This window comes from Lycium barbarum, chromosome 9, assembly GCF_019175385.1.
Source record: "Lycium barbarum isolate Lr01 chromosome 9, ASM1917538v2, whole genome shotgun sequence".
NCBI classification, from domain to species: domain Eukaryota; kingdom Viridiplantae; phylum Streptophyta; class Magnoliopsida; order Solanales; family Solanaceae; genus Lycium; species Lycium barbarum.
In genome coordinates, this window is record NC_083345.1 from 45,759,772 (window position 1) to 45,831,860 (window position 72,089).

Genomic DNA, 72,089 nt, shown 5'->3' on the forward strand with positions numbered 1-72,089 from the left:
AGCAGTACTGCCTGAGATACGGGAGTACCTTGTAAGTCATGAAATTTCAACCCGCTAGTTATATCAATTGTGAGAGTATATGACATAGAACCATATAAATAATCGCCATGATGAGATGGCTAACAAAATGCTGCAAGGACGACGATATGAGCAGAAGAAGAATGGAGGTTATTTTAAGTCTCAATGATTCACCGGTATAAGAGAGCCAAGGACTTAAGGAAGGAAGCATATTCGCATTAAAAGGAAGTCGTGACTAAGTGTGTATGATATGGAGAACCCGGGAAACGGTAATTACTGAGAATAATAAGTCACTAGCAAGGAAATACTATTGCAAATCATCTGGGTGCTGCCATAGGTGGAACTATGATGGTATTGTAAAGGGTTAAAGAGTCCGACCAAGGAACAAAAAGGAGGTGATATGGTGTATATATATAAGGTCTAATAGTACAAAAAGGGATGATCTAAAGTTGCACCAAAGAAGCAAGCAAGGAAAGGTGTCATATCTGAACAAGAGAATTTGTCTACTAGTAGGGAAATAAGGAGCAAGGCAAAAGAGTACAATAATTAAGAGTGCTCACAGACTGACAGAGATCCGTAGCAATTGTGAGTTAAGACCTTCTTAATGGCAACAGGTCCTAGGACGGTAGCTAGATATCAGTTGACCACTGGGCACATACATAAGAACATGAGGATATGGAACTAATGAATGAGTTCGACAAAGAATTGGAAAGATATGAAGGAAGACTTATGACCCCATAGTATAAGAGCATCAAGATCAGGAACTAAAGGAGGAAGACCATTTCAAGAAACTAATGAAAACATCATAAGCTACAACATTCGAGGACGAATGTTTCTAAGGGGGGAAGAATGTTACAGCTCTCACATTTAGATCATGAGCATGCCACTTAATTCACCATATTAATGGAGTATCGGAGACTTCCCATGAAGTTTTGGAAGGTACAAGCCATGGGAAGTACACAACAATGAAGTAAAAGATGAATTACGATCACGTAAGTCGTAACCGAGAAGAAAAACCATAGAAACAAAGGAAATGACCATTATCAAGTATGATTAATGATAAATATCATGTATGGAGTGTTTCGGAAGATTCTGGGACCAAGCAAATCGAAGAAAACAAGTTTGTCAAAAATTTGGAAAAAAGGTTGGCAAAATTTTGGACAGAATTTTTGGTCAAATTTGGAGGAGTATATCTCCGGGTATATCAGGAGTTTTAAGGTGTTTCAAAAGCCTAAAATTAATTTCGTCGAGTCTAGTTTCCAATACAATAAACCGTTCATCAATGTGACATCTGAACACGGAGTTATGGGCGTTTTAAGACGGACAGTCAGAGGAACCCGAACCTGGGCAGAAAATCCGGAAAGTTCACTTAAAAAGGCCCAACAATTTCGGTCCAATGGGGGCTAAACCGACCCACACACCTATAAATACCCGTCCAACTCATCATTTTTCTCATCCCGACACTTCTAACGTGTTATTGAGAGTTCTTGAGGGTTCCACAACCTTCCATAATCTTCCATAACCTTCCATAACCTTTCCCAACCCTCTAGAACATTCTCCCAACTTCCACCCATAAAATTTTGGCCCAAACCAAGTGGAAACAACCAAATCTTCCATCAAGAAGGTTGGAAACTACAAGAGTAGCAAGCTTATGGTATTGTATCATGATTGAGGGAGAAGTTGAATTGATCCAGCTGTGGTTCTTGGGCTGTATGCACTTCTTAAGGTATGTATAACACCCTTTTTGTCGTGTGTTAGCTTAATTAAATGTTGGTAAAGTTGTTTGAGGCCAAATACCGCAAGACTACATCGAAATAAGTTAAGTTAAGCCATTGTTTTGTAGGGGTTGTTTTGAATGTTTAAATAATACTTCTAATGGTTGTAAATGGTGGATTATAACCTGAATATATTGGCCCTATGGTTATTGGTATTATTCATGTGTTAGTTGGAAAGATGGAGAAGAAAATATGTGAAATCTACGAATAGAAAGTAAAGGATGAGGCGTAGGAGTATGGATTGTTTTGGAATACATTTAAGGATATTTTGAGCTAAATATGATATGGTAAATATATGCATATTGTTATGAAGGGTGTGGACTAAATTATGAGAGGAGAGTTGGGTTTGAATGACGTTTGTTGTTCGTTAAACGAGCTTGGCGTTTGAATGATTCTTAAAGTAATAAAAGAGGGTTATATTGGATTATATTGTAGTTGTTACTATTGTTGATTGTTGTTGTTGGGCTATTTGATGACCCTTAGTGGTCTTTTGGATGTAGTATAACTATGGGAGGTGCTGCCCGATTTTTCGAAGGTTACAATATTAGCAAAATATGATATTTGCGACACTATTTGTTGATGAGTGTATCATTTCACTTATTGTAGATGCAAAAGGATTATGTTAAGCTTTGTTGTGGATTGCGAAGGAGATTATCCTGGTATGTTAAGTCTAGTCCCTTTCTTTCTAAAGGCATGATTCCTTTATTGTGAACCCATATATTTTTTCTAAAATGTCCCTATTCTTAAAAGCTAGAGATTCATGATTCTGAAAGTTTCTTACGATGCTAAAGATGAGTATGTTTTTATGATGACGTTGATGATCTTATTTCTAGAAATTCCAAGCTTATGATTTTAATTCTATTATGAGATTATTAAGTTATTTCATGATTTTCTTGATGTTATTCATTGTTGTTAATCTCACCTCATGATACTTGTTCCTTCAAGGTGAGATATAGCGACGGTAATTGTTCCATAATATAATCGGAGGTTACCAACCTTACGCCACTCCAATAGAGTTGTATCTTTTACTTGGGCTCTCATACATACTTTATCTTATGTATGTATGATTACAGCGCGCCTAGTTGGCCGGGCAGACACCACTACGGTGGGCGTAGTGGGTGGCTTATGGATAATGATAATAACATCGTATCTATATGGCACGGGCAGTCTCCACTAGTTGGGGGGGGGGGGGTGAGATGATTACCTCGGACGCGAGCTAATCATTATGTTATGTACATGTATATGATACGGGAAATGTTTTATTTATAGGTTAAACATGCATGATATCCTCCTAAAAAGGCAATCAGATATACAGGTTATCTCTTTATCTCATGCTACTTTATTCTTGTTTGTGTTGTTAGTCATTCCTTACATACTCAGTACACTGTTTGTACTGACGTCCCTACTTGTGGATGCTGCGCTCATGCCCGCAGGTAAGCAGGGAGACGGATCCGATCTGTAGGTGCTTTATCAGCGAATTCCCAGGAGCACTCCACTTACTTTGGAGCTGCAGTCTATTGGTATTGGTCTACATGGTCACTTGTATTCTATGTAGAGGCTTGTAGACATGTGCGTATAGTTAGACATTTCATAACCCTACCGGTTCATATTGTTGTATAATATTTTAGCAGCCTTGTCGGCTGGTGATGATGGACATAATTGTTGAAGATTATATAGAGATGTGTCTTTATCTTGTGATATATGTCCTTACGGATTATGATATCGATGAGCTACCCTTATGGTCCACCCAAAAATGATTATGAGATGTATGTCTAGAGGTGCTCGGTGTGTTAGCTTCGGGTGCCCGTCATGGCCCTCTAGTTGGGTTGTGCCACCATAACTAACTATAGTTGGACGTTTACACAAAAAGCTTAATAAACCAAACACCTACGAAATCCCTTCTTAAAAGAAATGTTGGTTTACAATATTTATATCAAAAGACAACGACTAAAACAACCTAGGACTTACGACATCTTTAGTCTTGGGATCTGTCCTTTGGAGTTATTTAGTCTTGACCCTGAAAGCTTAGAGAAAACAGTAGCAGCTGCTCTTTTCAACAATGAGAATAATATGTTTCAAGTGCTAGGTCAAACAAATGTCAACATGTTGTTTATATAGGGGGACCAGTGAGAGCAAGTGAGGTTCATGTGAGTGGCATGTGATATAGATAGAGACATTGCAATGATCCGTCGCAGTGATCCGTTTGTCTCGCTGTGGCTCTGCAAGTCGAAACAGTGTCACAACTTTACAGTTGTCACGTTCGTACAGTGCCCAGGGGACCTAATTAAGGACATGGTCCCTGATGCATATGTCGATCATCAAAACTCATAACTCATCACGGCCGGCCCCCAAGGGTGTGACGTAGACAACCTATCCTAGTGCAAGCATATTGGTGATTACTTCCACGGTTCGAACCCGTAGCCTAGGTCACATGGTGACAACTTTACGATGATATGTATTCTTTAAAATCAATTCGAAATAGTCACGCTAAAGTATATTGGTCAATATTTCATAATTAGAGTTGTATCATAGTTTAGCTAGCAAAGCGTCCTTAATCTCTCTCTTTTGTTAACAAAAATAAGTGATCATACTGTTTTTTATATTCCAGACATAGAGATGGATCAACCAACTCCAAAGGAGGAAACCATCACCTATAAAATCTTAACTGAACGTAAATCTTTTTTCTTTTTCATGAAACATATGTAGATCCTAATTCTCAATACAGTATGATCGCATCATCTAAAAGCAAATAAGTATTAATTAGTAGTATTGGTGCAATTTTTCCTTCATAGATTTATTCTCAGGGTAATGTTAGTAAACTTTTATTGGGTTTCTAAATACTTAAATTAGTTTTTAATTTCTTTTCAAAGTTTATATTAAACTGATTGCTTGCGTATTATATATATATATATATATCCGATGGGAAGCTAAGTAAAGGAGTAAATCAAGATGGCATTACCTTCTGCAAAAAACTCATCAATGAACTCCTAGTAAATGGTCACATTTCTCTCCTAGTGTACTTTATAAATAGTAACTCTTTTTTTTTTCCAATTTAACATGTCAATATTATTTTTGCTCTGAATTAACAACAGGCACACAACCTTTTGTCAAACTCTTCCATTGGGGTACACCACAAGCCCTTGAAGATGAGTATCTTGGCTTTCTAAGCCCTCGCATTGTGTAAGTGAATATCTCACTTACATTACCTAGACAATGCTTGGAACAATTAATTCACACTTTGATGTATATTCATAACTTTTTTATAAAAACGATAAATTATTAATTAAATAATAATTATATCGTTAGTAATAATAGACCTTGGTGAAAAAATGAGGGCCGCCAAAGGCCAATTTCTCTTATTAGCCTCAAGGCTCAATCACTAAAAAGAAATGGATTAAGGGTGTGTTTGGATGGAAGAAAAGATTTTTCACTTTCTGCCATTCTCCCATGTTTTGTTGATAAAAGTATTCTGAAAAATATTTTTTGTGTTATATCCCGTGTTTTCACACGTTTGGAAAGACTTGAATTATATTGGATTTTTGAGATATAAGGTCAAATTTGATATTTTGTTGAACATAGGAGTTATGCATGAAAGAATAGAATCATGGAAGTGTGGGACAAGGCTAAGGGAAATTTTGGAATTTTGGAAATTAGTGTCGGGAATTACAAAATATGATTCACAAGCTATTGGGCTCAAAAATTGAATTGAAATTGAGGCCCAAAATTAGGGACATGGCCCTTATGCTTATATTTGCATTTTTGACCGGCGATGTCTATTCCGCCGCGCAGTTTGGATCCGATATGACATTTTGATTTGTGCGACCGCTTAAGACATATTTTGATATAAACTATGTTTGATATGACTTTTATGAAATTCTGAAATAAGTTTGGATTTGGCAATGAATATGTAATTTGGTCTGGGTACCCAAGTAGGGTGCCAGTCGCGGTTGATTTCCTACTAAGTCAAGGTTCCTTTGTAACTTGGTATAGTTGTTTTGGAGTGGGGAGCATTAGAATCACCAAAGTGATCATATCTCCAAGTGAAGAAGACTTGAAGAAAAGGTAAGAATTTCTACCTTTTTATTGTGTTATGAAGTTTTGATTGTGTTGTAGTATATAGAAATGTGTTGATTGTATGGAAAAATGGAAGTTTGCAAAGTGGGTTTGGAATAAGGCTTGTAGCCGTGGGTGTGTGTGGTGTTGTGTGGTGATAATGTGTTGAATTTATGTTACATTATAGTTGTGATTGTGATGAAATGCATATGAGAATTGAAAGTTGGATGAATTTAGTTGATATGGAAAAATAAGCATATGGCCGTAGGGTGTGCTTGATTTGGGATAGAAATGAATTAAGTTGTTTAGTGTGTTAGAGTGTTGTTGTGATGTTTGTAATGTAAATGAAGTTAGAATGATATAAGTTTGTATTGAATTGGAATGTCGAAACTTATGTCATTTCAGTATGATTTTCTGACATTAAGGAAATAAAGTTGTTTGGTTGTTAATTGGGATGATCATTGATGAATTTGGAAGTTGGAAACATGTTATGAAGTTGTATGCCAAAGATTTGGTGTTTTGCATAAGTTATGACTTTGACGGAAAGTTGTATATCATGTATATCGAGTGTATAACTTGAGGAACGATATGAAATGTTTCTAGAACTATATGGTGATGATTTTGATTGTTGATGAATGTGAAATTATTGATATTAGTGAAAGTTTGGGTTAGAATGAAGGTTATGTCAACTTGTGAGAAAAATGACTAGTTGAAGGATATTTGTGTTTTTAATGTTCATTGTTGATATTGATGTTGTCGTTTGGGTTGTTGTTGATGATTTATAGCCGAGTTGAATTCTCGGGGTGCCATATGTATACGGGAAGTGCTGCCGAAATTTCGGTAGCCAAATATGCATTAAGTTGAAACTTCGGTATTCATAGCTTACAATTGGTAAACTTGACCAATTGCAGTTTTTCGACGAAACGGAAAGTGAGTTTGGAAAGGCGTAAGGAGCGTGAAAGGTATGTAAAGCAACCTCAATTCTTCCCTTGGCATGCCCTTAGTGTGTTAGGGTCGGATCCGGGCCTCGAAGGACCTCTTGGCCCTCGGAATCCGCAAGAGAAAATCTCAGTTTTTCCTTCAGTGGAATTGAACCACTTTAGTATGCTTTTCCGGAAAATTATGCAACTTTGCTCCAAATTACTTGGAAAGTCATACAATGTTTGTAGAACCTTTTTAAGTGATACTATAAGCTTAGAGGGCACAGTTTGAGCCCGTCGCCTTATTTGTCCCGAGGCGGGCCCACTATTCCCGGTTTTGCCCTTAATGTGCTAAAGCTTCCTTTTTAAGCGATTTTTGAAAGAAATGTTTTGAATACCCTACTAATCGCATAACGAATATTGTTTTAAATATTCTATTAAATCTTATAAATTATTTTGACACTCGGAATGACTTCAGGGAGGTTATATTTCTGTAATTTATTATGATACCTGAAATGCATCTATTATGATTCCGTCCGACTTCATTGGATTTGTTTATCTTTGATATGCCTCTTCGAGTCTTTGAAAACAATTATGGTATTTTTAAATTGCATTAGTCTCTCACTACTCCATTCGTGGATGCCCCAATGTTTCCCACACTGAGCCCGGGCCAGGATATGTTGTCAAGCGTGATTCTCTGCATTGTTCGCCGCGTCCCGATGTGAGGGGGCAGGTATACGCGTACATGGGTCTGTGGAGTATGATGTGCCATGTCCGCCTATTCTGACCTGATCTGTTATGGCCATTTTGATATGACATTTTATGATACGGGGCCACGCCCCTTTTTCTGATTCCTCTGTATAGTGGCACCAGCGTCGGGAGGGTGGCCACGTTCTGTCTGCCGAGTTTCGCGGCAGGGACCGGATATGATATGACATATGTTTCTGTACACATTCTGTCTGTTTTGGAAATATGCATTTGACACTCTCGATTTTGTACTCATTTTCTGTAACCATTATGATTTGACTTCTGTGATTCCGCTTTACATATTCAGTACATATTTCATACTGACCCCCTTTCTTCGGGGGCTGCGTTTTCATGCCGCGCAGGTACAGACGACAGGTTCGCTGATCCACACGTTTAGGATCCGATTTCTGTTATTTTGGGGCGCTCTCTTCTTCAGAGCCCATCTTTTGGTACAGTCTGTCACTGCTATCTGGATATGTACATTGTTCTCGGTATGACGGGGCCCTGTCCCGTCTTATGATTATGATATGCTCTGTAGAGGTCTGTGGATATATCTGTGTGGGTTCTGTACATATGTTTGGGATACTTTGTTCTATGATGGCCTTATCGGCCTATGTGTGCCAAGTCTGTTTTTTTATGCTAAATTCGGTAGCGTCCACTAATATTATTATTATATTATTTTGTTAATATGCTAATTTGGGTATTGGGTACGTATAGGTGCCCAGCTAGGGCACTGGTCGCGGCCCACGGGGTTGGGTCGTGACAAAAGTGGTATCAGAGCGGTTCGTCCTCGGAATGTCCACAGACCGTGTCTAGTAGAGTCTTGATTATCGGTGTGTTGTGCACCACACCTATAAACAGGAGGCTACAGGGCATTTAGGATACTACCCTTCTTTCTGTCTTAGATCGTGCGATAGAGCTGTGTTATCAGGATGTCCCCTCCCTAACGAGTGGCTATATTTGCAAATATGCCTCCAAAAAAGGCAACAGCGGCCCAAAAGGCCAAGTCAGCAGCCTTGGGAGAGACTAGCCGGGTCCAGAGGATTACCAGGGCCCAGGCACATATTGCTCTGGAGACTTTGCCCCAGACAGAGGGTTCTTCTACACCGCCACTCGTGGAGGAGATTGGGGCGGCCGCAGCCGCAGATCGGGGGGCGGCTCCACTGCCAGCTCCCGCAGTTCCAGTACCTGAGCCTCCATCTCCACGGCCAGGCACTGAGGATCAGTCTATGAGGGAGGCAGTCCAGTTGCTGACTAGACTTGTGGCAGGGCAGGTTCAGGGGCATGGACTGGGAGGTGACCGGGCAGTCAGACGTGATAGTTCGAGAGCCCGTGAGTTTTTGACTTGTAGTCCTCCAGAATTCTTCGGGACAAAGCCCGAGGAGGATCCTGAGGAGTTTATCAGGAAGATGCGACGCACTCTAGATTTGATTAATGCTTCCGAGACAAAGTCAGTCGCGTTAGCTTCGTACTGGTTATATGATGTGGCGGCAAACTGGTACGAGTCATGGGGGCTATCCAGAGGGGACGGCGCTCCCCCAGCAGTTTGGGGCGAGTTTTCTCAGGCATTTCTTGGACATTTTCTGCCCCCAGAGTTGCGACGAGCCAGATCTGATAGATTCTTATTATTGCGGCAGAAGGGCCGCAGTGTCCGGGACTATAGTTTGGAGTTTGATTCCTTGGCCCGATATGCACCTACTGTGGTGGCTACTATAGCGGACCGGATGCACAGATATATTATGGGGTTGGATCGGTATTTTGTTGATAGCTGCTTAGTATTGGCTGCTCAGCCCGGTATGGACATTGCCCGTATTCAGGCCCACGCCCAGGGCATGGAGGATCGGGGCAGAGGAGGACATCAGCCTGATAGGGGCCAGGATCGGAGACAGCCCAAGAGGGCCAGGTCATCTGGAGATTTTCGGGGCAGACAACCCCAACAGCCGCAGCAGCCTAGCAGATTTTCATCTCAGCCGGCGCAGAGCGCGCCTCCCCAGCCTACAGGTCGCAGGTTCGATAGCCCAGGGTATTCAGGAGCGGGACAGAGCTCCAGGGCTTCAGGTTCGCGGACAGATAGGGGTTCTGGTCAGATGAGGCCACCCAGGGTTCAGTGTTCTCTTTGTGGCAGATATCATCCGGGAGAGTGCTACAGGGCCACCGGTGCATGCTTTTCTTGTGGTCGTCAGGGCCATTCTGTGAGAGATTGCCCGTATAAGGGTAGTTCGGGTGGTGCAGCGCAGCCTACCGGATCAGCCGCTGGGTCTTCATCTTCGTCAGTGGCTATGCGCCCTACGGGGCAGGGTTTTCCAGCACCGGCGGGTCGCGGCAGAGGCCGTGGTGGAGCTTCTGGTATTAGCGGTCCTTCGAACCTCATTTATGCTTTGGCCAGCCGCCAGGATCAGGAGGCATCTCCTAATGTCGTTACAGGTACTTTATTGGTCTTCTCTCGGTCTGTGTATGCACTAATTGATCCAGGTTCGACTTTATCATATATTTCACCCCTTGTTGCTGGTAGAATTGGTATTATGTCTGAACCTATAGAGCCATTTGAGGTAGCCACACCGATAGGGGACTTTATTGTAGCGAAACAGGTTTATAAAGACTGTTCTGTGTTTGTATGTAGCCGAGATACTAAGGCAGATCTGGTAGAGTTAGATATGACTGAATTTGATGTTATTATGGGTATGGATTGGCTAGCTTCCTGTTACGCTAATGTTGACGGCCAGAATAAGGTGGTTCGCTTCCAGTTTCCGGGGGAGCCAGTTATAGAATGGACTGGTAATACAGCATCGCCGAAGGGTAAGTTTATTTCGTACCTTAAGGCGAAGATAATGATCAGAAAGGGTTATATCTATCATCTGGTGTGGGTGCAAGACTTGGGAGCAGAGATGCCGACACTTCAGTCAGTCCCCGTGGTTAATGAGTTTCCAGATGTTTTCCCCGACGAGCTTCCAGGTCTTCCTCCAGAGCGGGAGATAGACTTCTCTATTGACTTACTCCCAGACACTCAGCCTATCTCTATTCCTCCGTACAGAATGGTGTCTCCAGAATTAAAGGAGTTGAAGGAGCAGCTGAAAGATTTGCTGGATAAGGGTTTCATCAGACCCAGTACTTCGCCTTGGGGAGCCCCGGTATTATTTGTGCGTAAGAAAGACGGGTCGCTGCGTATGTGTATTGATTATCGGCAGCTGAATAAGGTAACTATAAAGAATAAATACCCCCTCCCCAGGATTGATGATTTGTTTGATCAGCTGCAGGGCGCTAAGTGTTTTTCGAAGATAGATCTTCGATCCGGCTACCACCAGGTACGAGTACGAGAGGCCGATATCCCTAAGACAGCTTTCCGGACCCGATATGGGCATTATGAATTCAGGGTTATGTCTTTTGGGCTTACTAATGCCCCTGCAGTATTCATGGATTTGATGAACCGGGTATTCAGGCCATTCTTGGATATGTTCGCAATTGTATTCATTGATGATATCCTGGTTTATTCTCGGTCCGAGGCGGAGCACGCAGATCATCTGAGATCGGTATTAGGGGTACTCCGGTATCAGAAATTATATGCAAAATTTTCTAAGTGTGAATTCTGGCTGTCTTCAGTGGCTTTCTTGGGGCATATTATTGCAGCTGATGGTTTCCGGGTGGACACACAGAAGATTGAGGCCGTGAAGAATTGGCCCAGACCTACGACGCCCACAGAGGTACGCAGTTTCCTGGGGCTAGCAGGTTATTACAGGAGGTTTGTGGAGAAGTTTGCTTCGATTTCAGCGCCTTTGACAAGGCTGACTCAGAAGGGAGCTAAGTTCCAGTGGTCTGACGCTTGTGAACGGAGCTTCCAGTTGCTGAAAGAGAAGCTAACTACAGCCCCAGTTCTGACTCTTCCAGAGGGACCGAACGGGTACGTTATTTATTGTGACGCTTCTGGTATGGGGTTAGGTTGTGTATTGATGCAGCACGGCAGAGTTATAGCGTATGCTTCCCGGCAGCTCAAAAAACATGAAAAGAATTATCCTACCCACGATCTGGAGCTCGCAGCGGTGATTCATGCTCTGAAGATATGGAGACACTATTTATATGGCGTTCATGTGGATATCTATACTGATCATAAGAGTCTCTAGTATATTTTCAGACAGAGAGAGCTTAATTTGCGGCAGCGGAGGTGGGTGGAGCTTCTGAAAGATTATGACGTGGATATTTTGTATCATCCGGGTAAGGCTAACGTTGTTGCAGATGCGCTCATTCGGAAGTCTATAGGCAGTTTGGCCGATCTACAGCCAGACATGAGAGAGATAGCCCGTGATATTCAGCAGTTGGCTAGTCTCGGGGTTCGCCTGGCCGATTCTGGAGATACCCAGATTTCTGTTCGAGGGGTTTCTGAGTCATCCATCAGGAACGATATTAAAAGGCGTCAATACGAAGATCCTGTCTTAGCTCGGTACAGAGACACAACCTATGATAAGGAGAGGACTCCGTTCGAGTTTTCACCGGACGGCACTTTGTTATACAGAGGCAGGTTGTGTGTACCTGATATTGCAGGCCTTCGGCAGCAGGTTATGAGCGAGGCACATTATGCTCGCTATTCGGTCCATCCTGGGTCTACGAAGATGTACTATGATCTTCGATGCTTATACTGGTGGGACGGTATGAAGCGGGATGTTGCAGAGTTCGTCGCCCAGTGCCCTAATTGTCGGCAGGTCAAGATTGAGCATCAGAAGCCGGATGGACTATTGCAGGAGATGGAAATCCCGACTTGGAAGTGGGAGGTTATTAATATGGATTTCATTACAGGTTTGCCTCGCACTCCACGGAAGTACGATTCCATCTGGGTCGTTGTGGATAGGCTGACGAAATCAGCCCACTTCCTTCCCGTCAGGACTACTTATTCCGCCGAGGATTATACCAGGCTCTATATTAAGGAGATTGTGAAGCTTCACGGAGTTCCTCTATCTATTATTTCTGACAGAGGCGCCCAGTTTACGGCGCATTTCTGGAGGTCTTTTCAGGAGGGTCTAGGGACTCAGGTGAGTCTGAGCACAGCTTTTCATCCTCAGAGCGACGGACAGGCCGAGCGCACTATACAGACGCTGGAGGATATATTGCGGGCCTGCGTTATTGATTTCATAGGCAGCTGGGATGATCACTTGCCGTTGATTGAGTTTGCATATAATAACAGTTACCATTCCAGCATCCAGATGGCTCCATACGAGGCTTTATATGGCAGGAAATGCAGGTCGCCGATCGGCTGGTTTGATATTGGCGAGACAGAGTTGATTGGCCCAGATATGGTCCAGCAGGCCGTTGACAAGGTGAAACTTATTCGAGAGCGACTGTTAGCAGCCCAGAGTCGACAGAAGTCATACGCGGATAAACGGCGTCGACCGTTGGAGTTTCAGGTAGGCGATTGGGTATTTCTGAAGGTATCGCCTATGAAAGGCGTGATGCGGTTCGGCAGAAAGGGTAAGCTCAGTCCGCGTTATATTGGGCCTTATCAGATTGTTCGGAAGGTTGGAAATGTCGCCTATGAGTTAGATTTGCCATCTGATTTGGAAGCGGTACCTCCGGTATTCCATGTCTCTATGCTCCGCAAATGCATTGGTGACCCTTCCAGAATATTCCCTGCGGATGATATTCAGGTGTCGGAGCAACTATCGTACGAGGAGCAACCCGTATCTATTTTGGATCGTCAGGTATGGAGGCTCCGGAATAAAGATGTAGCCTCTGTTAAGGTACTGTGGCGGAACGATAATAGGGAGGAAATGACGTGGGAGGCCGAAGGGGAAATGAAGAAGAAATATCCTCAATTGTTCCCTATGTCCACAGGTAACCTTAAATCCCTGCTTAATTTCATTTCAATACCAATCGTATGTCCTATGTGTTGTTTATAATCAGAAACTCCCCCAAAGTATTTTCCAACCCTATAAGATTAATTTTACATTCGAGGACGAATGTTCTAAAGGGGGGGAGGATGTTATATCCCGTGTTTTCACACGTTTGGAAAGACTTGAATTATATTGGATTTTTGAGATATAAGGTCAAATTTGATATTTTGTTGAACATAGGAGTTATGCATGAAAGAATAGAATCATGAAAGTGTGGGACAAGGCTAAGGGCAATTTTGGAATTTTGGAAATTAGTGTCGGGAATTACAAAATATGATTCACAAGCTATTGGGCTCAAAAATTGAATTGAAATTGAGGCCCAAAATTAGGGACATGGCTGGCCAACATGGCCTTGGCCCAAGTCCAATTAATTAGTCATGTGCATGGTCATGTGACAAATTAATCAAAGATGCCTAAGTCTTCATTATATGCATTAGAACATTCAAGAAAGCTAAGCAAGAAAGAAGCAAAAATAAGAGCAAAAACAAAGAGGGTTTCGGGTTTGGCTAAGAAAATTAGCCATCAAAAATATTGCTTCAAAAATTTATTTCTTGTTGATTTCCTACTAAGTCAAGGTTCCTTTGTAACTTGGTATAGTTGTTTTGGAGTGGGGAGCATTAGAATCACCAAAGTGATCATATCTCCAAGTGAAGAAGACTTGAAGAAAAGGTAAGAATTTCTACCTTTTTATTGTGTTATGAAGTTTTGATTGTGTTGTAGTATATAGAAATGTGTTGATTGTATGGAAAAATGGAAGTTTGCAAAGTGGGTTTGGAATAAGGCTTGTAGCCGTGGGTGTGTGTGGTGTTGTGTGGTGATAATGTGTTGAATTTATGTTACATTCTAGTTGTGATTGTGATGAAATGCATATGGGAATTGAAAGTTGGATGAATTTAGTTGATATGGAAAAATAAGCATATGGCCGTAGGGTGTGCTTGATTTGGGATAGAAATGAATTAAGTTGTTTAGTGTGTTAGAGTGTTGTTGTGATGTTTGTAATGTAAATGAAGTTAGAATGATATAAGTTTGTATTGAATTGGAATGTAGAAACTTATGTCGTTTCAGTATGATTTTCCGACATTAAGGAAATAAAGTTGTTTGGTTGTTAATTGTGATGATCATTGATGAATTTGGAAGTTGGAAACATGTTATGAAGTTGTATGCCAAAGATTTAGTGTTTTGCATAAGTTATGACTTTGACGGAAAGTTGTATATCATGTATATCGAGTGTATAACTTGAGGAAAACGATATGAAATGTTTCTAGAACTGTATGGTGATGATTTTGATTGTTGATGAATGTGAAATTATTGATATTAGTGAAAGTTTGGGTTAGAATGAAGGTTATGTCAACTTGTGAGAAAAATGACTAGTTGAGGGATATTTGTGTTTTTAATGTTCATTGTTGATATTGATGTTGTCGTTTGGGTTGTTGTTGATGATTTATAGCCGAGTTGAATTCTCGGGGTGCCATATGTATAGGGGAAGTGCTGCCGAAATTTCGGTAGCCAAATATGCATTAAGTTGAAACTTTGGTATTCATAGCTTACAATTGGTAAACTTGACCAATTGCAGTGTTTCGACGAAACGGGAAGTGAGTTTGGAAAGGCGTAAGGAGCGTGAAAGGTATGTAAAGCAACCTCAATTCTTCCCTTGGCATGCCCTTAGTGTGTTAGGGTCGGATCCGGGCCTCGAAGGACCTCTTGGCCCTCGGAATCCGCAAGAGAAAATCTCAGTTTTTCCTTCAGTGGAATTGAACCACTTTAGTATGCTTTTCCGGAAAATTATGCAACTTTGCTCCAAATTACTTGGAAAGTCATACAATGTTTGTAGAACCTTTTTAAGTGATACTATAAGCTTAGAGGGCACAGTTTGAGCCTGTCGCCTTATTTGTCCCGAGGCGGGCCCACTATTCCCGGTTTTGCCCTTAATGTGCTAAAGCTTCCTTTTTAAGCGATTTTTGAAAGAAATGTTTTGAATACCCTACTAATCGCATAACGAATATTGTTTTAAATATTCTATTAAATCTTATAAATTATTTTGACACTCGGAATGACTTCAGGGAGGTTATATTTCTGTAATTTATTATGATACCTGAAATGCATCTATTATGATTCCGTCCGACTTCATTGGATTTGTTTATCTTTGATATGCCTCTTCGAGTCTTTGAAAACAATTATGGTATTTTTAAATTGCATTAGTCTCTCACTACTCCATTCGTGGATGCCCCAATGTTTCCCACACTGAGCCCGGGCCAGGATATGTTGTCAAGCGTGATTCTCTGCATTGTTCGCCGCGTCCCGATGTGAGGGGGCAGGTATACGCGTACATGGGTCTGTGGAGTATGATGTGCCATGTCCGCCTATTCTGATCTGATCTGTTATGGCCATTTTGATATGACATTTTATGATACGGGGCCACGCCCCTTTTTCGGATTCCTCTGTATAGTGGCACCAGCGTCGGGAGGGTGGCCACGTTCTGTCTGCCGAGTTCCGCGGCAGGGACCGGATATGATATGACATATGTTTTTGTACACATTCTGTCTGTTTTGGAAATATGCATTTGACACTCTCGATTTTGTACTCATTTTCTGTAACCATTATGATTTGACTTCTGTGATTCCGCTTTACATATTCAGTACATATTTCATACTGACCCCCTTTCTTCGGGGGCTGCGTTTTCATGCCGCGTAGGTACAGACGACAGGTTCGCTGATCCACACATTTAGGATCCCATTTCTGTTATTTTGGGGCGCTCTCTTCTTCAGAGCCCATCTTTTGGTACAGTCTGTCACTGCTATCTGGATGTGTACATTGTTCTGGGTATGACGGGGCCCTGTCCCGTCTTATGATTATGATATGTTCTGTAGAGGTCTGTGGATATATCTGTGTGGGTTCTGTACATATGTTTGGGATACTTTGTTCTATGATGGCCTTATCGGCCTATGTGTGCCAAGTCTGTTTTTTTATGCTAAATTCTGTAGCGTCCACTAATATTATTATTATATTATTTTGTTAATATGCTAATTTGGGTATCGGGTACGTATAGGTGCCCAGCTAGGGCACTGGTCGCGGCCCACGGGGTTGGGTCGTGATATTTTGTAGGAAAATAAATTAAAGTCCATGAAAAACATAAAAATGACTTTTCTAATGAGAGTAGAGAAAACAAGTTCCGTAAGTGGCATTCCATGCTATTTGTTTCCTCCAATAGTCCACCGACCCCCACCGGCTCTATCCCCACTCAACCTGATCCCTACCCCACTGCCATCCCGCAGCCCCCAACCCTAATTCCATTGCAACGTACATAACAAGATCTAGAGAGAAGAAGTAGGGAAGAAAAATTCTATATCAAAAATCAGTTACAAAATGGAGTCGGTTAACCAAAGCTAATGAACTCCCATCCAACTATTTATATACATTGATAATCGTCTTACGTCCTAGCTAATTATGGTATTAACCTTCTAATAAAAGAGTTATATTAACATAATTACACAACTTATACACAATGTCTTTACTAAGGCACTTTTGTACTACATTATAGTAACTCTTCTACAAAAATTGATAATCATTTATTTACAGGAGCGATTTTCGCAGCTATGCTGACCTTTGCTTCAAAGAATTTGGCCACAAGGTGCTATAGACAACGATCAATGAGCCATCGACTTATGCCTCTAATGGCTACGACACAGGCATGTATGCACCAGGACGATGTTCCGCGTGGATGAACAATTGTTGCTTTGGAGGGAATTCTGCAACTGAGCCTTATATAGTTGTCCATCACATGTTTCTTGCTCATGCAGAAGAAGCTATATTGTATAGAAGAAAATACAAGGTAAATGAAGGAGTCCTTTCCTATTTTCTCTTTTTATGGTCATATTGTATATGGGGAAAACCGAGGGCAAAGGTATCCTCGGTTCCTGACAAGAAATTTATGATCACAATGGTCGCTGCTGGATCGGACGAATCCCAATTGGGGTCAAGGTCAAGTGTTGGTTAGTAGCAAGATCGAGCGCATCTCATCTCGAGTCACTGAGTTAGGTTGGAACTGAATATCGAGATCGGATGAGAAGGCGGTTAACGATGATTAATGAGGGTCCGAAATATCTGCCATTAGTCGGATATGGCGGCGCCGATTTCACTTGTCAGTTACAGAAGATTTTGTACCTTATTTAGACTTGTGCTAGGGTTAGGACTCCTCTACTATATAAAGAGGAGGCCCCTTTTACTTTGGGCGGTTCTTTTAGACGGACCAAACATTCTAAGCAATATAATCTGATTCCAAGTGTTTGTCGATCTCTCTAAGAATTCTGCAATTGTTCATTCATTGACCACTGTAACACGAGCTCGGTTCCGAGGACCCGAGCCAACTGATCGGTTGTTCCCTAGGACCAATCATTGTTTTATCGTGGATTGATTGTTCTAACTCGGTTTTACACTATTACTTATTGTTTTATAATTATTCGTATTAAATTAGACCGCATATCCTTTGAACCGCGTACAAATTTAATTGTTATCCATTTTAAGGGTAAATAGTTTGGCGCCCACCGTGGGGCCTAGGATAATAGTGGTGGTTTTATACGAATTTTGATAACACACATATTTTACGCTTGCTCTTTGAAGTTTGATTACAGGACTATTCAACATGTCAGACTCCCACTCTGTTAACTTTCATGCTGAATCAAGCCACCACGAGGAAAACGATAACGGGGTGCCTAACAACGACGTTCTCCCAGTTGATCCAAATGAAACCGATCCTCACTCTCAAAACGCTATGAACACTGACCGGTCATTGGTGCATGACACACATGCAGATGGAGGCAACGGAACCACATTGCAACAACTTAGGAATCAAGCTATGGCACAATTGCAGGCCCAACAAGCAGTTATAGCTCAATTACAAAACTAGAATCGAGCACCCAACGCTGTTCTGTCGGAACAGACCGAGAAAATCTCCCTGAGGGAGGAAAGGACCATTACTGAGACCAACGGGAACGGGCCCGGGCAAACCGCTGAACTGATGAGAAAACTCGAAGAGCGGAGCAAACCGAGTAGAGGAAAATGATAAGAAAGTGGAAACTTATAATTTGAGGGTCGATCAAATCCCAGGAGCACCTCCGGCATTGAAGGGACTGGACTCCAAGAAGTTTATTCAGATGCCTTTCCCCCTAAGCGTTGCACCGAAGCCCATCCCGAAGAGATTTCGAGTGCCCGATATTCCCAAATACAATGGGACCACTGACCCAAATGAGCAGGTGACCGCGTACACATGCACTGTCAAGGGCAACGACCTCACAAAGGACGAGATAGAGTAAGTGCTGCTCAAGAAATTCAGGGAGACCTTGTCAAAGGGAGCGATGCTATGGTATCACAATTTACCCGAACATTCTATTGATTCTTTTGCTATGCTTGCAGATGCCTTTGTCAAAGATCATGCTAGAGCCATAAAAGTGGAAACAAGGAAATCAAACCTGTTCAATGTCAAACAGCGGGAGAATAAGACACTCAGAGAGTTTGTGGCCCGATTTCAAATGGAACGTATAGATCTACCACCGGTACAAGAAGATTGGCCCGTTCAAGAAGTCACTCAGGGACTCAGCCCGAGAAGTTCGATCACATCTCTAGAATTAAAGAAATATTTGGTGGAGAACCCAGCAATCGCAGGGGCCGATGTACACAATAGATACCAGCCAAAAATCAGGGTCGAGGAAGATCAATTTCTGAGGAATGCATCGAGATTGTTATGACCGTTCAGAGAAAATGATCAATCGAGGAGGGCGACAGATCGAGAATCAAGACAATCTAGTGATAGGTATCAGCCTTATCCACCCGATCGAAGAGGCCACGAACGAGATAACAGCTTTACCAGGAACGGTAGAAGGAACGACCGCGGTCCTAGCAATCGGGGACTGATTAATAAGAATGGTTCCAAAAATTATCGGGAAACAAAGATACCCCGAGAATATCATAATAAAGTTTCAATATAGATGTAGCAGGCATAACAGCGGCTCTAGGTCGCATTAGAGAGACAAGGTGGTCGAGGCCTCTAAAGTACGACCCGGATCGAAGAGATAAAAGCTTAATTTGCAAGTTCTATGGTACTCACGGGCATAGAAACGAAGATTGTCGGCAACTAAGGGAGGAAGTCGCTCGGTTTTTTAATTTGGGGCATCTTCGAGAATTTCTAAGTGAACGAGCTAAGACTCACTTCAAAAACAAGGATGCCAACAAGCAGGTCGAACAGGAAAAACCTCAACATGTGATTAACATGATCATTGGGGAGAGGACATTCCCTAGGAACCAATACTGAAGCGCACTAAAGTCTCCATCACAAGAGAAAAGCGAACTCAGAATTATGATCCCGAGGGTGTCATCTCGTTCAGCGATGAGAACATAGAAGACGTCGTTCAGCCTTACACACTGGTAATATCTGTACTTGTCAATAAATTTCGAATTAAACGTGTGTTAGTTGATCCAGGTAGCTCGGCTAATATTATTCGATGGAAAGTCGTCAAACAGCTGGGATTGTTAGACCAAATCGAGCCAGCAGTCCGAGTACTTAACGGATTTAACATGGCATGCGAAACGATGAAGGGAGAAATCACCTTGCCAGTGAACACATCGGGAACCACACAACAGACTAAGTTCTATGTGATCGAAGGTGACATGGGATACAATGCCTTGTTTGGAAGACCGTGTATACATAACATGAGGGAAGTACCCTCAACTATGCACTAAGTGCTGAAATTCCCCACCCCAGAGGGAATTAAGACGGTCCGTAGTGAGCAACAAGCTGCAAAAGAAATGTTCACGGTTTAGGAAGCGGTTCCGACCCCAAGGCCTTTGATACTGAAAGATGGGAAGTCGACCAAGGGAAAAAACGCTAAATAGCAATCACAGGCCCCAATCCCGGTGGCCTCAGAAGGTCGGGAGGAGTATGCTAAAGACGAGCAAACTGATTATAAGGTTCCGAGATCCTTTGTGGCACCCGATGAATCAGACGCTACTAAGTCCACGATAGAGGAGCTAGAACAATTCATACTATTCGTGCATCTACCGGAGAAGAAGGTATACCTGGGCACGGGGTTAACCTCCGAGCTCAGGGAAAAATTCATTGAATTTCTTAAGACTAACGCCGATTGCTTTGCTTGGTCCATTTAGATATGACAGGTGTCCCACCGGAGGTGACAACTTATAGGCTGAGCTTGTATTAGAATTATCACCCGGTCAAACAAAAAAGGAGGCTGCAGTCTGAGATCAAACATTCATCAAGGACAAGGTATCTAAACTCTTAAAAATATGGTCCATTCGGGAAGTTAAATGGCCGGATTGGTTAGCCAATGTAGTGGTTGTGCCTAAAAAGAGAAATAAATTCAGAATGTATATAAGGATTTGAATAAGGCATGCCCAAAGGATTCATTTCCTTTGCCTACCATCAACCGAATGATCGACGCAACGGTAGCGCACGACATGTAAAGTTTTCTCAATGCTTACTTTGGTTACAATCAAATACACATGAATCCATAGGATCAAGAGAAAACCTCTTTCACAACCAGGTTCGGTATGCACTGTTACTGTCACGACCCAGCTAGGGGCCGCGACGGGTGCCCGGGGCTAACCACCGAGCACCGCTCATGCTATTACTTCTTAGACTCATTCAACCATCATTTATCGATTTCATGCTCATTTTACAAAAGAAACTGCTTTTCATTACAAAACATAATGCTTTTATAAAATAACATATATCAATGTATTTACACAATATCCATGTCATGAAACCACATAACCCACATTGAGTATCTATGAGCCTCTATTGGATTACACATACAATTGTACACAAAAGATTCATCATGAGCACCTCCGGAACAGGGGAGTGCTTTCAGTGAGCTAACAACTTCTAAGAGTCCGGAGCAATGTCTTCTCCCTGTCTACCAGTGGGTATGAACACATCGTCCAAACAAAATGGACGTCAGTACGAACATTGTACTGAGTATGTAAGGCAGGAATGAAATGAACAATGTCGTAGAAGCATCATGAATCATAAGAAAAGATATAACCTGCTTGAATGTTATAAACAACATACTTTTTACATATATCATATTTTACATCATCATAGTATATGTTTTGTCACATCCCATATATAATCACATTCATCATCACATACATCATCACATACTTCATCACGTAAATCGTCACATCGTACTCCGCATCATTACCCGCGACCGGGTAATCCTCATATGCCGGCCACTAGTCGTGATCATGCCCGGCCCTCTAGGCTCGGTGTAAACATAGCAGCCCGCATTAGCGGTGACATGCCCGGCCATATAGGCGAGGTGGAATCATACGCAGCCCGCATTCGCGGTGACATGCCCGGCCAAATAGGCACAGTGGAATCTTATCATCACAAAATCAATCATAACACATCACTATTACACATCTCATAACATAGCATCATCTTATCATTTCTTGGTATCATATACATATCATCATCGTATTACAAACTAGTATTGTTAATCATCTTATAGACATATCATATATTAGCATTAAGAGCATACGTTAAGCTTTAAGGGCAACCACACTATATCGGGGTGACGTAAGGTCGTAAACCCCCGATTATGTTATGAACATTTATGAGTATCGTTCCTCGCCTTGAAATAAATAGAGCATAAGGCGAGTGTTAACAAAGATACCATCATTAGCCTTATAGGAACATGATGCCACAATTTCTTGAATCACTATACTCTAGCTCATTATCATCACCAGCATATTCATATGTAATTCAATATATTGAAGGACTCATAGGCTTCGTTTTGTAGAAGGATTACATAAGACTTGAAGGATTCACGCCTTTTGAAAGAAAAGATAAGCCTCACATACCTTTGTCGTTTAACTATGCTATCGTTTGATTGATTTCCTTTGATGTCACGTCTCTACCTTCAAGAGAGAATTCGTACCATCGTTAGTCAATCGACGAGAAGAACGCGCTACTATTTCTAGGGAAAGTTGGGCCGCATTTCCTTTGTTTCTACTACTTTTCTCATGTTTCATTTCAACTACCAAACATTCACAACAACACTCACAATATCATATCAACAATCGTCATTTATCTAGATTTAGCACATTCCACCATTTTTCTCCAATTTCTCCACATTTATGGGTTTTAGCTCATCATCACATTTTCTCATACATCACACCTATTTCATGGTCTACACGTAATTTATAACATATTTATACTCCCAACTCATCAACATTCATAATTCAATCCAACTATCATTCAACTATGGCACTATTCACATTTTATGACCCATTTACTACACTCTTCTATAATCCAAGTGTTTCAACGTATAAATACTTCAATCATAATGAGAAAGTCATAAAACGTACCTTAGATGTGGTAGGAATGAGCCTTGAGTAGCAATACTCTTCTATACCAAAAACCCTACTTCACTTCCTTTGCAATTTCTTGGTGTAGATGAACTTTGATGAGTTTCACACTCTTGATTTCATGGATTTAGTGTTGTTGATCTTGATTTTCCTTTGCCTCTCTTGTGGATGAATATTAGAGAGTATTCTAGATGTTTCTTGAAGTGTGGAGTGAAAATGAAATGAATGGAATGAAAAAGGGTCCCTTATACTTAACTTAAAATCTGATTTTTATGAACAGTAGTCGAAATGCACAGTGGCCGTAAACCTAGTTTATGGGCCGTATTCTGGTTTACGGTCCATCTTTCACGACCGTATTTAAGCATAACAGAACCAGAAAGGTTTGCTGGAGGTCATGGTGGTTTACGGTCACAGTTTACGGGTCGTATTTCGATTTACGGTCCGTATTCTGAGTCGTATTTAACCATTAAGACATTTGGCAGAAAGTTGAAGTTTTGGAATGTTGAAAGACGATAGCAGTTTACGGTCCGCAAACCACTTTACGGGTCGTATTCTATTTTACGACCAACTGGGCCGAAGTGCAAATATGCAACTTTCGCATTTTCAAAACTCGTAAGTAGTCATCCCCTTCTTAGTAAAACATTGTACACTCATACTCTTCGTTGGTCTATTCATTGTACGTTCACGGAGAAATTTCCGAGGTGTAACATTCTTCCCCCCTTTTGGAACATTCGTCCTCGAATGTTAAGTCCGCGAGGATTCTAGAATTTTTTTTCCAGAGTTTCCTTTATAATATGGCACTACCATCCTGTCACAACAACCCATAATATCACATCACTGCCTCATAGGGCCATAACACAATAAAATTCTGAGAAATGATGGGAGTAGGGGTGTTTAGATACTTTAATTATTACACTTCATTTAATGTATGCATACCTTATGTTGTTGGCATTTCACTTTGAATTTCTCCCGGGTGTTGGAATAAATACGGGTATTTGGATTTCATCTTTTCTTCCGCTTCCTAAGTCATTTCTTCCCTGTTGTTGTTTTTCCACAGCACTTTGACTGAAGCTACTTCTTTATTTCGAAGTCTTTGCACTTGCCTGTCTAGAATGGCCATTGGCACTTCTTCGTAGGTTAGCGTTTATGTCACTTGAACGTCGTCAATTCGAACGATCTTCGTAGGATCTCCAACACACTTGCGGAGCATCGAAACATGGAAGACTAGATAAACTGATTAAAGTTTCGAGGGTAAGTCCAATTCATAAGCTACACGACCCACCTTACAGATAATTTTATAGGGTCCAACGTACCTTGGACTTAACTTCCCTTTCTTGCCAAATCTCATCACCCCTTTCATTGGCGATACTTTCAGAAATACCCAATCATTAACCTGGAATTCCAAGTCTCGTCGGCGGTTGTCCGCATAAGACTTTTGGAGACTTTGGGCTGTTAACAATCGGTCTCGGATCACCTTGACTTTTTTAACTGCTTGTTGAATCAATTCGAGACCTATTAATTGTGCTTCTCCTATTTCAAACCATCCGATTGGGGATCTACATTTCCTTCCATATAAAGCTTCATACGGAGCCATTTGAATACCGGAATGATAACTATTGTTGTATGCAAATTCAATAAGGGGTAGATTCTCATCCCAACTACCATCAAAATCCAGCACACACGCTCATAGCATATCCTCCAAGGTCTGAATAGTACGCTCGGCTTGTCCATCGGTCTGCGGATGGAACTCCGTGCTAAGCTTGACTTGAGTACCAAGACCTTCTTGAAAGGACTTCCAGAACTTGGCTGTAAACTGTGCTCCTCTGTCTGTAATAACAGATATTGGAATTCCGTGAAGTCGCACAATTTCTTTTAAATACAACCTAGCATAATCTTCCGCTGAATACGTAGTTCTGACTGGAAGAAAATGAGCTGTTTTTGTGAGTCTGTCCACATTCGGCACACATAGTCTGCCTCGGTACCTAAGAATTCCATCAATAGAAACTTCAAATGGAGACTTCTCCTTTTCATGAGATAGGTCTCTGCAATGGCACAATTGGAAGTCTTCATATTATAGGTCCTTCACTTCTTCATTCAAAGATGAAACTGCAGGATCGTTAATGCTGACCCTCGCACTACCTGAATCTACTACGCGTACTCCAAGATTTGCTAATTGATGGAGCTCACGAATCATTTCTTTCCTTTCTGAAGGAACTTCACATAGACTACCCATGGATCGGCGGCTTAGTGCGTCGGCTACTACATTCGCTTTTTCGGGGTGGTACAAAATGTTCACATCATAATCTTTCAACAATTCCAACCACCGCCTCTGCCGCAAGTTCAACTCCTTCTGCTTGAAAATATGTTGGAGACTTTTGTGGTCTGTATAGATATCGACGTGCACACCATACAAATAATGTCTCTATATCTGCAACGCATGAATCACTGCAGCCAATTCAAGATCATGAGTCGGATAATTCTTTTCATGTTTCCGTAATTGTCTCGAAGCATATGCAATAACTCTCCCATGTTGCATCAATACGCATCCTAATCCTATTCTGGAAGCATCACAATACACAACATAGCCATCCGGCCCTTCTGGAAGTGTTAAAACTGAAGCTGAGGTCAATCGGTCTTTCAACTCTTGGAAACCATGCTCACAAGCGTCGTTCCACTGATATTTTGCTGACTTCTGGGTTAGCTTCGTCAATGGGGCTGAAATAGACGAGAAACCCTCTACGAACCTTCTGTAATAACCTGCCAACCCCAGAAAACTACGAACTTCTGTAGGTGTCGTAGGCCTTGGCCAAGTCTTCACAACCTCAATTTTCTGAGTATCGACTCGAATTCCATCATTTGAAATGACGTGGCCCAGAAATGCTACAGAATTCAGCCAGAACTCACACTTGGAAAATTTCGCATATAATTCCCGGGCTCGAAGAATGCTAAGAACAATTCGCAAATGATCTGCATATTCTGATTTAGTGCGAGAATATACCAGAATATCATCAATAAATACTATCACAAATAAGTCCAAGAGAGGCTTGAATACACTGTTCGTCAAGTTCATAAACATGGCCGGAGCATTAGTCAATCCAAATGACATCACTCGGAATTCATAGTGGCCATATCTCGTTCTGAAGGCCGTTTTGGGAATATCTGCTTCTCTAACTCTCACCTGATGGTAACCCGACCTCAAATCGATTTTAGAAACCACTTGGCACCTTGCAATTGATCGAATAAGTCATCAATCCTTGGAAGAGGATATCTTTTCTTTATCGTTACTTTTTTCAATTGCCTGTAGTCGATACATATTCGTAGAGATCCGTCTTTCTTTCTCACAAACAAGACCGGTGCTCCCCACGGTGATGAACTGGGCCTAATAAACCTCTTGTCAAGCAAGTCTTTCAGTTGTTCCTTTAGCTCTTTCAATTCCGCCGGAGCCATTCGATAAGGAGGAATAGAAATGGGCTCGTTGTCCGGCAACACATCAACGGCGAAATCAATTTCTCTTTCTGGGGGAAGACCTGGGAGTTTATCTGGAAATACATCCGGAAATTCATTCACCACCAGAACAGATTGAAATATTGGCGACTTTGCTTCTTTGTCATGCGCCCGAACTAGATGATAAATATAGCCTTTCGCTATCATCTTCCTCGCCTTAAGGTAGGAAATAAATCGACCTTTTGGGGATGCCGTGTCACCCTTCCATTCAAGTACGGGCTCTCCCGGGAATTTAAATCGAACCACTTTTGTGCGGCAATCAACATTTGCATAACACGAGGCCAACCAATCCATACCTATGATTACATCGAAATCTATCATCTTCAGCTCAATCAAATCAGCTTTGGTCTGACGATCACATATCACAATGACACGATTTTTGTACACTTGCCTTGCTATCACAGGATCACCAACCGGAGTAAGTACCTCAAAAGGTTTAATTGTCTCGGGTTTCACCCCAATACTACCAGCAACATATGGAGTAATATAAGATAATGAAGAACCAGGATCTATCAATGCATACACATCACGGGAGAATATAGACAATATACATGTAACCACATCCAGGGAGGACTCGAGATCTTGTCGTCCGGCTAAAGCATATACGCGGAGCTGGGTGGCACCTGAAGTAGATGCTTGTCACGACCCAACCCCAGGGGCCATGACTAGTGCCCGAGCTAGACACTCATATACGTACCTGTTAGATATAGCCAAATTGAAACTATGAACAATATGGAAACTTGCAAAAGAACTCCGAAGGTTCATAATGTAATCATATATATATGTCCAGATAACTGTCTCCTGAGGAGTGACAACTGATCAAATCATAAGATGATACGCAAGCCAGCAAGGCTACACTACATATCGATATCATGCGCAAGCCGACAAGGCTGCCACTACATACGAGCATATCCATAGCATATCGTATAAACACAGCTGAACAAACTTATACACAACCCACACATATGTCTACAGATCTCTAAGAGTATTGATAGCGAAATATGATGGGACAGGGCCCCACCGTACCCCCGGGCAAAAATATACATACATCATAAGATCTGTACCAAAAGTCTAGGCTCCAGAACAACATAGCTCTCCAAGGCAGTTGAGTGGAAGTCCTATGCCGAAGGGTCACCAAACCGACTATCTATGCCTGCGGGCATGAAACGCAGCTGTTATATCCCGTATTTTTATACGTCCAGTTATTCGCAAGCTAATCGACTTAAGTAAAGACGGGATTATTTTCGGATATGAAATAGGAACTTTTAATTTTCAATTTTAATTAGTACACAAATTGTTTATAAATTTTATTTAGTATAGAAATATTATTGGAGATTAGGGACTAATTAATTATGATTAGATTATTAAGTAAGGATTAATGATTAATTAAAATTAATTAATTTAATTATTATTTGTGGGCCCCACCCGAAATAAAATTATATATATATATATATATATAATTCAAGAAATTAAATTGGTGAGTCATAAGGGGGAGGGGGGGGGGGGATTTCCATTCAGCTGTCTTTGAGAGCTCCGTTGTTCCGGAGCCTAGATTTTTGGTACAGACCTTCTAATGTATATATATATATATATATATATATATATATATATGTTTGTCCAGGGGTACGACGGGGCCCTGTCTCGTCATATTTCACTATTGATACTCTTAGAGGTCTGTAGACATGTGTGTAGGTTGTATATAGGTTATGATCAGTTGTGTCTATATAGTTGTTGTGAATGTTTCTGTTGATGTAGCAGCTTTTCCGGCTTGCATATGTTGTCGATATGTAGTGGCATCCTTGTCGGCTTGCGTATTATAATGATATATAGTGGCAGCCTCGTTGGCTTGCGTATTTATTACGTTATGATTGATTGGGAACCTTTGGGTATATGCCGATTCCCATGTTGTCTATAGTGTTAGTCTGATTATGTCTAACAGGTACATATAGATGTCCAGCTCGGGCACTAGTCATGGCCCACGGGGTGGGTCTTGACAAAAGTGGTATCAGAGCAGTTCATCCTCGGAGTGTCTACAGACCGTGTCTAGTAGAGTCTTGTTTATCGGTGTGTTGTGCACCACATCTATAAACAGGAAGCTGCAGAACATTTAGGATATTATCTTTCCTTCTGTCTTAGATTGTACGATAGAGCCAGAGTCTAGGAAAGATTGTTTCTGACCTCTTTTCTTGTAGGTAGGTGCAGAATTGCGAGAGATGAAGAGGCCAGCTTTAGGTAATGGGGGTGCTAAGAAGGCCCCTAGAGTAAATTCAATACCCCAGGCTCCAGGACCGAGTAGGAGGAGCCTCAGTTATTCTATCGAGACTGACCCAGTGACAATTCCTCCAGAGGTTTTGATATCTAGGGAGGCGGTCTCCGAGGCCGTACAAGTTGTGCCTATGGCTGAGCACCACGTTAGACCGGCTACTCCAGTAAGTGTTACAGATTACTCCATCCCCCTATCCTGGTCCTCGGTAAACCAGGAGTTTCCCGGTTATCTACATTCCTCGGATTCAGATGAGGAAGACGATGAAGGCCAGACGAGTAGATGGCGGGTAGATGATGACGAGGAGCACACTTGACCTTATAGATCCCCAGATCGGACTAGAGACCGATCGACTACAGGTATATGAGACTTATTTGAAAATTCCTATGTACGTGCATTTGCTATAGATTATTACCTGATAGTGGCGAGCGGAAATCAAAGGGGCCGACAACCAAGTATTTTACGAGTAACAGTGACCAAGGTGTTTCCATCACCATGGGAATTTTGAAATCTAGGATGGAAAATAGGTGTACATACAGGTGAAAGTTGGATATCAAGGTTACATAATGAGAATTTGTATATACAGAATGGCAAACTGGTCGTCATTATGGTAAGTTATGGTAAGTATAGTAAGAAAATTGGTTGAATGTATATATATTGTAGATAAGCTCAGTTATAAAGGGTGCACAGAAGAAGCTAAAGGGATCAGTAACATTAAGCAAAATATATGTTAGACATAGTGTGAATGTTGCAGGTACGATCGAAACCTGCAGTTAAAGATTGAAAGGGAAAATAAACAGGAAAGTGTGACAGGTACAGTTTGAGTTGGACACACGAGGTAAGTTCGTCATTTTCATCCTATGATTGATATGGGGAGCCCTGTGCGGCTATGATACGATGTAATATATATGTGTATGTTGGCCCTGTGAGGCATTGTTGGTATTTCCTGCGTGCAGGTTTTGAGATAGTAAGAAATACAGAGGAAACTCTGCCAAAATTTTCTTAGAAATAAAAAGAGAATGAGATATACGTTCGTAATATTTTTGAAAGGTCGTGTCAACAGTAACGATAGGATTTGACTGAGTCGCAAGTACTTCTGACTTCGAGAAATAAAGTTAACGGTTGAATTGATAATAATAGTAATTATGAGGTCGACATTGATATGGTAAATTTATCATGTTGGATTAAAGCTTTAAGAGATACCCTCCATGTCAACCGTAAGAGGCACCATTCTTATTTGGGAAATTCAATTTCGAAGAAGCAAATATGAGCAACACAGTTTAGAATTCATTTGAACGGATCAGAATACTTTCCAGCCACATCTTACCTTAGAAAAAGCTCATGTTGAAGAGCAAAAACTTCCAGCAATTAAATTTCACTTTTATTGAAAAGTACAAAGCATACAGCAAGTAGTTTATGAGCTGAATAATTCGTCCATGACCCAAGAACAAATCTGGAGGTAAACTATGTAAATCAAGCATTAGAAGCCCCGTGATGCTTGTCGGATTCTAGTTCCTCCTCTTGTGGTGGTGTGGAGGATTGTTATGAGAATGAGTAAGCCCGGTGAGGAAGCGATTAAAAGAGATGGCGTGATCTATGCGACTAAAGTGGAAGGGTAAATGTGAAATGGAAAGGTAAAGTATAGAACGAATCAGAAGGACTTATAAAGTTCTATAGGGAAAGTTCAGAATAAAGATTATGCGATAATAGAAATGAAAGCGAGCACAAGAAAAGAAGGAGGTAATTAAAAGAAGGAAATAAGAAGGAAGCGAGCGAGATAACAATGCAGTAATAGGTTATGACATGTATAGCTGAGGACACGAATAATATAAGTGACGGAATTGTGAAAGACCAAACTATATGAAGATGAGCAACGAAGATGAATGAGTGCCAGAAAATGACTGGGATGATAAGAACAAATAGGGATGAACAAAATACATTTTGAAAATGAGACAGGGATTATGCAGAAGTAGTGTTTTCCGAAGGATACAGGAGTAGCATGAGATTCCTCGTGCACAAAATAAAAGATGGACATAGACTGGAGAAACGAAAGGAATACTAAAGAAAGCATCCAAGATAGACATAATCAATTGAGTATGAGTATAAAATAAGAGAGGAAATATATAGCTACGAACTTAGAGGTGCAGTACGACGACAAGGTGACAAGATAAGACCATTATTAAGACGAATTTGATATGGTTTTGAGTAAGTTAGAAGTTAGTGTTAGGTATACCACAATGGTAAAAGAGCATAAGGCGTAATGGGGTACTGTGTGTATATGACTTCACCTCGGAAATAGTGAAACAAATGAGGTATTGTGAATTTATTAGAGGAATAGATGATATAGGTTGGGGTAAAGATAATGTTACAAGAGAGCTTGGGACACTTATCATCAGAATATAAGTGATACCTAATTGAGAATTTGGAATGACTACAAGTACTAATTAATTATTGATTGGAGTAAATAGAATGTGGCCTTGGATGAATTGCTACATCGATTGCATTACTCGAGTACGGATTATCTGATGAGATTTTGCAGTATATATAGAAAGGTTCTCGTCGCTTCGTGATTTTGTTAAGGTTTCGTACGTGGGTGATCAAGTTATAAATGATAAAGAAAAGACATGGATATGGTATAGCATACTAAGCGAATTGGAAAAAAAATCATATGAGTTTGAAATTGGAAATGGGGACATAGAGCAGAATATAAATAGATAATGATATAAGTACACCCTTAAGGGGGGAAGCGGATAAAAGAAATGCAAGTGTAAGATGGAAACAATTGATACTATAATATATTTGATACGGATACTTAAACATCAAGTAAGATCCCTTGCTGAAACAAATTAGTAAGATTTGAAGGCCAGCAATAAACGGATAGAAGTCAGGATGGTATTTGAGACAAGACCAAGGATTATTTGTAAAGATCTTGTATGATATGACATTAGGAAGTGGGTACTTGTAAAAAGAAAGAGTACGACAAGAGAATGGTAACGAGTAACTTAAGAGATATTAAAAAGGATAGATATGCTATACGGGGTTAAAGGCTAAGATGTTGGCAATAGATTTGTTCGCTAATGATATTGCGACTTATAAGAAGTAAGGAGAAGGGGTAGAGAATCTCCTATAGTAGGATACGAGAAAAAATCAAAGGGTGAATAAAGGAGGGGGAAAGAAGTATGATAAGATAAGCTACGAGCGCGTTTTAGTACGGATGAATTAAGTAGAGCATAATGAATCAGGAGAAGGAAAAGATATGACTAAGATTGGATATGCTTTATATAAGTTGTACAAGAATAGTTATACAACTTACGGATGTTTGTATGCTAAGGATAAGACCAAGTGAGTACTTGATAAGAAGAGTAAGGATTCAGTAATATCAATGCGGTTGTGATATTTGGGGTACATTAAGGAAGAATGTAAAAATGGTTTAAACCAAATTACTGAGATAGAATTAGTACTGAGGGCAAATAGGACATGGCCATAATTGAGCCCCGATACTGATTGAAAGATACGAGAGGAGAAGGCGAGGTTAAGCATGAAGACTAGTAAGACGACGCTAAGGTATTTCTTGGGCTAATTTGAGAACCCGTGTATATTCATGTAAGATTGCAACATGATGCGTGATAGGAAAACTAAGAGTAAAATATGATTGAAGAGGCAATAGAAGAGTTTGAATTAAAGATAAAGAAACGACACGAGATGATATGCCTAAAGCGTTACAAGTGGGATCAAGGGGAAACTGCGAAGTGGTTGAAGCGAGACGAACAGAACGAGCTGATTACTAGAAGACAGTGAATTCATATATCAAATCCAGAACTCTTTTAGAATTATACCGGTTAACAATAGAGAGATCATAGGGCAGATATGTAAAGTTATAATATCAGGAAACCCGCGCGCTACTTGATAGCCAACTCTAAGGATTGAGATTAAGAGCTAAAAAGTAGGGTGACAGTTAAAGTTCTTTAAAGAAGTCGAGAAGTGATACATGATGCCGAAGATTCCAGAAGATGGGCTGTAACAACGAAGCAATATAAGGTTATTAAAGTAAAATAATGTACACCTTGAAAAAATTTTATTCGTAGAGTCTGTGAAGAATTTACAGGTTACCAGAGGCATGAAACATTCCAGGGATTGTAAAAGTCTAATACATCAACGAGGGGCGTCTACGCGTTATAAAATCTTATATAAAGATTAAGAGGTAAGACGAAGTGAACGAAACGTCTTAAGGGAGTAACTTATAGAGGAAGAAGGAGTCGAGCTATGACTAAGTGCACCAGAAAGAGAATAAAATTTCGGCAGAAGAGCTCGCAATAGAACTATCAACCAACTACGAAATAAAGAGGAGAGGAAAGAAAACGACGCGGAATTACTACCTCGAGAGGCAAGAACAAGAGGAAATATTACGGGAATGGTTACTTAGAGATCTGGAATGCGTCAAAATAAATTGATGGGAATCGACCAATGAAAAGGGCATGTGAAGGGCATAATTCAATAAAAGGACACTTGAGGAAGTATTGGGAGTACATGACTGGTTTAACATTCGGGGATGAATTTTCTAAAGGGGGGAAGGATGTTATATCCCGTATTTTAATACGTCGAGTTATTCTCAAGATAATCGACTTAAGTAAAGACGGGATTATTTTCGGATATGAAATAGGAACTTTTAATTTTCAATTTTAATTAGTAAACAAATTGTTTATAAATTTTATTTAGTATAGAAATATTATTGGAGATTAGGGACTAATTAATTATGATTAGATTATTAAGTAAGGATTAATGATTAATTAAAATTAATTAATTTAATTATAATTTGTGGGCCCCACCTAAACAAATATATATATAATTCAAGAAATTAAATTGGTGAGTCATAAGGGCCGGGGGGGGGGGGGGGGGGGGCACGTGTCAATTTAAGGGAATCCATATATATAAAAGGTTGGATGAACAACTTAACAATTCATTTCATTTCACCAAAGATTAAAACTTAGAAAAAAAAAAAAACATTGCCATGGCTGCCAAGCTCTCGGCCAGCCATGGCTGTTGAGCAAAATATTTTTTGTTGCGTATTTTGATCAAGTTCCAAGTGAATTACAAGTTCAAGGAGGTGATAGCAACATTGGATATTGAATTGAGGAAGAAGAAATTGTGAAATTGGAGCAATTAAGTTTAGAAATTCCTCCGAGAAAATTAAGGTAAGAGTTTCTTATTTTGTGGTATAATTGTATTAATGGTGTTGTAAGGGAAGGATTAAAATTGAATTGGGTGAAATTGGAAGTAAGAAATTGCATGAAATTGTTGTTATATGAAATTGTGGGTTGAAAGGATTAAAAGTATGATTTATGTTCATATGTTGTTATTCGTGTTGTGGTCGTGTTGTTGTTGATGTGGATTCTAAATTTGGAAAAAAGAAGTGTATAACGTATCGTATACAAAGCGTGTGTTGGTTTTTTCGGTGTATAATCTTGAAACGTTAACGATTTGGATTGGAAAAGGATTAAGAAGCGTTAGTGGATTGTTAGAGTTGTTTATGGGCTGAATTGTAAGGGTTTTATATGCATATCTCTATTACTGTCATTGTTGGTATTTCTGGGATAACAGGAGGTTAATTGGAAGTTCGGGTTAGGCGAGTATATAGGGGAAATGCTGCCCGATTTCCGTTAAGTTCTTGACTAATGAAAATCCTAGTTAAGAAAGTATAAATTAAAGAATGAATCCTGTAAGCGATTGGTTACAGATTTATAAGCTAGGAAGTATGGTTTACTAACAATAGCGTTACTTTCATATTAAATAGGCTAAGGGGGTGACGAACCGAACGTGATTACGATAAACCTTTAACAGGTATGTAAAGTTATCCTTTCTTTCTTTTTGGCATGATCTTTATGAAACAAACAGACGACGTGTATATGATTTCAAAGGAGTTCCTATTCTTAGAACCGCTAGGATGGCTAATATTCTTGATTTCCAGAAGCTATTTCATTATTTCTTGATACGTGTATGCGATTCCAGCAGTTCTATTTGATATAAACCATAGCGATATTCGAAAGGTACTTGATATGACTATTGTCTTGATTTTCAAATGATAGTTCGTTTTGATTATTTTATTGAGTCTCAAATATGATTTAATTTTCATATGGTTGCTCACTACTCTACTCGTTCATGCCTCAATATGTCTTTCAGTGAGTCTCGGGGTAGGATACGTTTTTGTGCACAGTTTCACTGCATTATTCACCGGGTCCATTACTAGAGGGCCGGGATATGATATATATATATATATATATATATATGATAGTGTTATGATGTGATGGCGTTATGATGTGATGGCGTTATGATGTGATGGTGTTATGATGTGACGGTGTTATGATGTCTTTATGGCGCCAAGGATGGTATGTGGCGACCTTATTCACCGAGTCCCATAATGGGCCGGGTATGAGATATGTACTGAGTATATAAAGCATGAAATACAATAAAGAGGATCATAACTGAAATAGAGATTACCGGAAACAAGTATGACTTTTAAAATATCAATACACTTGCCTTATGAAATGAAAATCATGCATATCAATATCATATATCATATCCGGCCCATTATGGGACTCAGCGAACAAGGTCGCCACATACCATCCTTGGCGCCACAATCACATCATCACACCATCACATCATCACATCATCACACCATCACATCATATATATATATATATATATATATATATATATATATATATATATATGTATATATACCGTATCCCGGCCCTCTAGTGAGGGACTGGGAGAACAATGCAGTGAAACTATGCACGAGAACGTATCCTGGCCCGGGACTCAGTGAAAGATGTATTGAAGCATGCACGAGTAGAGTAGTGAGCAACCATATGCAAATTAAATCATATCTGAGACTCAATAAGGTAATCAAAATGAACCATCATTTGAAAATTTAGACGATAGTCATATCAAGTACCTTTCAAATGTCACTACGGATTGTATTAAAATAGAACTTCTGGAATCATATACACGTATTAAGACATAATGAAATAGCTTCTGGAAGTCAAGAACATTAGTCATCCTAGTGGCTCTAAGAATAGGAGCTTCTTTGGAGTCATATATATACATCGTCTGTTTGTTTCATAAAGATCATGCCAAAAAGAAAGAAGGGTTAGCCTTACATACCTTTAACGCTTATTTAAATGTCCAACGTCTACTTCTCAAGCTCGTAGGTCTAAAATTAAGATAACATAAGCCACAGTTAGATCATCCACATCACTTACTAACCAATCCAAGTACGAATGAAACTTAACGAAATTCGGGCAGCATTTCCCCTGAAAACATAACAATCCTCGATATTCCAATTTAGCCACACATCAATCAAAATACCAACAACAACAACACCAACAAGTTCATATCAAACTAGAATTAAATCCATTCTTAAATCACTTCCAAAAGAGCCCAATATACATTCGTATACCAATGCTTGTATACACTTCCTTATTTTGGTATATCTATAGTATAACAACAAACACAACAACAACAAAAACTACAGCCAATCCCACGATATTCCAGCCCACAAAACCATTCATAACAACCACCAACCAACCCCAATATTGTCACAAAACAACCACGAAAATCATATAAAAACAGCCCGGTATACGCTTTGTATATGATATCTTCATACACTTTATTCTCCCAAATACAAGAACAGCAACTTGTCAACAACATCAACAATTATTACACATCATAACTCTGCTAATTCCATCCATTTAGTCCAACTAAAACAGCCCCCGATCCATAAATCTCAATAAAACAACAAATGAATTTATAATGCTATTTTCTCCGTTCTAATCCGTTAAAACTCTAAATAAACTTATTAACAATGAAAAAGGGACCTTAATCTTACCTTAAGTATGCAGCAACCACGTCAAAACTCTTCTTCTTGGCTGATTTTTAGCTCAAATTGAAGGCAACGCAACGTACAACACTTTTCTCTTCATGAGCTTCGGGATTCGGGGCTCGGATTTTGATCAACACTTGGTTTTTCTCTCTAAGTCTTTCCTCCCTCTCTCTCTCTAGAATTTTCTGGGTCTTTTTGGTTTGAAAATGAGGAGGAGAAGGCTGAAACTTCCCTTAAATAACAAGGGAAATGGGCCTGACCCGGATTGAAATCGGGTTGGGCCCATTTCACTGCCCAGCTTGACCTTTCTGCCTTAAAACGTCCATAACTCTTTATCCCAATGTCACATACAGGCCCACGACATATGGTTGGAAAGGTATTCCAATTATATACAACTTTAAATTTAGGAGTTTTCCCAAATTCCCAAATAATGATGGGTTTATGGCCTCCCGAAGTCAGATCACCCGAAAACGTAACTTAAAACATCTTTTTGGAGGGCTTACACTTGGATTTGGCTCAAGGGTCCTTCTTGAGTTGTGTTTAACTTCACATATATTGTCCATATAACTTATCATATGTCCTTTATAAAAATCCCATCATGTGGGCCCCACCTCAGCTTACGGTTACGAGGGCTATATATCTTTTAACGTATTATTCCAATCATATTGCACGAATTCCAAATTTCATACTCATGCTACTACAGTAGAATTTCATTCTTTATACTTGTGATATTTGCTCCTCCTTGAGCTAACATTAAGCCGTCTGTAGCCTTAGTAACACGAAATTTTCTGGGGTGTAACATCCTTCCCCCCTTTGGAACATTCGTCCTCGAATGTTAAACTAATTCTGCACTTCCAATACTTCCTTAAACGTTCTTTTACTGAATTATGCCCTACACATGCCTCCTTCATTGGTCGATCCCTTCAATTTATTATAACGCATTCCAGATCTCTAAGTAACCATTCCCATAATATTTGTTCTTGCTCTTGCCTCTCGAGGTGATAATTCCACGCCGTTGTCTTTACTCTCCTTTTCATTTCGCAGTTGGTTGACGATTGTATTGCGAGCTCTTCCGCTGAAATCTTACTCTCTCCTGGTGCACGTAGTCTTAACTCGACTCTTTCTTCTTCTATAGTTACTCCTTTAAGATGATGTATCGTTCACTTCACTTTATCTTCTAATCTTTAAATAAGACCTTGTAACGCACAGACATCCCTCATTGATTCATTAGACTTTACAATCCTTGGAGTATTTCATACCTCCGGTAACTTGTAGACCCTTCACAGATTCTACGAATAAAACGACATTTCCCAGGGTGTAACATTATTTTACTCTAATAACCTTGCTTTGCTCTACTGTTACAGTTCATATTCTGGAAGCTTCAGCATCATGTGTAATTTTTCGACTTTCCTTTAGAGGTATTTAACTGTCACTTTGCTTTTATCTCTTAATCTCGATCTTTAGAGTTGGCTATCAAGTAGCGATGGAGTTCCCTCATAATAACTTTACATAGCTGCCCTGTGCTCTGTCTATCATTAATTGGTATAATTCTGAAAGAATTTTTGATTTGACATATAAATTCACTGTCATCCAGTAACTAGCTTGCTCTGATTGTCGCGCCTAAACCATTTCACAATTTCCCTTAACCCAACTTGTAACACTTTAGGCATATCATCTCGTGTCGTTTCTTTACCTTTAATTCAAACTCTTCTACTGTCTCTTTACTCAGATTTTGCTCGAAGTTTTTCTGTCACGCATTATGTTGCAATCTTTACAAGAATGTGCGAAGGTGCTCAAATACCTTAGCGTCGTTTCACTAGTCCTTATGCTTTACCTTGCATCCTCCTCTTGTATCTTTCAATCGGTATCGGGGCTCAACTATAGCCATGTCCTATTTGCCCTCAGTACTAATTGTATCTCGGTAATTTGGCTCAAACCATCTTACACCTTTCCTTAATGTACCCAAAATATCATTACCGCCTTGCTATTACTGAATCCTTACTCTTCTTATCAAGTACTCATTTCGTCTCATCCTTAGCATACAAATATTCGTAGGTTGCGTAACTATTCTTGTACAACTTGTATAATATATATCCAATCTTAGTCATAGTCTTTCCTTCTCCTGACTCATTCTGCTTAACATATCTCATCCATACTAAAACTCGCTTGTAGCCTATCTTGTATCCTTTCCCTTATTCACCCTTTGATTTGTCTTGTATTCTACTATAGGAGATTCTTTATCCCTTCTCCTTACTACTTATAAGTCGCAATATCATTAGCGAACAACTCTATTGCCAACATCTTAGTCTTTAACCCAGTATAGCGTAGCTATCCTTTATAATATCTCTTAAGTTACTCGTTACCATTCTCTTGTCGTACTCTTTCTTTTTACAAGCATCCACTTCCTAATGTCATATCATATAAGATCTTTACAAATGATCCTCGGTCTTGTCTCAAATACCATTCTGACATCTATCCGTTTATTGCTGGCCTTCAGATCTTACTAACTTGTTTTATCAAGGGATCTCACTTGAAGTTTAAGCATCCATATCAAAAATATTGTAGCGTCAATCGTTTCCATCTTACACTTACTTTGCTCTCACTCGCTTCCCCCTTTGGGGTTGTACTTATACCATTATTTGTTTATATTCTACATTATGTCCCTATTTCCAATCTCAAATTCATTTGATCCCAACTGTGCCATATCTATGTCCTTCCTTTATAATCTATAACTTTGATTATCCGGGTACAAAATCTTAACAAAATCTCGAAGCGATGAGAACTCTTCTATGTATAGTTCAAAATCCCATCTAATCATCTGTACTCAAGTAATGCAACCCATGTAGCAACTCGTCCAAGGCCACATTCCACTTACTCCAACCAGTAATTAATTAGTAATTATAGTCGTTCCAAATTCTCAATTAGATAGCACCTATTTTCCGATGATAAGTGTCCAAAGTTCTTGTAATATTATCTTTATTCCAACCTATATCATCTGTTTCCTTTGATAAATTTACAACACATTATTTGTTCCTCAGGCCTACAGTCTTTGTCCTTTAAGGATTTCACTATTTCCGAGGTGAAATCATATACGCAGTACTCCTTTGTACCTTATGCTCTTTTACCCTTGTTGTGTACCCAACACTGGCTTCTAACTTACTCAAAATCATATCAAGTTCGTCTTAATCATGGTCTTATCTTATCACCTTGTCGTCGTATTACACGTTTAAGTTCATAGCTATATATTTCCCTTTTGTTCTATACTCGTACTCAATTAATCACGTCTATCTTAGGTGTTTCCTTTTTGAATTCTCTTACCATTTCTCTAGTCTATGTCTATCTTTTATTCTGTACATGAGGAATCTCGTGCTACCTCTGTACCCTTCGGAAAACACTACTTCTGCATAATCCCTTCCGTATTCTGTTCATCCCTATTTGTTCTTATCATACCAGTCATTTTCTGGTACTTATTCTGCTTCATTGCTCATCTTTCTGTATTTTGGTCTTTCACAATTCTGTCACTTATATTACTCGTGTTCTCGGCTATACATGTCGTAACTTATTACTGCACTGTTATCTCGCTCGCTTCCTTCTTTCAATTAACTTCTTCTTTTGTTGTGCTCGCTTTCATTTCCGTTATCACATAATCTGTATTCTGAACCTTTCCTATAAAAGAACTTTATAAGTCTTTCTCATTCGTTCTATACCTTGCCTTTCCATTTCACATTTGCCTTCATACCTCAGTCGTATAGACCACGTCATATCCTTTAGTCAGTTCCTCACTAGGCTTTACTCATTTTCATAACAATCCTTATTGTATTCCCATAATATCCTGTTCGTAATTAACCCTATGGTGTAACACTTCTTAACCTTAAGGATTCACGACTCTTACTATGGTTTAATTACACTCTGTGGAGTAGGCGTACTTAACCCTTTCTGATCAATCTTACCCTTAATATCTCACAAGCTGTCTTATCAATACATTCATATTCATCACAATTCTTCCTCCTCCGTACTCTTGTCTCAATCATACTATTACTCCTTTTAACTATAAACTCGCCGTAATTTATCCCTACTGATCAATTCAGTTGATATCTCAACATAACACTCTATTAAGATTTGCCAACCCTTTCTAAATCATCTTTTATTATCACAAGCCCTTCCAAATTGTCTTAACATTTCCTTTTTACCATATTGATCTTTACCTCATAATTACTATTACCATCAATTCAACAGTTAACTTATTTCTCGAAGTCAGACTTGTAACTTGGTCAAATCCTATCATTACTGTTGACACGACCTTTCAAGAATATCACGAACTAATATCTCATTCTCTTTTTATTTCTAGGAAAATTTTGGCAGAGTTTCCTCTGTATTTCTTACTTATCCCAAAACCTGCACGCAGGAAATACCAACAATGCCTCACAGGGCCAACATATATATGTATATTTCATATCATATCATAGCCACACAAGGCTCCCAATTTCAAGTAAAAGTATAAGGATGTCGAAACTTACCTCATATATCACACCTCGAGACGTACTTGATTCTTTAGTGATCTGTCCTGTTATACCTTCCTATCTACCTTTCCTTTCATTCTTCAACTTTACATTTCAATCATACTTCAATATTCTTACCTTATCCGACATGCATCTTTCCCACCGTTGCTTACCTGTGTAGTTTGTAGACTCCAATATCATCAGTCACTTTCTCCTGTCGATGCCGTCCTTCTGCTGAAATCAAGGGTTAGTATAAGGAATTTCATTTCCTATGGCTGGGCTCTATCACACGATCTTAGATACGAAAGAAAGGTAACATCCTAAATTTCTTGTAGCTTCCTGTTTATAGATGTGGTGCACAACACACCGCTAAACAAGACTCTACTAGACACGGTCTGTAGACACTCTAAGGATGAACTGCTCTAATACCACTTTTGTCACGACCCAACTCCAGGGGTATTGACTGGTGCCCGAGCTGGACACTCATATACGTACCTATTAGATATAGCCAAATTGAAACTATGAACAATATGGAAACTTGCAAAAGAACTCCGAAGGTTCATAACGTCATCATATATATATGTCCAGATAACTGTCTCCTGAGGAGTCACAACTGATCAAATCATAAGATGATACGCAAGCCGGCAAGGCTGCCACTACATATCGATATCATGCGCAAGCCGAAAAGGCTGCCACTACATACGAACATATCCATAGCACATCGTATAGACACAGCTGAACAAACTTATACACAACTCACACATATGTCTACAGACCTCTAAGAGTATCGATAGCGAAATATGACGGGACAGGGCCCTGCCGTACCCCTGGGCAAACATATACATACATCATAAGATCTGTATCAAAAGTCTAGGCTCCGGAACAATAGAGCTCTCCAAGACAGCTGAGTGGAAGTCCTATGCTGAAAGGTCACCAAACCGACTATCTGTGCCTGCAGGCATGAAATGCAGCCCCCCGAAGAAAGGGGGTCAGTACGAGATATGTATTGAGTATATAAAGCATGAAATACAATAAAGAGGATCATAACTGAAATAGAGATTACCGGAAACAAGTATGAATTTTAAAATATCAATACACTTGCCTTATGAAATGAAAATCATGCATATCAATATCATATATCATATCCGGCCCATTATGGGACACGGTGAATAAGGTCGCCACATACCATCCTTGGCGCCATAATCACTTCATCATATCATCACATCATCACACCATCACATCATCACACCATCACACCATCACATCATCATATATATATGTATATATACCGTATCCCGACCCTCTAGTGAGGGACTCGGTGAACAATGCAGTGAAACTGTGCACGAGAACGTATCCTGGCCCGGGACTCAGTGAAAGATGTATTGAGGCATGCACGAGTAGAGTAGTGAGCAACCATATGCAAATTAAATCATATTTGAGACTTAATAAGATAATCAAAATGAACCATCATTTGAAAATTTAGACGATAGTCATATCAAGTACCTTTCGAATGTCACTACGGATTATATTAAAATAGAACTTCTGGAATCATATACACGTATCAAGACATAATGAAATAGCTTCTGGAAGTCAAGAACATTAGCCATCCTAGTGGCTTTAAGAATAGGAGCTTCTTTGGAGTCATATTTATACGTCGACTGTTTGTTTCATAAAGATCATGCCAAAAAGAAAGAAGGGTTAGCCTTACATACCTTTAACGCTTATTTAAATGTCCAACGTCTACTTCTCGAGCTCGTAGGTCTAAAATTAAGATAACATAAGCCACAGTTAGATCATCCACATCACTTACTAACCAATCCAAGTACGAATGAAACTTAACGAAATTCGGGCAGCATTTCCCCTGAAAACTTAACAATCCTCGAGATTCCAATTTAGCCAAACATCAATCAAAATACCAACAACAACAACACCAACAATTTCATATCAAACTAGAATTAAATCCATTCTTAAATCACTTCCAAAACGGCCCAATATACATTCGTATACCAATGCTTGTATACACTTCTTTATTTTGATATATCTATAGTAGAACAACAAATACAACAACAACAACAACTACAGCCAATCCCATGATATTCCAGCCCACAAAACCATTCATAACAACCACCAAACAGCCCCAAAATATTGTCACAAAACAACCACGAAAATCAAATAAAAACAACCCGGTATACGCTTTGTATATGATATCTTCATACACTTTATTCTCCCAAATTCAAGAACAACAACTTGTCAACAACATCAAAAATTATTACACATCATAACTCAGCTAATTCCATCCATTTAGTCCAACTAAAACAGCCCCTGATCCATAAATCTCAATAAAACAACAAACGAATTTATAACGCTATTTTCTCCGTTCTAATCCGTTAAAACTCTAAATAAACTTATTAACAATGAAAAAGGGACCTTAATCTTACCTTAAGTATGCAGCAACCACATCAACACTCTTCTTCTTGGCTGATTTTTAGCTCAAATTGAAGGCAACACAACGTACAACACTTTTCTCTTCATGAGCTTCGGGATTCGGGGCTCGGATTTTGATCAACACTTGGTTTTTCTCTCTAAGGCTTTCCTCCCTCTCTCTCTCTAGAATTTTCTGGGTCTTTTTGGTCTGAAAATGAGGAGGATAAGGATGAAACTTCCCTTAAATAACAAGGGAAATGGGCCTGACCCGGATTGGAATCGGGTTGGGCCCATTTCAATGCCCAACTTGACGTTTCTACCTTAAAACGTCCATAACTCTTTATCCCGATGTCACATACTGGCCCACGACCTATGGTTGGAAAGGTATTTCAATTATATACAACTTTAATTTTAGGAGTTTTCCCAAATTCCCAAATAATGATGGGGTTATGGCCTCCCGAAGTCAGATCACCCGAAAACGTAACTTAAAAACATCTTTTTGGAGGGCTTACACTTGGATTTGGCTCAAGGGTCCTTCTTGAGTTGTGTTTAAATTTACATATATTGTCCATATAACTTATCATATGTCCTTTATAAAAATCCCATCATGTGGGCCCCACCTCAGCTTACGGTTACGAAGGCTATATATCTTTTAACGTATTATTCCAATCATATTGTACGAATTCCAAATATCATACTCATGCTACTACAGTGGAATTTCATTCTTTATACTTGTAATATTTGCTCCTCCTCGAGCTCACATTAAGTCGTCTGTAGCCTTAGTAAAACGAAATTTTCTGGGGTGTAACATCCTTCCCCTCTGCCTCTACCTCTGCTTGCTGACATCTGGGGAGCCTACCCTACCGGGCGCGTTGACGAGGAACCAGCTGCTGAACCTGTGGGCTGAACCCCACCTCTACCATACCATGAGGGACAATCTCGCATCATATGCCTAGTCTGCCCACAAACATAACAGGCATCTGTGTCCTAGCGACATGGCCTTGAGTGTAATTTACGGTACCGACTACATCGTGGAACTGGGGGTCTCCCTTGACTAATCACCCTCAAACTGGGAACCTGCAGCCGTCGAGCTCTGACCCTGTCCCGAGCGAAATGAGCGGTCAAATCTTCTATCTGGAAATCTGGGAGGTATGCTAGTCACCGTCTGGCCAGACTGCCTAGAATAATTCTGCCTCGATCCCCCTCTGTACTCGCTGCTCGCTCCCATAGATATAGCCCTCTTGCTTTGCTTCCTGTCCATATCACGATCACTCCTCGATAGTTGTTGTCGCCCCTCTAAGTTCTGGGCATGGGCCTGTATACGGGAAATGTCTATCCCATCTTGCAATGAAGCCGTCAAACAATCTTTGAATAAATGTGGTCCCAAACCACTCACAAATCTGTGAACACAATCTCCCATGTCAGCCACCATAGCCGGGGCGTACCTGGCCAAAGAATTAAATTGCATACTATACTCCCGGGCACTCATACTTCCTTGCTTCAAATTTAGAAATCTCTCTGCCCTAGCTCGGTGAATCTCGGGTGGTAAATAGTGACGAATAAAAGCATCCACAAATTCCTGCCATACGGGTGGAGGCGCATTCTGTCCTCTTGATTATACCCAATTATTATACCATAAGACTGCCATATCCCGGAGTCTATAAGAGGCCAACTCCACGAATTCAGTCTCGGAGGCATGAATAATCTTAAAAGTCCTCAATATCTCATCGATAAAGCCTTGCGGATCCTCCTCCGTCTTTAACCCAGAGAACTCCGGAGGGTTTAAAGTCACAAAGTCACGGGCTCTAGTACTAGTTAATCGATCACTCGGGCCCGCATTTTGCCGTTGTGCCTGGGCGGCAACCAACTGTGTCAATAACTGAATGGCCTCGATTATTTGTTAACCCGAAGCAACCAGCGGAGGAATTGGAGCTGGACCTCCTCCTTGCTCTTCCACATTAGGCGGGGTAGAGAAAGTGCTAGATGGAGTCTCATTTTGTGACTCGCCTGCTCCAATATTCGCCGGAGGCTCTCTTTCTACCCGCGTCTTTGTCGTAGTCTTGCCCTTCTGGGCGGCTATAGATTTTCCCTTGGGCGGCATTCTGAAATCACAACACACTATTAGGGAGGATAAAATCTTATACACGGCTCTATCACATGATCTTATAAGAAGAAAGATGGTCATTTTCCTAAATGCCCCGTAGCCTCTTGTTTATTGATGTGGCGCGCAACATACCATAAATAAGACTCTACTAGACACGGCTCATAGACACTTCCTAGGACGAACTGCTCTGATACCACTTCTGTCACGACCCTGCTAGGGGCCGCGACGGGTGCCCGGGGCTAACCACCGAGCACCGCTTGTGCTATTACTTCTTAGACTCATTCAACAATCATTTATCAATTTCATGCTCATTTTACAAAAGAAACTGCTTTTCATTACAAAACATAATGCTTTTATACAATAACATATATCAATATATTTACACAATATCCACGTCGTGAAACCACATAACCCACATTGAGTATCTACGAGCCTCTATTAGATTACACATACAACTGTACACAAAAGATTCACCATGAGCACCTCCGGAACAAGGGAGTGCTTTCAGTCAGCTAATAGCTTCTAAGAGTCCGGAGCAATGTCTCCTCCCTGTCTACTTGTGGGCATGAACACAACGTCCAAAGAAAACGGACGTCAGTACGAACATTGTACTGAGTATGTAAGGCAGGAATGAAATGAACAATGTCATAGAAGCATAATGAATCATAAGAAAAGATATAACCTGCTTGTGTGTTATAAGCAACATACTTTTTACATATATCATATTTTACATCATCATAGTATATGTTTTGTCACATCCCATATATCATCACATTCATCATCACATACATCATCACATACTTCATCACGTACATCGTCACATCATACTCCGCATCATTACCCGCGTCCGGCTAATCTTCATATGCCGCCCACTAGTGGTGATCATGCCCGGCCCTCTAGGCTCGGCATAAACATAGCAGCCCGCATTAGCGGTGACATGCCCGGCCATATAGGCGCGGTGGAATCATACGCTGCCCGCATTCGCGGTGACATGCCCGGCCAAATAGGCACGGTGGAATCTTATCATCACAAAATCAATCATAACACATCTCATAACATAGCATCATCTTATTATTTCTTGGTATCTTATACATATCATCATCGTATTACAAACTAGCATTGTTAATCATCTTATAGACATATCATATATTAGCATTAAGAGCATACGTTAAGCTTTAAGGGCAACCGCACTATGTCGGGGTGACGTAAGGTCGTGAACCCCCGATTATGTTATGAACGTTTACGAGTATCGTGCCTCGCCTTGAAGGAAATAGAGCATAAGGTGAGTGTTAACAAAGATAACATCATTAGCCATATAGGAACATCATGCCACAATTTCTTGAATCGCTATACTCTAGCTCATTATCATCACCATCATATTCATATGTAATTCAATATATTAAAGGACTCATAGGCTTCCTTTTGTAGAAGGATTATATAAGGCTTGAAGGATTCATGCCTTTTGAAAGAAAAGATAAGCCTCACATACCTTTGTCGTTTAACTATGCTATCGTTTGCTTGATTTCCTTTGATGTCACGTCTCTACCTTCAAGAGAGAATTCGTACCATCATTAGTCAATCGACGAGAAGAACGCGCTACTATTTCTAGGGAAATTTGGGTAGCATTTACTTTGTTTCTACTACTTTTCCCATGTTTCATTTCAACTACCAAACATTCACAACAACACTCACAATATCATATCAACAATCGTCATTTATCTACATTTACCACATTCCACCATTTTTCTCCAATTTCTCCACATTTATGGGTTTTAGCTCATCATCGCATTTTCTCATACATCACACCTATTTCATGGTCTACACGTCATTTATAACATATTTATACTCCCAAATCATCAACATTCATAATTCAATCCAACTATCATTCAACTATGGCACTATTCACATTTTATGACCCATTTACTACACTCTTCTATAATCCAAGTGTTTCAACGTATAAATACTTTAATCATCATGAGAAAGTCATAAAACTTACCTTAGATGTGGTAGGAACGATCCTTGAGTAGCAATACTCTTCTATACCAAAAACCCTACTTCACTTCCTTTGCAATTTCTTGGTGTAGATGAACTTTGATGAGTTTCACACTCTTGATTTCATGGATTTAGTGTTGTTGATCTTGATTTTCCTTGGCTTCTCTTGTGGATGAATATTAGAGAGTATTCTAGATGTTTCTTGAAGTGTTGAGTGAAAATGAAATGAATGGATTGAAAAAGGGTGCACAGTAGTCGAAGTGCACAGTGGTCGTAAACCCAGTTTACGGGCTGTATTATGGTTTACGGTCCATCTTTCACGACCATATTTAAGTATAACAGAACCAGAATGGTTTGATGGAGGTCATGGTGGTTTACGGTCACAGTTTACGGGCCGTATTTCGATTTACGATCGTATTTTGAGTCATATTCTGAGACGTATTCTGAGTCGTATTTAACCATTTAGACATTTGGCAGAAAATTGAATTTTCGGAATGTTGAAAGACGATAGCAGTTTACGGTCCGTAAACCACTTTATGGGCCGTATTCTATTTTACGACCAACTAGGCCGAAGTGCAAATCTGGAACTGTCGCATTTTCAAAACTCATAAGTAGTCATCCCCTTCTTAGTAAAACATCGTACACTCATACTCTTCGTTGTTCTATTCATTGTACGTTCACGGAGAAATTTTCGAGGTGTAACAGTTACAATGTAATGCCCTTTGGGATAAAAAATGCTGGTGCCACATATCAACGCCTAGTTTATCGCATGTTCGAACACCAAATAGGGAAAACAATGCAGGTTTATATTGATGACATGTTAGTTAAGTACCTGTGAGCAGAGGACCATTTAAAGCATTTGCGGGAAACTTTCGATATACTGAGGAAGTGCAACATGAAGTTAAACCCGGAAAAACACGCCTTCAGCATCGGCTAGGAGAAATTTCTCGGTTTCATAGTATCCAACCGAGGAATAGAGATCAATCTGGACAAGATAAAGGCAATAGAGGATATCACTGTAGTAGAAAACATAAAGGCAGTACAGAGATTGACCGGACGTATAGCCGCACTGGGTCGCTTCATCTCCAGATCATTGGACAAGAGCCACCGATTCTTCGTGATATTGAAGAAGAAAAATTGGCTTCGCCTGGACCCCCGAATGTCAAAAGGCTTTGGAGGGACTCAAGAAGTATTTATCGAGCCCTATGTTGCTGCATACACCAAAAGAGAATGAGCAGTTATACCTTTACTTGGTAGTATCCGAGATATCGTTAAGTGGAGTCCTAGTTCGAGAAGAAGAAGGTACGCAATTTCCCATTTATTATGTGAGTAGAACCTTAGGCGATGCTGAAAAACGATAACCACACTTAGAAAAATTAGCACTTGCTTTACTGAGTGCATCTAGGAAGTTGAAACCTTACTTTCAATGTCATCCTATATGTGTTGTAACGTCGTACCCTTTAAGGAATGTTATGCATAAACTCGTGATTCATTTCCTTTGCCTAACATTGATCGAATGATCAACGCAATGGCAGCGCTTGGCATGCTAATTTTTCTCAATGCTTACTTCGGGTATAATCAAATACATATGAATCCATAGGATCAAGAGAAAACCTCTTTCACAACCAGGCTCGATATGCACTGTTACAATGTAATGCCCTTTGGGTTAAAAAATGCTGGTGCCACATATCAACGCCTAGTTAATCGCATGTTTGAACACCAAATAGGGAAAACAATGGAGGTTTATATTGATGACATATTAGTTAAGTACCTGCGAGCAGAGGATAATTTAAAGCATTTGGAGGAAACTTTCGATATACTGAGGAAGTACAACATGAAGTTAAACCCAGAAAAATACGCCTTCAGTATTGGCTCGGGGAAATTTCTCGGTTTCATGGTATCCAACCAAGAAATAGAGATCAATCCGAACAAGATAAAGGCAATAGAGGATGTCAAATACTGGCCGACTTCACGCCGGCCATAGTTCCCGAGGTCGATAAATAATTATTGGTCGGCTGTGGGACTAGCTCTGGAGTCTGGACCTTGTTCACGGATAGTGCCACCAACGTGAAAGGGTCCGGGCTAGGGTTCGTTCTTAAACCCCTAACTGAAGACGTAATAAGAAAATCAATTAATTCTGTGAAATTGACTAACAATAAAGCGGAGTACGAGACTATGATTGCAGGTCTAGAACTGGCTAAAAACTTGGGAGCCGAGGTCATTGAAGCCAAATGCGATTCCCTCCTCGTAGTCAATCAAGTAAATGGGACATTTAAAGTCAAGGACGACCGGATGCGGAGATACTTGGAAAAGTTGCAAGTAGTACCGCATCGATTTAAACAGTGGACACTAGAGCGCATACCCCGGGATCAGAACAATGAGGCCAATGCCTTGCCAAACCTAGGCTTATCGGTGGAATCTGAAGAATTCAATTCTGGAGCGGTGGTGTAGTTAATGAGTTTGGTAATAGAAACCGGCCATGCTAAAGTGAACTCGATCGGCTTAACTTATGGAAACCATTCGGGTGCAGAATCGTTGGTACAAAAGCTTATCAGGGTCGGGTACTACTGGAATGAGAAGGAGAAAGATGCAAAGGATGTCGTTCAAAAATGCAATGAATGTTAAAGGCATGCCCCGTCGATACATCAGCCGGGGGAGTTACTTCATCCGGTCCTTTACCCTTGGCCGTTCATGAAATGGGGGATGGATATAGTAGGGCCTTTACCCTAGGCTCCACGCAAAGCTCAGTATATTTTGCTTCTAATGGACTACTTCTCTAAATGGGTTGAAACGCAGGCGTTCGAGAAGGTTAGAGAAAAGGAAGTTATTGACATTGTTTGGGACCATATTATTTGTCGATTCGGGATGCTAGCGGAAATCACTTGTGACAACGGGAAACATTTCATAGGCAGCAAAGTTAGTAAGTTCTTGGAGCAGAGCAAAATCAAAAAGATATTGTCAACCCCATATCACCCAAGTGCAAACGGTCAAGCGGAGTTAATAAACAAAACCATATTGCAAAACCTAAAGAATAGGATGATCGATTCAAAACACAGGTGGAAGGAGATTCTGCTCGAGGTTTTGTGGGCATATCGAACGACCATAAGATCTAGCACCGGGGAAACCCCGTTCTCCCTGGTATATGCACCAGAGGCACTGATACCTGTCGAAGCCGGTGAACTGAGCTTAAGATTCCGATATGCTATGGAGGCCTCGAATAACGAGGCAATGACTGCCAGTCTAAATTTAGTGGACGAAAGACGAAAGGCTACCTTTCTCCGATTAGCAGATCAAAAGCAAAGGATGAGAAGATATTATAACCGGAGAGCCAACCTCAGACATTTTCAGGTCGGGGACTTGGTCCTGCGAAAAGTCATGCTCCATACCAAGAAGCCCAACGAGGGAAAATTAGGCCTGAACTGGGAAGGACCGTATAGAGTCACCAGTATAACCAGGAAAGGTTCCTACTAGCTCGAGTCTGGAGATGGAAAGCAGCTACAGAACAACTGGAACGTTGGCCATCTGAAACGATACTACTGTTAAGGTATGAATTATTCTTTACATTTCATGTTTTTGAGACTAACCTTGCAGGTATACAACAAGGATGGACGTCGAGAACAACACATTTGATGACGAGAAGCCATAGAGCTAGGATTGAAAGCACATATTGCACTCTTTATTCCTACATCCGGTTTTGTCTTGAAGTGGGTTTTCCGATGAGGTTTCTAATGAGGCAGCGCCATACAACGTGCTACTCAAAGTTAGAGAGATCGGTCAATAGTACTCGAGACCTCATACTTCGGCCTCCAGTACTCAGGGACTATCATACCTTGGGAAAAAAATCACAAATTCCAAGGCAACCATGCCCGGTACCTATTCAAAGCCAAGGCTTGAACGGTAGGGTTCATTGTAAAGGCCAAACAATCGATTGAATCGTGCCCGCTTAGTCTGTTCTTACCATGGCAACTATTGTAGACACGAATGTAATCGTTCGCCCCGATCCGATCAATAAACTTAGAATTTTCCTTAAAAGTATCATCCTTGTATGACCATCTCTTTTATATTAATATGTTCGGTTACCGTGATGCATCTGGAGGGTACCGGGCCCCAAAGTCCGAAGTATAAAATTGAAGGCTAAAAGCCTAAATTATTAAAGACTACGGTCTGAATTATTAAGGACTAGGGTCTAAATTGTTAAAGACTATGGTCTGAATTATTAAGGACTACAATCTAAATTTTTAAAGACTACGGTCTAAATTGTTAAAGACTAAGGTCTAAATTATTAAAGACTACAGTCTAAATTATTAAAGACTACGGTCTAAATTGTTAAAGACTAAGGTCTAAATTATTAAAGACAATGGTCAAAATTATTAAAGACTACGGTCCAAATTGTTAAAGACTAAAGTCAACTCGGACACGTCTGAGTATGGAAACAGGAAAGTAAGGCCCTTACATAGTCGATAAACTGCTACCGATAAAAACTAAGAGACTACCGGTCTCAGAATTATTTCTAAAATTTTTTCCAAGGCAACATTACACGTCGGTCTGAATTAAGACCAAATGACTGATTGATCTAAATCCTGAGCAGAAAGGATAAACGAATAATCGAACAATAAGAGATATCGAATAAAGCCGAACAAAAACTTTTGTGTGTATATCCACAATATTTACAAAGGATCGAAAAACGACCTCGGGCTCAAAAGAGCACAAAAATTACATATAGACAAAAAAAATATAGAAAAGGAGTTTAAGGCTTTTAAGCCTATTCTTCATCTGAGCCACCGGAACCTCTGTCCAACTGAGCATCACTGTCTGACTCCTCGGGATGATACTTGACCTTCACTTCTGCCTTGCGCCTCTTGGATTCCTCAACCATGGCTGATACATCTACTCCCCCGGCTTGGACTTCTTCTAGTGTCTCCCTCCGGATAAGCACCACATATATTCAGCCCTGGCGCTGCTCTGAGCCTCGGTCGATTCAACATCGGCCTTGTACTGTGCCAACATCTCATCAACATCGGAGAGTTTCTCTAGGTCCTGGTCGAGTTTCCGCTTCAGCTTGATATTTTCTCGGCCAAGGGCATCACGTTTTATCTCAACCGAAGCAAGGTGCAATCGGAGTTCTCCGTTAAGCCTAGAACACTTACCGACCTTATCCTCTGCTACCCGAAGCGTCTCTTTGATCGATGCCAAATATTCCTTAAGGACATCTCTCTTTGAGGCAAGGCCGTCCATTTTGCTTTTGAAGGCTCCAAGCTCAGCCTTGAGTCAATCAAGCTCGGACCGGAGCTGGTCGATCAGTGTTACTTTCTCCTGGGCTTGAAAAGTAATGGCATTAGCATCAACTATTAACTGATTGTTGTAAACTTCAAAAATCCTTACCTTCTCAGCCAAGAGGTCACGTTCCTCTTCAGCCTTCTTCAAATCTGACTGAAATGTGGAGGGGTCGGACATATCCCTGATATACTCCTCTTATTGTTCGTAGAATCGTTTATACGACTCCGTCAGCTGGGTCTGCTCCCGGAGCCTATCCTCGAGATGGTTCACCTCCATCCTCAATGGAAGAAAGCTTTCGTGATGGAGCACGGAGGTGTAAGATAAAAGAAGAAGTTAATTATTAGGATAAGAGGAAGAAGCAAGAACTTAGCGTAAAAATAAAATTAAATGAGGCATACTCGGTTAATGCCCTACTGGGCCTCGTTGAAGAGGCACGATTCGTCGACCTAGTTCATCTTCTGCAGGTCCTCCTCGAATGCCAAAACATGTAAATAACTGGCCACTCTGATTGGACCGGACAATATGTTCACATCTGCCGGCACCAGAAATGTAACCTTGTTCATATGGTTAGGATCTATGCTCGGGGCAGGGAATTGCTTCTCTAACACGGGTCCAGAGGTGATCCCGAATGGAGCGGCCTTCCTAGGGACTGTCAGGTGCCCAAACTCGGAGTAGTCCTCTACAGCACCGGCTTCTCCACTATCGAACAGATGGTCGATGGTTTAGTCGAAAGACCGGGATGGATCCGTCGGTCTCTCTACCGTACCGACGCCCTCGGAATGGGCAGGTGTTTATCGGGATGACGACTCCAGGTTGTGTATTGTAGCCTCAACCAATATAGTTACATCCCCGGCCAGATGCAGTAAATCTTCCTTATGAGGATTTTGGGCCGGGGTATGAAAGGCATCCTTTGAAATTGCAGCAGCAGCAGAATCTTCTTTGGAGCCCCGAATGGGGGAGAGCACAATGACAGTGTCCTCAAGGACTCCCATCTCTTGGTCAGCAGTTTCCATAACTACCGATGATGGAGCAGTGTCGTTCGAGCTTTTCAGCTCTTGGTTAGTGTTTTTCGAAGCTTGGAAGCCCGGATCGATATCTTCCGAGAATCTCAGTGGATGGACAACAGAGATAACATAATATCCTCATATTTGAGCCTACTCTAGGTGGTCTTTTGAAAGGCGCTCCTTTTGACCTTGATCACCATCCTCCTTTTCTTTTTGCCCTCAGCAGAATCATCAGAAGGATCGGGAGATCGTATTTTTCTCTTAATATGTTTCTCCTTCTCTGTGGTAGCTTCGCCCTTGGAAGATGATCCCGATGCACCAGCCTTGGCGCTTCTTTGAAGTATGGTGGTCTTTGATAAGCCTACAAAACAAAAGAAAAAAGGGGCCTGGTTAGTACCAACACATTGAGCAAGGAAGTAAGGAAACTATTGGCCTAATGTACTCACCGTGATGAAGAGCCTCCCATCTATTTTTTGAAAGTACCGCCACTTGCGCTCAGCATAAGGGAGTTGGCTACATATGCTCTCGATCCAAAGGTTCCATTTTGGAACAGCATTTAGAACTTGAGGAGTGACTGCAAATAAAAGCGAAATTTACGGTCTTAAGAGTACGGTACCAGAAAAATTTTCATTTACTTAGGGGAAGATGCACTTACGCTTTAGGTACCACTTCTCGGGAAATGGAAGCTGATCGGAAGGGATGAGGTCCTCGGTTCTCACATGGACGAACCTGCTCTGCCATGCTCGATCCCTATCCTCATCGATGCACGAAAAAGAGGCCTTCTTAGCTCGTCGAGTGAGCTTGATTAATCTACCCCGAAACACTCGGGGACTGTATAACTGGAGGAGATGGTTGACGGTGAAGGGCTGCTTCACCTTGACCGTAAAGTAATAGAGAAGTGTTACAATTCTCCAAAAAGAAGGGTGAATCTGGTCGAGGCAGAGGTCGTACCTCTTGCAAAATTCTACGACCATCGAATCGAGAGGGACAAACTTTAAAGGATAAGTTTAAACACTTAGATACCAATTCACATACGTCGTGATATCCTCCTCGGGGCCGAAAATGACTATGTCTTTCCCTTTCCAGTCGAAATCTTCCCAGACCCTTTCGAGTTTGTCCGGAGTAATGGTGCAAAGATATTTCCACGCTTCTTCACCCCCATCTCCTTGCGTCTAGGGTTTTTTGACCTTAAAGTCGCTGTCTGATGAGTAGGTGCTGGAGATAAAATTTGACATGGGCAGTTCCAGTTCAGCAGTCGAGGAATATCCCTCGGTACGGGAGGCCGTAGCAACATCTTGGGGATTGGTTTTTGAAGTCTTCACCATTTTTCTAAAAATAACAAGGATTGGAAATTGGGAGATGAAGATATAAAGATCTGGGGAAGACTTGATAATGATAAGAAGAAGATCTGGGTGAGGAGAATGAATGTATGAAGGTATGAAGACTTGGACATTTTAGGAATGGGTAGAAAAATGACGGTAAATTGGAAGAGCCTAAAATCAATAGTAAAAAGATGGAAGTGAACATTTTAAACTTTTATATAGTGGAACCGAGAGGGTTCACATTCTGTAACCGTTGAGTTAGCCTATCAGGGTTTGACGCGTGTCCGGTGTCAGAATGATGTGACTGAGGCGATGTTTGGACTTATCAAACTCGCCTGAAGCTTATAGAGGAAGGAACCGAATCGGATCAATACTATCGGAGGCCGAAGTAATGACGAAAAAGCATTTATCAGATAACTGACGGTTCAGCCAATAATGAAGCCACATGTGGCCGAAGTCAGACGGACGTGACGGTTGATAAGACATTTTGACTTTTCCCACATTATTTCGAAACTTACAGGATTAGGTATCCTTAAGTTCGACCTAACGGAAGCATGAACGAAAAGAAAAGTTCAAACGGAGGGTAAAAGCCAACTGCACTCGATAAAAGCTGGTAAAAAACCAATCCACAAGTTCTACTAACTTTCTTTATATAATGAATGTCCGATTTTCTCGATTACAATAGTTCCAAAAAATGAAAAGGCCTAACCTATGATCCTAAACTAGAAACAGAAAGGAATACTGAACCGGTATAGTGAACCGAAGGTTGAGAACTTCAGTCTATACCCTTGGGTACTTGTACAATATTAAACATTAGCTAAATAGCACCGGGATTGTCCTCGGGATTAGCCGAACCAGGGCTATTTTGTTCCGGTAGATCCTCCTCGTCAAGAACGATCACCGCTCCCATCGAGTCTGCAAGAGATAGCGCGATCTGACCCGAGAGCCTATCCCTGAAGGAACGGTCGAAGTGCTTGCAGGGACTCTCCATCTAGACGCAGCCGTAGTATTTCTTCCCTCGATATCCCCGACATCCTCTAAGACGATGTTATTTCCTTTTGAAGACCTTTTCGTCGGGAGCCCTGAAAACCGAAGAGTCGGAGTTAGAATATAAACGGAAAAACAGACTAAGGAGTTCCACGAATAGAGTAAACATTACCATCGTTCTTTCCTTTCCGCCTTTCGGGTGCCATGCTCCTCCATGATTGGCTCACATCACAAGAGGCGCCTAAATGTACAACTACCCATTCGAAGATAGTGATTACAAGCTTAGGTTCGACCGGATTCGGGGTATGATTCCATGTTTCTAGGAAGTCTATGGATAGGGAGCGGTGGAGTTGGTCCATGCGAATTATCACGAACCGATGTAGCCATCCTCTATCATAGTTATCTTCCAGATCTATGAGACCTCGTGTTCCACGGGGGAGTAAATGAACTACACCTCCTCGAATTACCCGAGGTACACAAATGTGGATCCGGTGGTCGAGGGTAAGAGAAACCCCAACTATGTTGGCTAAAATTTTGAGGCAGTACATGAGCCTCCAAATCTGAGGAGCAATTTGGCCAATACAAATGTGGTATCGACGACAGAAGTCCTCAATCACTTGGGGAATGGGAAGCGAAAACTCGATAGCAAAGGGGTAGGTGTAGACCATCGAATAACCAACAACATGATGATTGACCCTTACCCCCACTTTCAACTGGCGGGACGTCGACATTTGCACCGAGGATACAATTATTTTGAACTATAGGGATGGTGGCATTGTCGATAAAGGATTCAAATTTCTCCACAGAATCTAGATAGATATGTTACAATCGTTCGCGTATTTGAAACCGGCAGGAAGAATGTCCGCCGCAAGGAACTCCAACTCCTCCTCAGGGCTGGTCGCTCCCATTGCTGACAAGAGCGGTGAATGTGGAGGTGACAAAGAATGGTCCGCACTTTGCGTTAGCAACGGTAGAGAAGTCATGACCAAGAAGAAAGTGTAGTGTCAAGCGGAGAAAAATAATGGTTTAAGAAAGGTTCAAGACTCAGGAGGGAATGTAGAACTTGGCAGTTACAAGAAAAGGTTTTTTAGAAGATGAGGTTTAGGGTTTAGGTTCAAAGTGCATGGCAAGAAGGAAGCATGTGTGCTTTACATAATGGGAAGTATAAAAAGTTTTGAAGGATTTAAGAGTTCTGACAAGGGGCGGATTCTCGAGACTGATTAGGTGACTATAGTAATTATGAGCTAACATTGATCAGAGTGCATGGAATTGATGGGAATGTCTTTTCCAAGGCACCTAGGTATGGCCTACTCGGCTTTATTCGGATCCATTTCTAAAGTTAATTCTTCCCTCCGGAAAATGTAGGGACTATCTGTAGACGGGGAAAACAGAGGGCAAGGGTATCCTCGGTTCCCGATAAGACATTTATGATCACGATGGTCGTTGCTGGATCGGACGAATCACAATCGAGATCAAGGTCAAGCATTGGATTATAGCAAGACCGAGCACATCTGATCCCGGGTCACTGAGTTCGGTTGAAACTGAAAATCATGATAGGACGAGAAGGCGGTTAACGATGATAAATGAGGGTCCTAAATATCCGCCATTTGTTGGATATGGCGGCCCCGATTTCGCTTGTCAGTTACAGAAGATTTTGTACCTTATTTAGACCTCCTCTACTATATAAAGAGGAGGACCCCTTTTACTTTGAGCAAGTTCTTTTAGACGGACAAAACATACTAAGCAATATAATCTGATTCCAAGTGTTTATCAATCTCTCTAAGAATTCTGCAATTGTTCATTCACTGACCACTGTAACACAGCTCAGTTCCGAGGACCCGAGCCAACCGATCGGTTGTTCCCTAGGACCAATCATTGTTTTATCGTGGTTTGATTGTTCTAATTCTCTTTTGCACCATTATTTATTGCTTTATAATCATTTGTATTAAATTAAACTGCATATCCTTTAAACCGCGTACAAATTTAATTGTTATCCATTTTAAGGGTAAACACATATAATTAGGAATTGAAGTCATCCTTAGAATGTGAAAGAAACATTTTGAAAACTTCTTGCAAACAAATGCTTGCAACCTTTAAAATAAATTTACATTTGATAAATATATGATACATTCATCACAAAAGGGTGAGATAGGCATTGTGTTGGTGTCTAATTGGTTTGAACCGTACGCTAAGAATAAACAAGATGCAGAAGCTGCTAAACGAGCCATAGACTTCATGTCTGGATGGTTAGTACACTTTTTAACCTCTCAAATATGTTTGATTAAGTTATTTCTAAAAGTATTCAATATCTATTATATTGTATTCTTTTTTGTAGGTATATAGATCCGTTAACTTATGGTGACTACCCAAAAAATATGAGTAGACTTGTGGGAGATCGCTCACCAAAATCCCCAACTGAGCAAGCCGAGATGATGAAAGGTTCCTATGATTTCTTGGGACTAGATTACTACATTTCAAGTTATGCATCCAATATGGATTCCCCCTATAAAGTGAAAATTAGTTATTCAAGTCATTCTCGAGTAAATGAGACAACTAAGTCCTAAAAATGTCATGACCTAAAATAGTGAATGAATATCCTTCTTGATCTTTTAGTATATTTTTCCCCATATATGTAAGTTTATTCTTCTTCTAATTTTAGTCTCTCTTTTAATCATTAGATTTTGCGGCTGAAAAAAATGGAAAACTCATCGGTGAACCGGTAAAAGACACCTTATTCTTCCCATGCGAATTTTATTTTCACTCTTGCGTTTTCTTTTTTTTTTTTTGGAGGGGGGGGGGGGGGGGGGGGGTTAACTATAGACGGGCTCGACCATTTTTTTTTTGGTTGTCCCAGAGGGTCTTCACAAGTTACTGCTCTACACGAAGAAAAACTACAAAAATCCCACAATTTATAAAATGGTATGTAAACTGTAAAGTAGAATTAACCATTAAAAGTCTCTTATGCGATTATTTGAATTGGATTTTCTTAATTTATCTTCACAAATGTTTTGGTTTGTGATAAGGAATGAGTGATGCTAATGTTACAAAGGTTCAGCAAGGAGTGAATGATTTTCAACGGGTAGATTTCTACCGTCGTCATCTCTTGGCCCTTAATGCCGCCTTTAAGTGAGTGCACCCTTTGCCTAATTCCTCTCACAAAAAAAGAATTTTTAGATATTTCACGAAGAAAGAAATTATATGGTCAGATTTGGAATTTGATACTTTTTGTATCAAATGTATGTATGGTTAGTACTTAATGTTATTTAAACTTAGATTTTCATAGAAATTCATTTCTCTTTTTCATCAATTGTAAACGGGAGTCGGGAAAAATAATTTTATACTGAAATGTTATGCTAATATTTTACGATTGTTTGTAACAGGGATGGTGTGGTTGTTAAGGGCTACTTTGCATGGTCGTTGTTGGATAATTTGAATGGAATTCAGGTTACACACAAAGATTTGGGATTAATTTCATTGATTCTAAGGGTAATTTAAAAAGATATCCCAAACTATCTGCGCTTTGGGTCAAAAAGTTTCTTCTTAAGTAGAGAGCTTCTGAGGCTTCATTTTTATTGTATCTTATTACAAATAAAATAAAAGATTGTCGTGACTATTTATCTGTACCTTATATGATTTGGCTTCAATATAAATGAGTGTATTATTGAACCATATATGAGTTTTACAAATATAGACATGGTTTTACATACCATTTCCTTTCTGTACTAATATTGTACCTTTAATATATCCAGGATAACTATGATTAATTCTATAAAACAATATGATATGGCTTCTCATTACACAATTCAATTACTACACATCTATTTCAGCAGAAGAGGTTTCATTAGAAGTGAAGAAGATGATAATTGTATGCAAAATATTATTTTATTGATTCTTGATCGATTCCAATGTACACACAAGCATACGTTATTGCCAAATCATAAAGTGATAAGTAGACTACTGTTCCAAATGAGGATTTGTGATCAACTATTTACTAAACCAAACTATTACGGCTTATCCATTGAAGTGATTCTAGGAAGTGAGTAAATTTAACTAATATTACAACGATAGTATAAAATACCAAATAACTAAAATGAGGAGAGTTCAAGGGGACATGATATCCTAGGGTTATTGTAACGATCCAAAATTCTATTTGTGCCGTGAGGGCTCCCTACCCAACCCTCAGGCGAAACCCCAAATCATACAAGTCAAAACAGCCCAAGGTACTTAGGTCATAATAATACGTAGATAGAAAATAGGGCTAGGTCTGAACTCACCCCCCAAAACCTAAAAGTCACAAGTTCATAGCTACTAATCCGAATACAAAGCTAGATAATACATAATACTGTCTGAAGTAAAGAAAGATAAGAAGGAGTCTGGCACCGTGGAATTATCATCGGCTCACCCTAAAACTCCGAGAAAGCATGCACTCTAATAAGATCTACAAGTCTCCACTCGTACCTGGATCTGTACCTACACACAAAAGGTGCAGCAAGTGTAGAGTGAGTACGAGAAGCATGTGTACCCAACAACATCGTTGACTGATCCTAAACTATAGCGATGACGAGAGTTGGTACTTCTGATACTCTTCTTCTTGCTTAGTTAGTCTCAAATTCATAGTTTGTAAGCATACAATAAGTAGATAAGAGTCTCACGTTTTAATCAGATCTAGAAGTCCATTCCCTTTTAGAATAACTGTGAAAGTTCAACCTTTTCAATGTTACAAGTCAAGAGTAAGTGTAAAATTCCTATCTTTATATCAATTATGTCAAGTATGAGCATAAAGATCCCATATTTATATCCTCAAACGCACATATGGCATGAAATCAAGCCAGACAAGCATAAGTAGTATGAGATGTAAAGAATGTACGCAATGTAGGTGAATGGTATGCAATGCCATGGCCATATGCACCGGTATACATACGCTCTTGTAGTAGGTTTCACGTGACCCATGGGGGACTCATGAGGTCCATATACCTACCTGGAATACCATATCCCAGACCATATTGGGTCTCAGCCATCCAGCTATAATATTATCTGTAGCGGTTATATTTATCCGATTCGGATTTGCACTTGCCTCATTTAAAAAGGATAGTGTCCCGAGGAAGTACGGTTGTCAATCGTACTGGGAAAAAGGAAAACATATACTTCTACATGGATTTTACTCTAAATGGACATCATTTTAAAGTCGCCACTTAACTTATAGGTAAGTTAGAAAAACCAGTTCGAAAGGATTCATTTAAAATGAATAAGTTTTAAAAGAAACCAATCTACACCAAAGCCTAGGTAAGGGTTCTGGTGATTCCCCGGGGAAGGTGTTAGGCACCCCGGTATTAAGGATCCATAAAATACGGTTGACCCACGGGTCATAATAGTAAGCCTTGTAGATATACATTTTTTTTGATAAAAACTGCTTTTGTTTTATGTTTCCGCAAATGAAGGTTGGTCATTTATGCAAAAAATACTCATTTTCAAGAAATAAAAATGGTAGAGTTTTGCCCAAAATTGGGCGTTATGGGTTTCGGACTAGAACACCTAGGTTAAAATTCGAAGGCGTTAAGCTAAGTAACACTACGTAAGCCCACCCGAGTTTAGAAAAAAGTTTTTAGTTTAAGTTTATAAAATCATTTTGGCATACTATTATTATCCATATTTTAGATTTCTAGAGTTTAGTCTTTTTATTCCAAATTAGTCCAACATATTTTAAGTCCATTTTGTCCAAATTGTCCATAGGTACGGTCCCAATTTGTCTCAAATGTCCATAAAATCTGTCAAGTCGTTTTTGTCCAAAAATCATGTTTTTATTTAAAGGAAATGTCCATTTTTATTCATAAGTAGCAATTTTAGTCTTTAAAACGTTTTTGCAAGCTAGTATTTGTCAAAAATCAGTTTTGTATTTAAAAAATGGGTTTTTTGACAATTCTAATACGTGACAATTTTTAAAGGTTCCAATAAAGCATATTTTTCAACAATTTTGACAAAAAAGTAATAAGAGATAGGGAGTTGGGCCTACCAAGCCCAATAGAAAAATGCGTATAAAAAATATGTCCGCTCCAAATGCTTAGTCCTTCCATGATTGAGGTCAACTCAATCTAAAAACGTTAGTGGGCCTCGTTGAACCCACCAACGGATAGGAAATTTACAAATAAAACGGGTATACATTGCATTAGTATTGGACTTAAGGACATAAATTAAATTACAAAGCCAAAAATTAAATTACAATAGAATTAGGCCAAGCCCATAATCACTAAATAAATGGGGAAAGGGACAGTTTATGCAAAAGGGACATTTCTCTCAAATATATATCGACTGAAGTATTAATCAGGCCCAACTACCCCTAATTATGAAAGGGACAGTTTATGCAAAAGGGACATTTCTCTCAAATATATATCGACTGAAGTATTAATCAGGCCCAACTACCCCTAATTATCAACTAGGCATGAAATTTTTTTAAGTGTCAAATTGTAATATACATGGTATACTATGTGATATACCCTCATATGGAGAGAAAAACCCCTTGAAGGGCATACCCTCCATGTACCACCCATAAACACTATATAATCTTCCATAGTCACTCCTCTCAAACACCCCATTTAAACTACTTCATAGGATATTTCAATTCCCAGAAATGCCCAAAATTTTCTAGGTTTAGGCTACTTCAAAACTTAGCTAATAATTAAGCATATAAACACTCAAGGCCATGGATTCAAGGCCAACTACTCAGACAAGCAAAACAAGCAGTATTCTAGCAAACACTTAGCAAAGAACAAACAATCTCAAATCAAAACAAGCCACAAGAACCAGTGTCCAAACACAATGCAAAGAGCATATTTTATGTCAAATTGTTCCCCAAATAGGACATGATCAACTCATCCTAAATGAGACCTCACAGAATTGACAAGGTTCTCCAAATAAACTTAGCAATTTTAAAGCTGAATTGCAGGTTCCATAGACTCACTCACAGACAGGATTTTCAATTCAAGCAAGCCTATTTTTGAAAGGATTTAGGGATGATGAAAGGAAAAAGGTACACCTAGAGTTCAAATTCAAACTGATGTCAAATAGAAATCATTCAGGCAATATGCAGATACTTCAGGTTTTTAAAAATGCATTTTTCAGTCTCAAGCTGTTCCAAAACTCACAAAGACAGTCTTCTAAATTGGCTAAGTGAAGCCATTTTGCAATTTTAAGCAGTTTCAAGTTGGTGCCAAGTGGGAAAACAATAATTCATAAGCAAAGTCCCTACCTAGCAGTAATGCCAAATGACACATTATTGTTATACCTCGAAAATTTCATGTCGTTGTGTCGTAAGTAGACTAAAACGAGCTTAAGGTCAATATCAATCTCTTATGACTATGATAATGGTACTTGGTAATTTTAGAGGGTATGCGATAAGATTCGAAGTTATATGCATTGGTGAAATAAAGTTTGATAAGGACAATTGAATTATGAGTGCTGTTTAGGAAAGGTTTTGCAAACTATCAAACTCAGGATCGATTAGTGAAGTCTTGGGAAGAAGTTATAAAGATACTTAGGTGGTTAATGAAGTGTTGAACTAGTGCTAAGAAGGTTCTGTAAAGATTGCAGATCAAACAAATCAACGAGAACAAGCTCGGGGAGAAGGTGGATTATACGACCATTTATACGGCCCGTATAATATTATACGGTCCGTATAATATTATAAGGTCCGTATAATGGTCTTTATAACAGTTACAATAAAGGTCCATCACTGATGAAGTTATACGGTCACTTATACGGACCGTATAAGGGTTCGTATAATCCCATCGGGCTGAGTTATTTTCCAAGTATAAATATAAGTCCCACTTTCTAATTTCTCATTTTATCATCTTCTCCACTTCTCTCAAGATCTGTAAAAGGTTCCATACATTTCATTAACATAAACCCAAGGTAAATAAAAGATCAAACACAAAAAATTAGTGGAATCAAGTGCATGGGTGCTCATTAGGGTTACTAGAAGTCAAGAATCTCTTTGGAATTAAAGTTAGGGTTTTCTCCAAGTGAAATATTTCCATCCAAAGCCCACCCCTACATAATCAAAGGTGCGTTTTACGATCATTTCATGTTATTAAGAATATTGAATTGTTGAAAGACTTGGATTGAGGAGGAAAGCAGAATATGGAGCTCAAATGTGAAAATAATTGTATGCTTGGATAATAACTTGACTTGAATCATAGTTCTTGACATGTTATGAGATTAAACTTGTTATAAATTATATAGATGATGTTAAAGAAGTATTATATGAGGATGAATATGGTGTCGCATTATGTTATGGTTATGGATGACTTTTAAAGGGAATTTTGAGAATTGAATAATGTTTAGCTTAACGAAGTTTATTGATTATGATATTGTGGGTGTTGTTGTTGATGTTTGGGATTTGTTATATTATATGGAGAAAGTTGTAGAAACAAAGGATATGCTGCCCAATTTTCATTAGCTTTAGCTTAAGCTTAGGTATGTTTCCGGTTATCTAATCTTAGTACGGATTCTCTTGAATGTAGAATCGTGAGCATTGGAGGGAAGCGTGTAATCGATAAAGTTAGAGAGGCGTAAAAGTATGTGAGGCTATTTCCTTTGTTTCAAAGGCATGACTCTTATTTTGTGACTCCTTTCCCATATTCGCATAATCTTCTTACATCCTAAAAGATGAAGGTTAAAGGTTCTTAAGGTCTTCTTATGAGATAGAGATGAGCTATGTTCCATGATAATGATCATGATAATGATGTTATGATGAGCTCGATACCCTTATCCTTATGATTTCATTGATGTTGATTCTTGTTGTTAGTCTCACCTCATGCTACTAGTTCCTTCAAGGTGAAACATGACGATCATGACTACCCCATAACATAATCGGAGGGTACCGACCTTACGTCACACCGATAGAGTTATAGCTTTCACTTGGACTCTCATGCATGCTTATGTATTTTTATGTATGAATACACCGTGCCTACATGGCCGGGCAGACACACCACTGCAGTGGGCAGCTTACCCCAGATGCGGGAGGCCTGGACGCGGGCTAATGATGATCACATCGTACCTATATGGTCGGGCAGCTTATATATGTATTATATGATATTGTTTTTATTATAAAAGTTAGCATGCATGACTCCGCCTTAAGATGCATCCAGTTACAGGTTGCTCCAAGATTTATGTTTCTTTATGTCTTCATTATGCTAGTGTACATGCCTTACATACTCAGTACATTGTTCGTATTGACGTCCTTTTCTGTATGGACGCTGTGTTCATGCCCACGGGTAGACAGGGAGACGGTGCAGACACCTAGGATCTTTTTCAGTAGATTTACATGAGCACTTCACTACTCCGGCGTCGCCACTTCTTGGTATATTATTTTGTGTACATATTGGGGCATGGCGGGGTCTTGTCCCGTCCTTATGATTCCAGTATTCCCGTTAGAGGCTCATAGATACCTGTATGTGGGTTGAAGATGCCATGTGACCTTTTCATTGTATTTTGTACGTCATTATTTTGTAACCTTGTGGGCCTATGCTTATATATATATATATATATATATATATATATATATATATATATATATATATATATATATATATATATATATATATATATATATATATATATATGTGTGTGTGTGTGTGTGTGTGTGTGTTTTGGGAGGTATTTGGAGATTGGTTCATGATAAGTTGTAATGAGAATGATATATGCTAGGTTGAGTATGATGGTCAACATGATAAGCGTTGCTCGGTAGTCAGCTCCGGGTACCAGTCATGGCCCATGAGTCAGGTCGTGACAAAAGTGGTATAAGCGCAGTTCCGTCCTAAGGTGTGCCTACGAGCCGTGTCCAGTAGAGTCTTATTTATGGGTGTGAAGCACGCCACACTTATAAACGAGCGGCTGCGGGGTATTTAGGAATAATGATCATTTTTTTTCTTCCTAGATCGTGCGATATAGCTATGTTATAAGATTTCCTTTTCCCTAATTGTGCGCCATGATTTCAGCAATGCCGGTAAAGAGGAAAACAACAGCAGCTCAGAAGGGCAAGACTGCGGCAGGAAGGCGGGTTGAACAGGAGCCGCCGGTGCATATAAATGAGGGTGAGTCCCATAATGAGGTTCCATCTCACACCTCTCACACTCAGCCTATTCTAGAAGAATAAGAAAGGGTCTTTACTCCAGCTCCTATCCCTCCAGTTCCTCCACCGGGTGCTTCGGGTCAGCAGATGACTGAGGTTATTGTGCTACTGACTCAGCTAGTTGTTGTCCAGGCTCAGCGGCAGAGTGCAGGTCTGGGTGATAGAGCCACTAGTACCAGAGCTCATGATTTTATGAGTTTGAATCCGCCGAAATTCTTTGGGTCAAAGCCGGATGAGGAACCGCAGGGTTTTGTAGATAAGGTGTTGAGGACGCTGAGGATTATTCATGCTTCCGATACAGAGTCCATGGAGTTGGCATCTTATATGCTACGTGATGTGGCGGTTCTTTGGTATAATAATTGGATTTCTTTAAGAAAGGAAAATGCACCTCCCTCAGTATGGCAAGAATTCGTAGATGCTTTCATCCGCCACTATTTGCCACCCAAGGTTCGAAGGGCCTGAGCTGACATGTTTCTAAATCTAAAGCAAGGGAATATGAGTTCTCGGGAGTATAGTCTTCGTTTTAACTCATTGTCTAGATATGCTCCCATTATGGTAGCCGTATGGGAGACAAAGTACATAGATTTGTGAGTGGCTTAGGGCCACATTTGTTCAAAGATTGCTTGACAGCTTCATTGCAGGAAGGGATGGACATCTCTTGTATTCAGGCCCATGCCCAAAATCTAGAGGAGCAACAGCAGTTGTAAAAGGGTGAGCGTGACATTGATAGAGGGCAGAGCAAGAGGGCCAGATCTGCCGGTGCTAGTAGTGAGTATAGATGGGTCAGCGGCAACAGTATTCCAGATATTAGGGCAAGTCCGCGACTAGCACACCACCTGGATTTGCGGACAGGAGATTTGACCGCCCCATTTACTCAAGATAAGGCCAGAGCTCGAGAGTTTTGGGTTCTTAGGTTAGCGGTGATCCCAGTTAGAGGAGACCACCATTACCGCGATACAGCCAGTACGGTAGATTTCATTCGGGTTCGTGTTGTCGAGGCTCTGACGCTTGTTATGCCTGTGGTCAGGTTGGACACATGATGCGTGATTGTCCATCGATGGGTGGTAGAGTCGGGGCCCAACCTATAGGATCAGCAGCCGACTCTTCTTCGTCCGTGCACCCCGTAGGGCAGACTTCCCAGGCTTCAACAGGCCGTGGTAGGGACAGAGGGGTAGCATCCAGTTCTGGTGGCCCCCAGCCCCGTATTTATGCTTTTCCCGGATGCCAGGATCTTGAGTCCTTCCCTAATGTGGTTACAAGTATACTATTCATATTCTCTCATGATGTTTATGCATTGATCGATTCGGGTTCTACGTTGTCTTATATCACTCCTTATATTGCTGGCCGTATTAGGGTGAAACCCGATCCAATTAAACCTTTTGAGGTATCTACTCTGGTTGGTGATCCAGTAATAGCTAGACAAATATACAAAAATTATGTGATTGTGGTCTGTGATCGTCAGACTAAGGTTGATTTGATTGAACTAGAAATGTTAGATTTTGATATGATTATGGGCATAGTTTGGTTGGCCTCTTGTTATGCTAATGAGGATTGCAGAGTGAAAATAGTTCGATTCCAATTTCCAGGAGAACTAATGCTTGAATGGAAGGGCAATACAGCGTCTCCAAGGGGCAGGTTTATTTCCTACATTAAGGCGAGAAAGATGATTGCAAAAAGCTATATTTATCATCTAGTCCGGGTTCATGACACTGAGACAAAACCGCCGACTTTTCAATCCGTCCTGGTAGTAAATGAGTTTTCGGATGTATTTCTAGATGAACTTCCAGGCCTTCCACCAGAACGGGAAATTGACTTTACTATTGATGTGTTGCCGGATACGGAACCTATATTTATTCCTCCTTACAGAATGGCTCCTGCAGAATTGAAAGAGCTAAAGGCATAATTGAAGGATTTTCTTGAGAAGGGATTCATTAGACCTAGTTCATCGCCATGGGGAGCACCTGTCTTGTTCGTGAGAAAGAAAGATGGTTCTTTACGAATGTGCATTAACTATAGGCAGTTGAACAAGGTGACAATAAAGAATAAATATCCGCTTTCATGAATCGATGATTTGTTCGATCAGCTACAAGGTGACAAGTGGTTTTCCAAGATTAATCTAAGATCGGGGTATCACCAAGTGAGAGTTAGAGAAGAAGATATTCTGAAAACGGCTTTTAGAACTAGATATGGCCATTATGAATTTCGGGTGATGTCATTTGGGTTAACCAACGCCCCGACGATGTTTATGAATCTGATGAATAATGTATTCAGGCCCTTTCTAGATCTATTTGTAATTGTGTTCATCGACGACATTTTGGTATATTCTCGATCAGAGGCAGAGCATGCGGATCATCTACATACTGTCCTTGGAATTCTTCGGACTCTAGAGTTATATGCAAAATTTTCAAAATGTGAGTTTTGGCTGAATTCTATGACTTTTCTGGGTCATATTATCTTAGCTGATTGTTACACCCTGGAAAATTTCGCGTTACCAAGACTGTAGACAGCTTAGTATGAGCTCAAGAGAGAGCAAAGTTATACAAGGATTAGGGATGAAGATTATATTATCTGAGTACAAGAATATATATATGACATTTGGAGATTGTACGGAGTAAATCAGTTAACACGTTACTCGATGATAGCCCTCGTAACCATAAGGTAAGGTGGGGCCCACATGTCGGGATTTTGTAAAGGACATATGAAAAGTGATATGAGTAGTACATGGAAATTTGATCAAATCATAATAAGGACCCTTAAGCCAAATATGGGCATAAGCCCTCCAAAAAGGATGATTTAAAGATACGTTTTCGGATGACCTGACTTGGAGGGGCCAAAACACTATTATAAGTTTGTAATTTGGAACAACACCAGGAATAAAAGTTGTAGATAATTGAAAGAGCTTTCGAACCGTAGGTCGTGGGCCCTCACACAATATCGGAATCAAAGGTTATGGCCATTTTAAGATCAAGACTCTACGCTGCCAAAAGGCTCCGCGGTCCCCAGTTGAGGAAGTCGGTGGAACCGACCTAGGAGGGGTATAAATACCCCCCATCAACCCCGTTTTTTTATCAAAATAACATTCCAAAGAGTCCTAGAAGTTTCTCCACACCTCCCCCAAACATTACAGTCCGATAAATCAAGAATTTAACAAGATTACGCCAAACTAGCCCACGAAAGGTGATTGTTCTTGCTTCTACTTAAGTTTGGCATTGGAGAAAGTTGTTGTGGCTAAGTTTATTCAAGTATAAGGTATGTTATTCATCCCATCTCTTATGTTGAGTTTATTTGAAGGATTAGCAAGCCTAGAAAGTGAAAATAGTTATGGAGGAAAGGTCATAAAGTGTTGTGTCGTAGTTGTTGTGTTTATGGGTTGTTTTGAACATGTTATGGCCGTGTGGCTGGGATTATTTATATGTATAGGGATGGTATCTAATGTTGTTGGTGTGTTGATGAAATTATACTCCGTATGAAGCTTTATATGGAAGGAAGTGTAGGTCGCCAATTGGAAGGTTCGAAGTCGGAGAGACACAATTAATAGGTCCAGAATTGATTCAGCAAGCGGTGGAAAAGAACAAGCTTATCAGAGACCGATTGTTGACGGCCCAAAGTCGTCAAAAATCTCATGCGGACAATCGCCGATGAGACTTGGAATTCCAAATCAATGATTGGGTGTTCTTGAAAATATCACCGATGAAAGGCAAAATGAGATTCGGCAAGAAGTGGAAGCTTAGTCCCCGATATATTGGACCTTATAAGATTGTATGCAAGGTGGGCCAAGTAGCTTATGAACTAGATTTACCTCCAGAGCTTGAATCAGTCTACCCAGTTTTTCATGTGTCGATGCTTCGTAAGTGTGTTGGAGATCCCTCCAGACTTGTGCTGATAGATGATGTCCAGATTACTGAGAAGTTGGTTTATGAAGAGGTGCCCATTGTCATACTAGATAGGCAAGTGTCGAAGCTTAGGAACAAAGAGGTAGCTTCAATCAAGGTCTTATGGAAAAAAAATAACCGAGAAGAAATGACTTGGGAAGCGGAATAAGACATGAAGTCCAAATATCCGCAATTGTTTCCACCCCCGGAAGAGAATCAAGATGAGACGCTATTATCATAAGGTATGTAATGCTTTCTTTTTAATGATTTTGGTAGTCTGTGGTAATATTTTCTTGCCATTGTACTGTAGCCCTGTGCGGCGATGTTATTATGGGTTGTTGTGACAGGATGGTAGCGCCATATTACAGGGGAAACTCTGGCGAAGTATTTATAGAATTCCCGAGAACTTAACATTCGAGGACGAATGTTCTTAAGGGGGGGGGGGGGGGGGGGGGGGGGGGAGAGTGTTATACCTCGGAGATGTTAGCATGGTTTCTTATATTTGCATGAATAATGTTGTTAACGTGTGGTTGTTGGTATAATTCCTGAACTTGAAAGCGAGGAATGTGTTGTTGTTGTTTCTATTGAGTTTGGAATATTGTAAGTTGGGTTGTTGTGGTTAACTTGAAGGTAAATGAAATGCCGTCGGATTATGTAGAAAGGGTTGCTAACGTTAGAATGCATTTTGAATTAACTGTTGAAGTTGTTAATGTGGTTGTTGGTATTGTTGTTGATGATTTGGCCGAGTTAAATTCTCGGGGTTGCTGAATTTACAGGGGAAATGCTGCCCGAATTTCTGTAGGTGGATTGCTAGCTTAGAATCGGATTCCTAAATACCTATAACTAATGTTTGCTATCTTCTGACGTTGTTGTAGATCTTGGGAAAGTCGAGACTTAAGTTCGGATTAGCTTAGGAAGCGGACAAGGTATGTAAGGCTTACCCTTTCTTTCTTTTGGCATGTCCTAGAGCTAAGTAACGTATGACACGAATCTTGGGGTAACTCTATTCTTTAATTCCGAGCTTGTTTACTATTCTTATTTACTTCCTGACACGAGCATACTTGGTATAGTCGAGTCTGTTGTATGATTGAATAGCGAGCAAAGCATAAAGAGTCCCAGTTCCTAAAAGGGTTCTATAAGGATTAATGTCCCTAACTTTCATAGGCGGTCTCGGATTGCTTTGAAACGTTCGTAGAGGTTTCTGTAATGAATAATGTCCATAACTTTCTTATGCAAACTCGGATTGACTCGAAACGTGTTTATGATCCTTCAAGTGTCGATTAGTGTACTGACCTATTGAGTCCCAAAAATTGATTTATATGCATATGGTTTCTCACTACTCTGCTCGTGCATACTGTTGTTACATCTTTCACCGAGTCCCGGGCCGGGTATGTTGTCGTGCACAGTATCACTGCATTATTCACCGAGTCCCTCACTAGAGGGCCGGGTACGGTATATATATATATATATGAGATGACAATGATGATATGATGATACGGGGATGGCTGCCAGGAGGGCATATGATGACTTTATTGACCAAGTCCCTCACTAGAGGGCCGGGTACGGTATATACATACATGATGATATGATAGTATGCTGACATGAAGACATGATCTTATCCACCGAGTCCCATAATGGGCCAGGTACGGTATATAATATTGATATGCATGATTTTCATTTCATAAGGCAAGTGTATTGATGTTTTATATGATAATGATATGCATGATTTTGATTCGTAATGCACAGGTACAGTGATTTCTTGATTATCATACTTGTCTCCTGGAATCTCTATTTCAGTTATGATCTACCTAATTGCATTTCATGCTTTACATGCTCAGTACATATTCCGTACTGACCCCCTTTTTCTTCGGGGGCTGCGTTTCATGCCACGCAGGTGTATACAGATGAGTAGAGGACATTGCTAGGAGATGTACCAGCTGGGTTGACAAGCTCCATTTCTTTCCGGAGTGTTGCCGAGTCAGAGTATCTACGTTATGGTATATAGCATGTTAGAGACTTTGTAGACAAAGTCATGTATACAGGATGTCAGTCTTGTAAGCGGCTCTGCA

General features: G+C 40.2%; 1 pseudogene; it reads left to right on the top strand.

Annotated features, from left to right (window-relative positions):
- The first annotated feature begins 3,704 nt into the window (after positions 1 to 3,704).
- LOC132611911 (beta-glucosidase 12-like) lies at positions 3,705 to 59,570 on the top strand (annotated as a pseudogene).
- Positions 59,571 to 72,089: the final 12,519 nt, after the last annotated feature.